Source organism: Thalassophryne amazonica, chromosome 11 (assembly GCF_902500255.1).
Source record: "Thalassophryne amazonica chromosome 11, fThaAma1.1, whole genome shotgun sequence".
Classification (NCBI taxonomy): Eukaryota; Metazoa; Chordata; class Actinopteri; order Batrachoidiformes; family Batrachoididae; genus Thalassophryne; species Thalassophryne amazonica.
The window spans coordinates 49,138,982-49,211,070 of NC_047113.1; the positions used below are offsets into that span (position 1 = coordinate 49,138,982).

The window sequence follows — 72,089 nt, forward strand, 5'->3', positions numbered from 1 at the left end:
TCGTTACTCTGGATGGCATTTCCCTGATCTCTAGTAATACTGTGAGAAATCTTGGAGTCATTTTTGATCAGGATATGTCATTCAAAGCGCATATTAAACAAATATGTAGGACTGCCTTTTTGCATTATGCAATATCTCTAAAATCAGAAAGGTCTTGTCTCAGAGTGATGCTGAAAAACTAATTCATGCATTTATTTCCTCTAGGCTGGACTATTGTAATTCATTATTATCAGGTTGTCCTAAAAGTTCCCTAAAAAGCCTTCAGTTGGTTCAGAATGCTGCAGCTAGAGTACTGACGGGGACTAGCAGGAGAGAGCATATCTCACCCGTGTTGGCCTCTCTTCATTGGCTTCCTGTTAATTCTAGAATAGAATTTAAAATTCTTCTTCTTACTTATAAGGTTTTGAATAATCAGGTCCCATCTTATCTTAGGGACCTCGTAGTACCATATTACCCCATTAGAGCGCTTCGCTCTCAGACTGCGGGCTTACTTGTAGTTCCTAGGGTTTGTAAGAGTAGAATGGGAGGCAGAGCCTTCAGCTTTCAGGCTCCTCTCCTGTGGAACCAGCTCCCAATTCAGATCAGGGAGACAGATACCCTCTCTACTTTTAAGATTAGGCTTAAAACTTTCCTTTTCGCTAAGGCTTATAGTTAGGGCTGGATCGGGTGACCCTGGACCATCCCTTGGTTATGCTGCTTTAGACGTAGATTGTGGGGGGGTTCCCATGATGCACTGTTTCTTTCTCTTTTTGCTCCGTATGCACCACTCTGCATTTAATCATTAGTGATTGATCTCTGCTCCCCACCAGTCTTTTTCCTGGTTTTTTCCCTCAGCCCCAACCAGTCTCAGCAGAAGACTGCCCCTCCCTGAGCCTGGTTCTGCTGGAGGTTTCTTCCTGTTAAAAGGGAGTTTTTCCTTCCCACTGTTGCCAAGTGCTTGCTCATAGGGGGTCGTTTTGACCGTTGGGGTTTTTCATAATTATTGTATGGCCTTGCCTTACAGTATGGAGCACCTTGGGGCAACTGTTTGTTGTGATTTGGCGCTATAGAAGAAAAAAGTTGAGTTGAAATAGTGTAGGAATTACAAGTACCAAATGATTTAACGATCATAATAAATGATAGAAGTGAGTAAAGTAAAGTAAAAAGTAAAAGTAAAGTAAAGTAAAAAAATCAAATTCATTTGATTATGAAGAATTCCTTCTGAAATACAGATATAATACACAGGTAATTATTAAAAGTTTAATGGAAAAAAACACCTCTGTTTTCAAGGGTGGATCACACGGTTTGCTCTGACTGTAGAAGTGGAACTTCACGCTGAGCAGTGCAAAATTTGCCCACGGCTGAACAAACATTCATTTTAAAAAGATCTGTTGGACAAATGAATTACTGTGAATACAAAGCATCACTTTTACAGCCCATTTTCTTTTGTCAAGTCAGAGGATGAATAAATTAACATTTGCAAGTCAATGAATATGTCTTCAACTTCATTTACATCAATTGTTAAGCAATACAAATAGTATGAGAGGTGATGGTGGTTAAAGTGTTGGGCTTGAGACCAGAGGATCTTTGGTTCAAATCCCAGCCTGACCGGAAAATCACTAAGGGCCCTTGGGCTTCTTCTTCTTCCTTGTCTTTTGGCTGTTCCCATTAGGGGTCGCCACAGCAGATCAGTTGTTTCCATCTCACCCTGTCCTCTGTATCTTCCTCTGTCACACCAACCATCTGCATGTCCTCCCTCAGCACATCCATAAACCTCCTCTTTGGCCTCCCTCTTCTCCTTCTGCCTGGTGGCTCCATCCTCAGCATCCTTCTCCCTATATACCCTGGTTCCTTCCTCTGCACATGTCCAAACCATCTCAATCTTGCCTCTCTGACTTTGTCTCCAAACTGTCCCACCTGAGCTGTCCCTCTGATATGTTCATCCCTAATCTTGTCCATTCCCGTCACTCCCAAAGAGAATCTCAACATCTTCAGCTCTGCCTCCTCCAGCTCTGCCTCCTGTCTTTTTGTTTGTGCCACTGTCTCTAAACCGTACAACATAGCTGGTCTCACTACTGTCTTGAAAACTTTCCCCTTCTCTCTTGCTGATATTCTTCAGTCACAAATCACTCCTGCCACCTTTCTCCACCCACTCCACCCTGCCTACGCTCTCTTCTTCACCTCTCCACCACACTCTCCATTACTTTGAACAGTTGACCCCAAATATTTAAACTCATCTACTTTCACCACTTCTACTCCTTGTAACTGCACTATTCCACTGGGCTCCCTCCCATTCACACAAATGTACTCAGTCTTGCTTCTACTGACTTTCATTCCCCTTCTCTCCAAAGCATATCTCTACCTCTCCAGACTAGACTCAACTTGCTCTCTACTCTTACTACAGATCACAATGTCATCTGCAAACATCATAGTCCATGGGGACTCCTGTCTGATCTCATCCGTCAACCTGTCCATCATCACTGCAAACAAGAAAGGACTCAGAGCTGATCCTTGGTGTAATCCCACCTCCACCTTGAATGAGTCTGTCATTCCAACTGCGCATCTCACCACTGTCACACTATTCTTGTACATGTCCTGCACTACCCTAACATACTTCTCTGCCACTCCAGACTTCCTCATACAATACCACAGCTCTTCTCTTGGCACCCTGTCATAAGCTTTTTCCAAGTCCACAAACACACAATGTAACTCTTTCTGACCTTCTCTGTACTTCTCCATCAGTATTCTCAGAGCAAACATTGCATCTGTAGTGCTCTTTCTCAGCATGAAACCATATTGCTGCTCACAGATCTTCACCTGTTTTCTAAGCCTAGCTTCTACTACTCTTTCCCATAACTTCATGCTGTGGCTGATCAAATGTATGCCTCTGTAGTTACTGCAGCTCTGCACATCACCCTTGTTCTTGAAAATAGGAACCAGCACACTTTGTCTCCACTCCTCAGGCATCCTCTCACTTTCCAAGATTTTATTAAACAATCTGGTTAGAAACTCTACTGCCATCTCTCCTAGACATTTCCATGCCTCCACTGGAATGTCCTCTGGACCAACTGCCTTTCCACTCTTCATTTTCTTCATAGCAGCCCTCACTTCTTCCTTACTAATCTTTTGTACTTCCTGACTTACTCTCACCACATCATCCAGCCCATTTTCTCGCTCATTTTCTTCATTCATCAGCTCTTCAAAATATTCCCTCCAGCTTCTTAGCACACACTGCTCACTTGTCAGCACATTATCATGTGCATCTTCTAACAGTAACTTGCTGCACATCCTTTCCAGCTCTGTCCCTTTGTCTGGCCAATCGGTACAAGTCCTTTTCTCCTTCCTTACTATTCAACTTCTTGTACAGCTCACAATAGGCCTTTTCCTTCGCTTTTGCCACTTCTCTTTTTGACTTACGCCACATCTCCTTGTACCCCCTGTCTACTTTCTTCATCTCTCCGACTATCCCAAAACTTTTTTGCCAACCTCTTTCTCCTTATGCTTTCCTGGACCTCTTCGTTCCACCACCAAGTCTCCTTGTCTTCCTTCCACTGTCCAGATGTCATACCCAGTACTGCCCTAGCTGTCTCCCTCACCACATCTGCAGTACTTTTCCAGCTGTCCAAAATTGCTTCCCCTCCAACCAGTGCTTCTCTCACCTGCTCGCTAAATTTCACACAACAGTCTTCCTCCTTCAGCTTTCACCATCTAATCCTTTATTGATCTCTCACTCTCTTCTTCTTCTTTACCTCTAAAGTCACCCTACAAACAACCATCCTATGCTGTCCAACGACATTCTCTCCTGCCACCACCTTACAGTCTCAAATTTCTTTTAGCTTGCATCTCCTATAAAGAATGTAGTCCACCTGTGTGCACCTTCCTCCACTCTTATATGTTACCCTGTGCGCCTCCCTTTTCTTAAAGTAGGTATTCACCACAGCCATTTCCATCCTTTTTGCAAAATCAACTACCATCTTCCCATTCCTACCCTTGATACCATACTTACCCATTATTTCCTCATCACCTCTGTTCCCTTCACCAACATGCCCATTGAAGTCCGCTCCAATCACCACTCTTTCATGCTAGGGCACACTCTCCACCACCTCATCTAACACACTCCAGAAATCTTCTTTCTCCTTCATCTCACAACCTACCTGTGGGGCATATGCACTGATGATATTCATCATCACCCCTTCAATTTCCAACTTCACACTCATCACCCTGTCAGACACTCACTTAACCTCCAACACACTTTTAACATACTCTTCCTTTAAAATGACCCCAACACCATTTCTCTTCCTGTCCTCACCATGGTACAACAACTTGTACCCACCACCGATGTTCCTGCTCTTACTTCCCTTCCACTTGGTCTCTTGCACACACAATATGTCTACCTTTCTCCTCTCCATCATATCAGCCAGCTCTCTCCCTTTACCAGTCATACTACCAACATTCAAAGTCCCCACTCTCATTTCCACTCTTCTAGTTTTCTTCTTCTCCCGCTGTTTGTGGAAACGTTCTCCTCCTCTTCTTCATCGTCTTCGCCCAGCAGCCCAATTTCCACCGGCACCCTGTTGGGCAACAGCACCGGTGGTGGACGTTGTTAACCCGGGCTTTGACCGATCCGGTATGGAAATTCAATTTTTAGTCTGCATAGCTGGGTTGGCTTGTTTTACACCTGATGCCCTTCCTGACGCAACCCTCCTCACTTATCCGGGCTTGGGACCGGCACTCAAAATGTACTGGCTGCACACCCCATGTGGCTGAGTTACTAAGGGCCCTTGGGCAAGGTCCTTAATCCCCTAGTTGCTCCCGGTGTGTAGCGAGCGCCTTGTATGGCAGCACCCTGACATTGGGGTGAATGTGAGGCATTATTGTAAAGTGCTTTGAGCGTCTGAGTGCTATATATAAATGCAGTCTATTTATATCAATCTGACTACTCAGACTTTCACCACTTCCCCCCCTTCCCCATCGAGTTTACATGCCTCTCTTTGCTGCACATGTGCAATTAATATTTTTATTGTACAGATTTTCACATTAACGATAATATCACAATAATTTTTAAGCCTTGTACAAGTTTAAAAGGGCTTTTAAAATGCTGGAATCACAACAGTACAGTATATTGGTTAAGAATGCTTATCTTTTATGAGCGAGTCCATTTTACGCATTACTGTGTTCGGATGAACAATTTATACATTTATTTGACCGTCAATATAAGCTAACTTGGTCAAGAATCATTCAGTGAATGAAAGTGAAGCGTGACAGGGCACACAACGTGCAGGGTTAGGTCATTCCGACCCACAGAACTGTCGCTTTATGCAACAAGGCGCACAATTCGACAAGACCACACATCTCGACAGAACACTGACACAACAGATAAAGACATTCCAAACACTAACGTAAACAATAAGTAAAGTGCACAGCAGGGGCCTGTACTACGAAGCGGGGTTAACTTACTCAGATGTAACCCAGGGTTAACTTCTTAAACCGGGGTTGACAAAACCTGGTGTTCTCAAGTGGTGTTAATCGGTACTACGACGCTGATTAAGATGTTGATTTGTTAAACCTGTGTTAACCTAATTGGAGTTTGTGCACGTTCACATAAAAGGGGCAGGTTGCAGCGCACGTCACCATTTTTCAATGATGGCGCGGTCACCTTACTTTACCGAAGAAGAATGCACGAATATTATGCGGAGCTACAAGGAATTTAAATTAATGTTAAGGGGGAAATCGAACACATCGTCTGCCAATAAAGCAAGACAGGCTTGTTGGCAACATATTGCTGATCGGGTAATTGCGTAAGTACAATTCAATTGTTCTCCAAATCTGTTACAGATGATTAACCTGTGGAATGTCTGATATGTGTAAAAAAAATGACCTTCTTTCATTAATTACGCCCAGATGCAACACGATTCAGAAGTGGGCATAGGCCTACTAATAGATGTTAGGTTAATTTAATGTTTCCTAAATAGGCTACCTTGACTGTATGATTGCTATTCCTAATCCTGTCACTATTTCAGATGCAATAGCAGTGCCAAACGCACGTGGCAGCAGGTGAAGATGAAATATAAAAACATCCTTCAGAACGGTAGGTTTATAGTCATAGCTTGTATTAACATTTATTAATTACAAATTATTATGAAAGATGTTTCTAGTCTCCACTTGATTGCCTATTTCTTTCACAGCTAATAAGAAAAAGGTGTCTGTGAAGGGTACTGGTGGAGGGAAGGCACCTGAAGCTTTCACACCAGCTGAGGAGTTGGCAATAGCTAACAACAGTGGAAGGCCGATTATGGAGGGGGTTGAGGGAGGCATGCAGTCCCATCCTGGTGCTGGGGAAAGCATCCTTTATGTACATGGTAATATGACATGCATGTTTTACAGTGAAATGGTGATTTCATGATATTCAGTTTCATGTGTGTTGTACAGTTGAGGGGGAGAATGTGGAGCTCCTCCAACCACCACAACCTAGCACCTCCAGTGATCCTCAGGCACAGGTAGTATAAGAATGGAGTTCAATTGTGAATGATGTAGGCGCAGCTTCACAAGTGCACATGTTTATTACAGGAGGAGGTGGGTGAGGACTTAGGTGAGGATGTGGATGAGGACACCCTAACTGCCGGTTCAGACATGCACATCCAGGTTGGTTCATCACTCATACTTTACACTGAATAATATAGGAAGACGACTTATTACACTGCAGTGTTGCATCTGTGAATTGAGTGATTTTTATTTTTCAGGAAGAGTTGCAGCAGCCTCCTTCCCCTCCTGTGGCAACCTCCTCTCGGACAGCACAAACTGAAAGGGTACATGTGCTCTGTGTTTGATTCCTCATGGTCAAACTTTATGCCTACTTAATGTCTTACTTACAGTAACTGATTATATAGGCAGGAGCAGACAATGTGCGCAGCCTATATAAGCGCATGCTTGAGCTCGACTGCGAGAAGAAGAGACTTCAAATAAAGAAACTGAGGCTTGAAATTGAGAAGCTAGAGTATGACAAAAAGGTACTATATAGGCTACAGTCAGTCTACATTTACCAGTGTTTCATCAATGTGTGTACCATCATTCTTTGATCCCTTCTGATTTTCAGGAAAGGGAAAGGCCATAATAAAACATCTTGAATGTGTTTCTTTGTGTGGGTGTTTTTACTTTTAATGAGCGAAAAATTGGTTTGTGATTGCCTCTCTCACTGCACGTCCTGTGGGTTGGTCAAGGGTCATGGGGTCAACAATGTCTGGGGGCATAGGAGAGACATTTGGGACTCTTTCTTTACGAATTGTGGCAATATTGTGAAGCACCACACACGCACTTATAACCTGACAGGCCCTCTCTGGCTTTACACAAAGGCCCTTCAAACAGGAGAAATGTGCCTTCAAAATGCCAAACGTCATTTCAATCCTGGCCCTTGTGATGCTGTGAGCGGCATTAAAATGTCTCTGCGCCCTTGTTTATGGGTCCGGATAGGGCGTTTGCTGATGCCTCAGACACAGGTATCCACGGTCCCCCAGCAGCAGACCATCAAAATGCCCTTTAATGAAATGGAAAATGTCACATGCAAGTTTATGTCCCAAAACAACTTTGGGATGCTAATTGCCTTACCCTTTGCAGATAGGATGGACTCCCTAAAAATGCGGGAGTCGTGGACTGCACCTGGCCACCTTGCATCCAGGCTGGTCACCATGTACTGGTGATCACATGTCATCTAAGGATTTAAAGCCATTAATGGTCATTCTGTTAACATAGTTACATATATATCGCTTTGGCATGAAGGTTATCCAACAGGACAGCCCCATGTGGGGAGAAAAAGAATGTGAAATATGTAATTATAGTAATTGTATATTAGAATATTTAGAAAAATCACCCAAACCAAAGCAACCCTTATGTGGCTGAAATAAGTGAAAAGAAGGTGAGCTTAGAGTGGACTACACGATAATGGGTATATGAAATAGGCCGAATAGAACGGCTATACCTGCACATTGATACTGTGAAAAGATTTGCGATTGACATAATCGCCCTCGTACTCTCCCAGGGGTGCACTGATTGGGATTTGCGTGCAATCAATGGCTCCTATTACTCTTGGGAAACCTAGGAGAAATTGTTATTGTTAAGCCCCACTTCGCCTAATTAATGGACATGCATTAGAACTATTTTGATATTAGTAATTACCAACGATTGCATAAAACCCTTCTTTGATTTGCATTGCGGATAAATGGCCAGGGAAAGCGACAAATGCATCCAACAGTTTAGATAGAGCAAGTACTACCTTGCAAATCATACGACATACAGTATTCTTGCTCAGATGTTCAGCATCACCGATGGAATACATAAATTGTCCACTGGCAAAATATCTAAGAGCAAGGCACATTATCTGCTCGATCGTCAGGGCATTGCTACGATGGGTGATGTTACAGACGTCTGACCCGATCAGCTGACAAAGATAACAAATTCCCTTGGCTGAGAATCTATATCTTTCATAGAGAATATCGTCCGGGTATGCCAGCGGATTCTGGCTGTCTTTAAAAACCCTTGCCCTGCGAAGACAGCCCCTCACAATTTGTGCCCCAATATCAAACAGATCATCCAGGTAGGCCGGCATTGTCTTCGGAGTGATTGAAGGTGGATGGGTGGTACTTATAAAGGGAGTGGTTAAGCGAAAACCTCAAGCTAAACTAGAACATAACCTGCTCGGAGCAGGTTTGGCACGCAGCATAAATTGCCATGGCAGCATACCTCAATCAAAACCTACCCACCTTTCGTAGTACGGGTTAACCGGGAAGTTACTCCACACGTCATCAATTTACTCCCGAAGTTACCCTGATAAGCCTGTAACCCCGCTTCGTAGTACAGGCCCCAGATGAAGACATTTACTGATACTAAAAATAAACAATAAAATATATGAGTTCACAGTGTATATGTAAGAAAGTAGAAGCATGAAGTTAGAAATTGTAATAGATAGATAGATAGATAGATACTTTATTGATCCCAGAGGGAAATTCAAGGCATCCAGCAGCTTACACATTAGACAAGACACACACATTACACCAGACACACAAATAAGATTAAATAAAAGAAAATAGACTACTCAGTAAAAACCACTAACTAAAAATAAAAATAAAATTTTTGTGTGCGAATACAGCATCCAGTCTCACAGAATATGACGGAGGAGTAAATGTAGTGTAGTAATACAGTAATGAAGAGGTAGTGCAGATGTAAACAGTACACAATGTAAACATTGTTGGTAGTGCAAAGAAAAAAAAAAAGCAATAAAAGGTCTAATCAGATGTATCACAGGATTATTTTTTGCTGTGTTGGGGAAGAGTTAAACAGTCTGATGGCCTGAGGGACAAAAGACTTCCTATATCTGTCTGTGTGGCAGGACTGGGACAGCAGTCTGCCACTGAATGAGCTCCTCTGCCTGATGATGGCGCTGTGCAGAGGGTGCTCAACATTGTGCATGATGGCCAGCAGTTTACTGAGGGTCCTTCTCTCTGCCACTGATGTTAGTATCTCCAGCTCTGTTCCCAGCACTAAACCAGCTTTCCTCACCAGCCTGTCCAGTCGCCTGGTGTCCCTCCTCTTCATGCTGCTCCCCCAGCAGACCACCGCAGAGAAGAGGACACTGGCTACCACAGATTGGTAGAACATTCGCAGGAGTTTATGGCAGATCCTGAAGGACCCTAACCTCCTCAGGAAGTACAGTCTGCTCTGTCACTTCCTGTAGAGGGTGTCAGTGTTGGCTGACCAGTCCAATCTATCGTCCATAAGTGTCCCCAGATATTTATAAGACCGGACCATCTCCACATCTACCCCCTCAATGGAGACTGGCTGCAGAGTGGGCCTGGACCTTCTAATGTCCACTACCATCTCCTTTGTTTTGGTAATGTTCAGCTGCAGGTGGTTTGATTTGCACCACTCCACAAAGTCCTGTATCAGGTCCCTGTACTCTCTTTCCTGTCCCTCTCGCACACATCCCACAATAGCAGTGTCGTCCGAAAACTTCTGCATGTGGCATGACTCCGAGTTGTAATTGAAGTCTGATGTGTACAGAGTGAACAGAACTGGAGAGAGCATGGTTCCTTGTGGTGCTCCAATGCTGCTGATCACTGTGTCCGAGGTGCAGTTACTGAATCTAATGTATTGTGGTCTTCCAGTTAGATAATCAGTGATCCAGGTGACCAGATGAGTGTCCACCTCCATCTCCATGAGCTTGTCTCTCAGTAGCAGGGGCTGGATGGTGTTGAAGGCACTGGAGAAGTCAAAAAACATGACCCTAACAGCGTTGTTACCCCTGTACAAATGAGAGTGGGCCCTGTGAAGGAGGTAGAGGATGGCGTCCTCCACTCCCACCTTCTCCCTGTATGCAAACGGCAGTGGGTCCTCAGCATGTCTGACCTGAGGTCTGAGGACGCTCAGCAGCAGTCGCTCCATGGTCTTCATCACGTGGGATGTCAAAGCGACCGGCCTGTAGTCATTCAGCTCCTTCGGGTGTGCCTTCTTAGGAACTGGAATGACACAGGATGTCTTCCACGTGATTGGGACCTTTCCGAGACGCAGGCTCAGGTTGAAAACATGCTGGAGGGGCTCCCCCAGTTGGTTGGCGCAGGCCTTATGCATTCTGGGACACACTTTATCCGGGCCTGCTGCCTTCCTGGGGTGGAGTCGCCTTAGCTCTCTCCTGACCTGATCTGCCGTGAAGGAGGGAGGATGGTGAGAGTGGGTGTTTGTTCCGGCTGACTGTGACGATGATGATGATGGTGGTGAGGATGGTGAGGGTGAGGGCGAGGACTGATCTACTGTGGGTTTTGATGCTGACGGTGATGATGATGATGGTGAGGGCTGATCTGCTGGGGGTTTTGATGGTGATGAAGTGATAACTGCTGCGGGAAGGGTTGATGGGGGGTTTGCAGAGGTAGAACAATCAAACCTGTTAAAGAAGTCATTAAACTGGTTTGCTCTGTCCACACCCCCATCTACTGGGCTGCAGCTGCTGTTTTTGCAGCCTGTGATGGTTTTCATTGCATCCCAGACCTCCTTCATGTTGTTGTCTTGCAGCTTTCTCTCCACCTTCTTCCTGTAGGACTCCTTGGCCTCTTTAAGGTGAGCCTTTAGTTCCTGCTGTACACGCCTAAGCTCTGACCCATCTCCGTCTCTGAACGCCCTCTTCTTTTGGTTTAGAAGATTCTTGACATCGCTGGTGATCCAGGGCTTGTTGTTTGGAAAGCAACGTACAGTTTTTATAGGAACAGCAACATCCCTACAGAAATTCAGATAGCCCATAATGCAGTGTGTCACCCCATCAATGCCCTCACCATGTGTGTCCTGCAGCACGCTCCAGTCAGTAGTCTCGAAGCAGTCCCTGAGGGCTTCTTCTGCCTCAGGAGACCAGACTCTGAATGAGCGTGTAGTAATGGGCTGCCTCAGTACCAGTGGTTTGTACTGAGGCTGTAGAAAAACCAGATTGTGATCTGATTTTCCCAGTGGTGGTAATGGAGTAGCTGTGTATGCTTCCCTCACGTTGGCATACATAGACCTGTTCTTTCTGGTGGGACAGTCCACAAACTGATGAAAAGCAGTGCAAAAGACAGTCAGTAATAGCTGCATATATATATATATATATATATATATATATATATATATATATATATATATATATATATATATATATATATATATATATATATATATATATATATATATATCAAATCAAATCAATTTTATTTATATAGCGCTAAATCACAACAAACAGTTGCCCCAAGGCACTTTATATTGTAAGGCAAAAGCCATACAATAATTACAGAAAAACCCCAACGGTCAAAACGACCCCCTATGAGCAAGCACTTGGCGACGGTGGGAAGGAAAAACTCCCTTTTAACAGGAAGTAACCTCCAGCAAAACCAGGCTCAGGGAGGGGCAGTCTTCTGCTGGGACTGGTTGGGGCTGAGGGGAGAGAATCAGGAAAACGACATGCTGTGGAAGAGAGCAGAGATCAATGATTAAATGCAGAGTGGTGCATACAGAGCAAAAAGAGAAAGAAACACTCAGTGCATCATGGGAACCCCCAGCAGTCTAAGTTTATAGCAGCATAACTAAGAGATAGTTCAGGGTCACCTGATTCAGCCCTAACTATAAGCTTTAGCAAAAAGGAAAGTTTTAAGCCTAATCTTAAAAGTAGAGAGGGTGTCTGTCTCCATGATCCGAATTGGTAGCTGGTTCCACAGGAGAGGAGCCTGAAAGCTGAAGGCTCTGCCTCCCATTCTACTCTTAAAAACCCTAGGAACTACAAGTAAGCCTGCAGTCTGAGAGCGAAGCGCTCTATTGGGGTGATATGGTACTATGAGGTCCCTAAGATAAGATGGGACCTGATTATTCAAAACCTTATAAGTAAGAAGAAGAATTTTAGATTCTATTCTAGATGTTGTGTGGGCCGCTGAAGAGGAGGTACTGCTGGCCCACCACCACCAGAGGGCGCCCTGCCTGGAGTGCGGGCTCCAGGCACCAGAGGGCGCCGCCGCCACGAGAGCAGTCAGGGTGACAGCTGTCACCCATTACTGGACACAGCTGACTCCACTCAGCCCGGGGGTATATCATCAGGACGGCGTCTCCACCTCAGTGCCGAGATATCGCCTTAAGACTGAGGTAACGTTCTCTGCATTCATATACTGAATAACCAGCTAAAACTTGTTAAACCTTTTCAGGACTGCTGACTACTGATAGCTAAATTGCTTGGATAAGTACTCACCTTCCTGCTATATATTGACAAGAGGTGGAGGCGGCTCTTCCCCTCTCCGTTACTGGGTGCTGTCGCATCCACACCTGTGTGTTGTTGCTCTCTCCCGCCAGCAGTACCGGATCCGACGAGCGGAGGCAGTGGCCACCTGGGAATTCGGGACTTGGCGGTTCCAGTATTTCCAGGGTTCGGTGGCAGAGGAGATCTGGGTGGTTCCGGTTCGACTGAGACGGACGTCTCCTACCTTCAAGCCTGCCCACATGACACCAGCGGATTCGACCCCAAATTGTTAATTGTTGTATTCGTTGTGCTCGTTTCACAACAGTAAAACTTGTTATTCACCTTTCTCCATTGTCCGTTCATTACGCCCCCTGTTGTGGGTCCGTGTACCTACACTTTCACAACACTAGAATTAACAGGAAGCCAATGAAGAGAGGCCAATATGGGTGAAATATGCTCTCTCCTTCTAGTCCCCGTCAGTACTCTAGCTGCAGCATTTTGAATTAACTGAAGGCTTTTCAGGGAACTTTTAGGACAACCTGATAATAATGAATTACAATAGTCCAGCCTGGAGGAAATAAATGCATGAATTAGTTTTTCAGCATCACTCTGAGACAAGACCTTTCTAATTTTAGAGATATTGCGCAAATGCGCATTGAAGGACATATCCTGATCAAAAATGACTCTAAGATTTCTCACAGTATTACTAGAGATCAGGGTAATGCCATCCAGAGTAAGGATCTGGTTAGACACCATATTTCTAAGATTTGTGGGGCCAAGTACAATAGCTTCAGTTTTATCTGAATTTAAAAGCAGGAAATTAGAGGTCATCCATGTCTTTATGTCTGTAAGACATTCCTGCAGTTTAACTAATTCGTGTGTGTCCTCTGGCTTCATGGATAGATAAAGCTGGGTATCATCTGCGTAACAATGAAAACTTAAGCAATGCTTTCTAATAATACTGCCTAAGGGAAGCATGTATAAAGTGAATAAAATTGGTCCTAGCACAGAATCTTGTGGAACTCCATAATTAACATTAGTCTGTGAAGAAGACTCCCCATTTACATGAACAAATTGTAATCTATTAGATAAATATGATTCAAACCACTGCAGCGCAGTGCCTTTAATACCTATGGCATGCTCTAATCTCTGTAATAAAATTTTATGGTCAACAGTATCAAAAGCAGTACTGAGGTCTAACAGGACAAGCACAGAGATGAGTCCACTGTCTGAGGCCATAAGAAGATCATTTGTAACCTTCACTAATGCTGTTTCTGTACTATGATGAATTCTAAACACTGACTGAAACTCTTCAAATAGACCATTCCTCTGCAGATGATCAGTTAGCTGTTTTACAACTACCCTTTCAAGAATTTTTGAGAGAAAAGGAAGGTTGGAGATTGACCTATAATTAGCTAAGATAGCTGGGTCAAGTGATGGCTTTTTAAGTAATGGTTTAATTACTGCCACCTTAAAAGCCTGTGGTACATAGCCAACTAATAAAGATAGATTGATCATATTTAAGATCGAAGCATTAATTAATGGTAGGGCTTCCTTGAGCAGCCTGGTAGGAATGGGGTCTAATAGACATGTTGATGGTTTGGAGGAAGTAACTAATGAAAATAACTCAGAACAATCGGAGAGAAAGAGTCTAACCAAATAGCAGCCAAAGATAATGATATGTCTTTGGGATGGTTATGAGTAATATATATATATATATATATATATATATATATATATATATATATATATATATATATATATATATATACAGTTATGCTCAAAAGTTTACATACCCTGGCAGAATTTTTGCTTCTTTGGCCATTTTTAAGACAATATGAATGACAACAGAAAAACTTTTTTTTTCACTCATGGTTAGTGGTTGGGTGAAGCCATTTATTGTCAAACAACTGTTTCCTCTTTTTAAATCAAAATAAAAAGAGAACTACCCAAATGAACCTGATCCAAAGTTTACATACCCCTGTTCTTATACTGTGTGTTGCCCCCTTTAACATCAACAACATCTTGGAGTCTTTTGTGGTAGTTGTGGACGAGGCTCTCTGATGGTAAAGCTGCCACTGAATATGTTTCAGACTTTATTTACATTAACTACCAAGAAATACAACATTATGGCACTTTATGGTAAATCTGCATGGAGTAAACAGTTCTCAAAAACTGAGTGACTGTGCAAGAAGGAGAAGAGTGAGGAAAGCCACCAAGACACCCAGACAACCCAGAAGAATTTATAGGCTTACGTGGCTGTGATTGGAGAAATTGTGCACAGTGCAAGCTTTGCATAGTCGAACACATCTGTATATGTATGAAATTAAAAACAATGTATATATCAAAGACTTAGTTATGTTTGCATAAGCCCACATTCTTTAGTATAATTCAGCAAAATCATCACTTTTACAGTCAGATGGTGAGACAAATTAGGGGATTAACACAACAACACCTTTTATTCATTCATTCATTTCATTTGAAGTCCTACAGTTGTCATTTTATGCATGTGGATACTACAATGGTATAAATTTAGGGATGAAACAGCTGGTGTGCACAGGAAAAGGTTATTTCCGAAGAATGGACTTTTTGACATTTTTTATTGGTGGTGGGTGGTGTGTGTGTGTGTGTGTGTGTGTGTGTGTGTGTGTGTGTGTGTGTGTGTGTGTGTACTTCCTCAGTGTCTATGAGATATTTATTTATTTATTTACATGGGACAACTGATGACCTTGATGACATTAGTTGACCTCTTTAAGGAATGGAAAACATATACCACTGTATACATTTAATTTAGTCTTTTTTTAGATTCAAAAGTTGGGGGTTTTTGTTTCCATTTTAAAAAATTTAAGATAAGAGTTTTTTAACACACGTGCAGACGAGGGGTGTTTTTGGAGGACGTGTAGATCCTGCTTCTTTCTATCACAATCACTGACATCACTGTGCAGCAACAGCTGTCATGTTTCATTGTTTGTGCACACTGTGATGTTCTCCGTGCAAGAACCTGGCTTGTACTGAATAAAACAACTGTCTGCATGCTGCACAGTTTGACACACAGCCAGTGATTTATTGGTCAGAGGAAAACACACATAATCACTACAAATGAAAGTGACATAAGTCTGAATGAGTGAAGAAATTCTGATTGATATCTGGGCACAATCTTTTTTAGATCTGTGTTTCAAACAGTGATATATATTTTACAGCTGGGTAATTCCATATGAAATCATTCAGTTTCCCAGGAGAGAGGCAAAAAAGAACTTCAAAAAAAAAAAACTGAAAAGATTTAGAGGAGCACATCGACTGGCCTCATTGACAAATTCAGATTTAAGATCAATGTCGCTGGGTTTTTTTTTTAAATAAAGCACACAAAACCTTTAATATTTGTAATCATAATGTGCATGTTCTTATAAATCTTTCAATTAATTCAGTGCTTTTGGTACCTTAAAATCCTAAAGCCTGATTTCTGCTTCTGCAACTCTAACGGTGACATGCGCATGACCCTTTTAAAGGTTTCCATCATGTCTTTATGCAATTTACCACAGGAACAGTGGCTTTTTCTGGATTAATTTGTCCCACAGTGAGCTCTACTTCTTTATGCAATCTTCAGCCTCCAAACCAATGATAAGGTACCTACTATTTTCCTCCATGAATTGTGGGTCATTTGAGTGTCTTTTTCTTACTCTATGTTGTGAAATTGGTCATATTTGCGGACTTTTCTGCCAAACGTATTTGATCCATGATCGAAATGTAATTGGTGGGTGCACTGAAAAAAACTATTCAAATATGACAGGAGAGGAAGGAGTGAAAAAGTAAAAGTAACAAATCACAGCCCTTATGGTCTTAGTTGTTTAGTAGGTGTTCAGGATATGGGGAGGGTTCACAGCCATGCAGAGGGCTCTGACCTAAAGCTTATCATCAGCCTTGAATTATGCCCTGCCTCGTTTAGGTGCCGGGTCTGAGCACAGTTTGAAAAAAATAAATGGCCGGCCTTTTAGTCACGTAAATACTGTACCCACTTTCCTCGAATCGGTGAGTGTCAGTGCTGAACTTTATTTCACAGTTACTTGGCACATCCAGGCTGCTCTGTCAAGTACATGCGAGGGGATTTTAATGAAAATCTATTGTGATCGGACAGGATGTTTTGTCGGATGTGAGCAAAAATCCGTTAGACAAAGTCCGGTGACTGCGAATATCTAGTTGTTCTGGGCTTTCTCAGAATCATCCTTACCCCATGAGGTGAGATCTTGCATAGAACTCCAGACCAAGGAAGACTGACAGTCATTTTGTGTTTCTTCCATTTTCTAATAATTGCACCAACAGTTGTTGCCTTCTCACCAAACTGCTTGCCTATTGTCCTGTAGCCCATCGCAGCCTTGTGGAGGTCTATAATTTTGTCCGTGGGGTCCTTAGACAGCTCTTTAAGCTGTGCGGAACTTCATAAACACAAACCAAATTTCAGACAGTTTATATACGAGGTCTATTAGAAAAGTATCCAACCTTATTATTTTTTCAAAAACCATATGGATTTGAATCACGTGTGATTACATCAGACATGCTTGAACCCTCGTGGGCATGCAAGAGTTTTTTCACGCCTGTCGGTTACGTCATTCGCCTGTGGGCAGTCTTTGAGTGAGGAGTGGCCCACCCTCTCGTCGATTTTTTCATTGTTTAGGAATGGCTCAGAGACTGCTGCTTTGTTTGATCAAAACTTTTTCAAAGCTGTAAGGCACAACTGAGTGGACACCATTCGATAAATTCAGCTGGTTTTCGGTAAAAATTTTAACAGCTGATGAGAGATTTTGGTCTGGTAGTGTCGCTGTAAGGACGGCCCACGGCACCTGACGGCGATCTGCGCTTCGAGGCGGCAGCGTCTCGCCGTTTCAAGTTGAAAACTTCCACATTTCAGGCTCTGTTGACCCAGGAAGTCATCAGAGAACAGAGAACTTTCAGAAGAAGTCGGCATGAGGAGTTTATTCGGACATTCCATTGTTAACGGACATTTTGTAATGAAAGAACGTGCGAGCAGAGTCGCATGTCGGGCTGGACCCGACCGCGGGGGGTCGCGACAGGAAAAACACCTCCGTTGGAAACCTTAACGGGCAAGTTGGAACATGCCCAAGCTGTTAAACAATTTCTTGTTACTCACTTGTTGAAAGCCATCAAAAGCCGCCTGAATTTTACAAATGGTTTTCAACACGGAGGTGTTTTTCCTGTCGCGGCGCACACAGATTCGCCGAGTCGTTTCCGTGACGACTCGGCGAATTTGCGCGCACGTCTTTCATTAAAAAATGTCCTTAAACAGTGGAATGTCCTCATAAAGTCCTCATGCCGGCCTCTTCTGAATCTTCTCTGTTCTCTCACGACGTCCTGGGTGAATTAAGCCTTAAATTAGGATGTTTTCAGGTCGAAACAGGCCGACGACGGCGCCTGGAAGCGCTGCAGGACGTCCCGCTCTGTGGGAAGTCCTTACAGCGACAGAAACACCCCATAATCTCTCATCAGCCATTAAACTTTTTACCAAAAACCAGCTTAATTTCTCGAATAGTATCCACTCGGATATTCCTCACAGGTCCAGAAAAAAATTTTGATAAAGCAACACGCGCCATCTGGAGCAGCGTGTGAAACAAAGGAATTCAGCTGAGAGGGCGGGACCACATTTCACTCAAGGCCTGCCCACAGGGAAATGACGTCACCGACACGCGTGAAAAAACTCAGGCATGCGCACGAGGGTTCAAGCATGATTGGTGGAATCGCACGTCATTCAAATCCATATAGTTAAAAAAATTAAATAAAAGGGTCGGTTTATTGTCTAATAGACCTCGTATATATTACTCTGGAACAAACAGGACAAACAGTGTTGTAAAGGACAATAAATAGGACGTTAAAGAGCAAACTTCACTTTCCCCCACAATGCCATAAACAGGTAGCGATTGCAGCTCACAGCGATTCCCATTGAAAATGACGGACAAACAACCAGAGCTTCACACATGTTTACATAAAACAAACACAATAACAACATCTAAAAACACAGATAATACATTCACAAAGGTTTTAGGCACAATATACAAAGAGTTTTACCTTGCAATGTTAATGCAGCGGTTAAAATTTAGCATTATCTGAGAGTCTCAATGCATTTTTTCAATGTTATTGACATCTCACAGAGCAGCGACCCCGCTGAAATATTGCGAGATTTTGCCAGATTTGAAACCTCAGTAGGTGTTGTGTGGGCCGCCAGAAGAGGAGGTACTGCTGGCCCACCACCAGAGGGCGCCCTGCCTGAAGTGCGGGCTTCAGGCACGAGAGGGCGCTGCCGCCACGGACACAGCCGGGGGTGACAGTTGTCACTCATTATCTCATGACAGCTGTCACCCATCGTCACTTCATCATTCCACTCCATAAAAACCGGACGTCATCTCCACCTCGTTGCCGAGATATCATCTACCTGTGAAGGTAACTTTCTCAGTCGTTTTTTTGTCTTTTCAGACAGTGTTTGCTTCTGTATTGTTTGCAGGCAGTTCTGTGAGTGCTCGCAGCTGGAAGCTGAGTTTGTGTTACGTGGAGAGCTGACGTCTTCGCTCCCCACGCCAAACTGTTGATAAGTACTCATTACTACTGCACGTGCCAGTTTTCTGGATTAGAGGTGGAGGTGGTATTCCCACCATTGTTGTTACTGGGTATGCACGCACCCACATCATACTGTTTTTGCTCCTCGCCAGCAGTACCAGATCCGACATTCGGAGACGGTGGCCACCTGGGGACTCTGGACTTGGCGGCTCCAGTATTCTCCAGGTTCGGTGGCGGAGGAAATCGTGTGGTTCCGGTTCTTCTCAGGACAGACGTCTTCTATCCTCGAGCCTGCCCACACGTCACCTTTGTGGATTGACTGTTTGCATAAATTCTGTAATCCTCTGTGTTTTGGTTGTGCTCTTTCACAACAGTAAAGTGTTCATATTCGACTCTTTCATTGTCCGTTCATTTACGCCCCCTGTTGTGGGTCCGTGTCACTACACTTTCCCAACAGTAGGGTGAATACAGGCCTGATTGGTGGATGGCTGCAGAGATGGTTGTCCTTTTGGAAGTTTCTCCTCTCTCCACAGAGGAATAGTGGAGCGCTGACAAAGTGATCATCGGGTTCTTGATCACCTCCCTGACTGAGAACTTTCTCCCCGATCGCTCAGTTTAGATGAGCAGCCAGCTCTAGGAAGAGTTCTGGAAGATCCAAACTTCTTCCATTTACAGATGATGGAAACCACTGTGTTCACTGGGACCTTCAAAGCAGCAGAAATGTTTCTGTACCCTTCTGCAGGTTTGTGCCTCGAGACAATCCTGTCTCTGAGATGTACAGGCAATTCCTTTGACTTCTTGCCTGGTTTGTGCTCTGACATGCACTGTCAACTGTGGGACCTTATATGTAGACAGGGGTGTGTCTTTCCAAATCATGTCCAATCAACTGAATTTTCCCCAGGTGGACTCCAATTAAGCTGCAGAAACATCTCAAGGATGATCAGTGGAAACAGGGTGGACCTAGGCTCAATTTTGAGCTGCATGGCAAAGGCTGTGAATACTTATGTACATGTGATTTCTTAGTTGTTGTTTTTTAATCTGCAAAAATCATAAAACAAACAAACAAACAAAAAAAAACAACAACAACAAAAAAAAATTTTCCACATTGTCATTATGGGGTATTGTGTGTAGAATGTTGAGGGGAAATCCATTTTGGAATAATGCTGTAACATAAGAAGATGTGGGATAAGTGAAGCGTTGTGAATACTTTCCGGATGCGCTGTAGATAGATATGCAAATTACTGGAAGTAAAAAGGTGAATGAACATGCATTTATCAAAAGACAATGAATAAATATATCCAATTTTGATTTTCGAAAACGGATAGAGATATTGTCCTAAAGTTTGTGACGTGTCCAGTAGCTGTGTGAACGTTCACAAGTTCCCTGTATAGGCTGACCTGGAGCCTGCGGTTGTTTTCACATGGAATAGACGCAGTTGTTGTCTTTCACCATGAGGTGGCGTCAGTGAGCCACTGTCCTGCATGACTGATGCTGCCTAAGAGTCACTTTATTTAATGAAACTCCACCTAAGCGCAGACTTAAGTGCGTCATTGAAGCCACTTTCTGGCTGTTTTCTGTATTTCAGCGCTAATTACAGGTTTGCGTAACATGTAGGTTTCCAGAGAGACCAGAGTGACCTGCTGCTCTCACAGACGGGGAAGTATAAAGCAGGCTCGGTCGGCAAAGGCTGGAGGAGTCACATGTTTTCATGCTTTACTTCACTTTTTCTTGAATGGGGGAAACGTCACAGCGCTGCTGTGGAGCCGCCGGAGCGCACAGGCTGCGCGCTTTGGCGCACGGAGGCTGCGGGAGGACGCACACATCTATGATGGCTCACTGACATTTTAAATGCTGCTACAAAAAAAATAATAAATAATATGAGGATAACAAAAATCAACACGATCGGACGATATATGTGTATTTTTGTTATTATTATTTTTATTTTTTGGTCGGAGTTGGAGATATTTGGATGGAATTAAGTTCTTCAGGACGCAATGGAGCATCGTTTGAAAACGAGACATCTGCTGTGAGTAAGATAATAAAGTAGAAAAAAATATTAAAAGGTGTGACCATCTATATTTATGTTTTATGATTTTAGATTGTTAGTGGTTTGTTATTTAAAATACAGAAAAATTTATAATCAGGCTGTATTTAATGCAGATATATCAGTCTATTATCTAAATGGATACAGATGGCCAATCTTATATAATTTCTTTAATCCCCAGGTTTGTGAAGGGATTGAATCCTGAAATTAAAGAGGCTTGGCTCCTGCAAGAGATAGAAGCTCATGTCATTACACCGAGGCAATAATTACCACTACAGAAATCATGTCAAACCTAATTTGCAAGGTCAGGGAGCAAATGTCCGGATCAGAAAGGTGTCTTATCCTTCATTATTTAACGAATGAAGCCTGGTGGAATGCAGTTCTATGGATGTGATGAAACTCTAGCCTTCAGTATGGCTTAACTGAGCACAGGGATGGATCTCATGAACATTACAACTGTCATCGACAGCGGCTTTTTGGACGAGGTGCCATCCAGCCGTGTCCTCACTGGTTGTTTCCTCTCCCTGCTCATCCTCACCACCTTGTTGGGGAACACTCTGGTTTGTGCAGCCGTCACCAAGTTCCGCCACCTGCGATCTAAAGTCACCAACTATTTTGTGATCTCTCTGGCCGTGTCCGACCTGTTGGTGGCCATCCTGGTAATGCCGTGGAAGGCGGTGACGGAGATTGTTGGATTCTGGCCGTTTGGCTCCTTCTGTGATACGTGGGTGGCTTTTGACATTATGTGCTCTACTGCTTCCATTTTGAACCTTTGCGTGATAAGTGTGGACCGTTACTGGGCCATCTCTAGCCCCTTTCGATACGAGAGGAAGATGACGCCCAGAGTTGCTTACGTGATGATCAGTGTGGCCTGGACTCTGTCTGTCCTCATTTCCTTCATCCCGGTGCAACTCAACTGGCACAAAGTCCAGGCGAAGTCGTTCAGTGGGGCAAACGCTACAGTTTATTCCAGTCCGGAGAACTGCGACTCCAGCCTGAACAGGACATACGCCATTTCCACCTCTCTCATTAGCTTTTACATCCCTGTAGCCATCATGGTGGCCACCTACACCCAGATCTACCGCATTGCCCACAGGCAAATCAGGAGGATCTCTGCTCTGGAGCGAGCTGCCGAAAGCGCCAAGAACAGACATGACAGCGTGGGCAGAGGCTCCAGCATCACCGAGTCAGAGAGCTCCTTCAGAATGACATTCAAGAGGGAGACCAAGGTGCTAAAGACCTTGTCTGTGATCATGGGGGTGTTTGTATGCTGCTGGCTCCCATTCTTCATCCTCAACTGCATGGTGCCGTTCTGCGAACAGTCCAGCGGAGGGGAAGGATTCTCCTGCATCAGCCCCAGCACGTTCGATGTGTTCGTGTGGTTTGGTTGGGCCAACTCGTCCGTCAACCCCATCATCTATGCCTTCAACGCCGATTTCCGCAAAGCCTTCTCCATCTTGCTGGGCTGTCACCGACTCTATCCAGGAGGTCAGAACATGGAGACAGTCAGTCTGAACAAGAAATGAGTCATGACTCCCTCACACCTCTGACTCATCCTTCATGTTATAAGAGAACAAGCGTTCCTGTTGAATCCGGTTTAATCGAATCACAACTAGGGCACCGCTCCCCGCGTCTTCACGGCACGGAAGAACGAAGGTGACACCCCACCACCACCACCCCACCCCCTAACCCCAACCGGCATTTGGCACCGGACCGGCAGGCTGCAGTGGCCGCTGCTGTCTTCAGTCAAGATGTGGCTCTAAACGTAGAGAGGGGATTTTTTTTTTTTTTTTTGGATTGAGATTAAGACTGTTGTGCCAGAAAACTAGCAGCCGAGTAGTGCCGACATGCCTTTGGGATACATAATCCCATGACTGGGCAGCACGCACCCTAATGCTGTCAGACGCTGCTCGCTTCAATACCATCATGTCCACGCAGTCAGACACAAACACTGTCAAAACATGCTCCAACAAATACTGTAGGAATAACAGGCACTCCGCAGCATGCAACAAATCACAGGGCAGCACACAGCCGCAGCGTTCCTCGTTAGCAAGGGCCCAGCATTAAAGTATCTTCATCCTATCCATTAAGAAGGGAACCACCGCAGACTTTACAAAAAATCAAATAATTGAGTCCATTCATGTCTCAATGTTACTCATTCGATGTGATCCAAATGTGGTCAGTATTTGAAACCAAATTTCCTCAGCAGACACCTCATACATAATTCCTGCTCACCTAGTACACAGAGAACTGGTTTAACATCCAAGTGTCTCACATTACGGAGCGTGTCCTGCTTTTTCTACCCCGAAACAACAGCTGATGGCCTTGTTCGGTGCAGAAGGTAACAACAAAACAAAAGCTGAGCATACACTTGGCTGTGTTTTGAATGTTTCATTTGGGGGGGAAATAGGGGGAAGTGGGAGGCGGGACTGATTGCTACGGTGAATTTTTTCCCATATTTCAGTAAAAACAGCTGTCAACTATCCACAGTTGCCTCGAAATTGGTGTATAGTATTTATTAATTTAAATATTGAACTGTTGCAACAGTCATGCCGTAAACTATCTGGAGGCGTGGACATGGCGGCTGTGACCGGACTGTTGTGACAAAGTGAATATATTTCCAAAATACAGACACCTGAAGGAGTTTTAGCTTCAGAAATATGTCAGTGCACTGTTTCATAATAAAGTTTATTTGTTCATTGTGGTGACATTAGCTTTCTTTGTGACTGTTTGACCTCTGCAATATACAGTAAAATCTGAATTTCATGAGGCTCATTTTGCATTAGTGTCATTTTAAAGGGGGTCATATTGTGCACTTTTTTTTTTTTTTTGCCCCAGGTGTGTCAAAAACACATTATTGTTTGCAGTGAGGTGATGCATCTTAAAAAAAACATATGTTCACATATATTGTTCTTTTGTTTGGTTCACTCGGTTTTGTTTGGTCACTCGGGAGGAGCTCGGAGTCGAGCCGCTGCTCCTCCACGTCAAAAGGAGTCAGTTGAGGTGGCTCAGGCATCTTTTCCGGATGCTCCCTGGACGCCTCACTGGAGAGGTGTTCCGGGCACGTCCCATTGGGAGGAGGCCCCGGGGAAGACCCAGGACACGCTGGAGGGACTACATCTTTCGGCTGGCTTGGGAACACCTTGGGGTTTCCCTGGAGGAGCTGGGGGAGGTGTGTGTGGATCGGGAGGTCTGGGCGGCTTTGCTTGAGCTGCTTCCCCCGCGACCCGACTCCAGATAAAGCGGAAGAAAATGGATGGATGAATGGATGTTTGGATCAGATAGAGGCTAAAATGTCACAGTGTTGAATGTTTCCCTTCTTAGCGATGCACTTTTGGGAGGGTACGCTTATGATCACGTTGGTCTCCATGTATCTCTGTTTTATGATATAACTTAATATAACTATAACTTTAATGATATATCTTAAGAATGTCTAATGTGATTTTGATCAAACTTGGCAGGTAGATTGTACCTATGGATGGGAATGGGTGACTTGATTTTAGTAAAGCTCAGCCAGTGACCAAGGTCAAAGATCGAGGTCAAATTTCTGTCCATATATATATATATATATATATATATATATATATATATATATATATATATATATATATATATATATATATATATATATATATATATATATATATATATATATATATATATATATACAGTAGTGTTCAGATTAATGGTAGTGCTATGTGACTAAAAAGATTAATCCACGTTTTAAGTATATTTCTTATTGTTACATGGGAAACAAGGTACCAGTAGATTTTCACAAATCCAACAAGACCAAGCATTCATGATATGCACACTCTTAAGACTATGAAATTGGGTTATTAGTAAAAAAATAAGTAGAAAAGTAGAAAAGGCCCTTGAAATGGGTGTTTCAACAAGACAATGACCCCAAGCACACTAGTAAATGAGCAAAATCTTGGTTCCAAACCAACAAAATTAATGCCTCACAGATGTGAAGAAATCATGAAAAACTGTGGTTATACAACTAAATACTAGTTTAGTGATTCACAGGATTGCTAAAAAAGCAATTTGAACATAATAGTTTTGAATTTGTACCATCAATAGCAGATGCTACTATTATTGTGAACACCCCCTTTTCTACTTTTTTTACTAATAGCCCAATTTCATAGCCTTAAGAGTGTGCATATCATGAATGCTTGGTCTTGTTGGATTTGTGAGAATCTATTGAATCTATTAGTACCTTGTTTCCCATGTAACAATAAAAAATATACTCAAAACCTGGATTAATCTTTTTAGTCACATAGCACTACTATTATTCTGAACACTACTGTGTGTGTATATATATATATATGGTGACATTTGAATATCAGGAAATGGTTTTACTAGGAAATAATGGTGGACTGACTTGCATCTCTTTTCATACAAAATTCAGTCTCAGAGTGAACAAACACCCCAGCAAATGGCAAACTGGAGACTTGAATTTTCTAGGTGGTTTTCCGGAAAACTGGAGATGGATGATTTGTTTCTTCAGAAACTTCAGACAAGGATGTTACATTGATCATGTGGTGTAAAAGATAAAGAGTTAAAACATCAAAAAGGAAACACTGAATTAAAAACTGTGCATTGGGTAGAAAAATTACATGCTTCAGGCACATGGTCATGCAGGAAATGTCTGATAATATTGATTGGTTTTTCTGTGTTGTCAAAATACTTTTGGGTACATTTTTCTTAGACAGCCTATATACAAAATGGCAACTTTTAATGAAATTAATCAAATATTTTGCCTATGTAATACTTTCCCTACATGACTGATAATTTGAAATGTTGGCATAGTATCACTCTGCTCTCTGCTTTTGATCAACATTTTGTTTGCTTTTATACTGCAATACGTATTTCTGAGTGGATGAGGACATATAAATAAAAGCATGGAGACAGTGTCCACACCAACGGACAGATTAGCTACAAATGAGGACGACAAGCAGTTGGTGTTTGTCACTTGATGGCCATTCCCAACTGTGCCCATCTCATGGTTACATGGTGTTACAGTGCACAAAAATGTTGGGGAACCGATGAAATGATTGGATAAAGTAAAGATGTTATCTGGGTTTTTTAGATTTACATCACTCTGCCTTCACTTGGATTGGCACTCGCTGTGTCACATCAAACAGCATTTGCATAAAATAGAATTGGCGCTCACGTGTGTCCTTTAATTTGATGTTTTAGGTCCACTTAGACATGCTGTGGTGTGAAAGCAAATGAAAGCAACAGAAATCTGCAGCACTGCAACATTTTAGATCAGGTGAGGAACCAAACAAATTAACTGATCTTTAAGCATCTTTAAGACGGCATCACACGGGACAGGATTTGACCCAACACCTCATAATCAAGATACCTTCGGTCGTATTGTGTCCTTCAGTGCGTGTGCACTGTGGTCACAGTAATGTGCTCTATGTGTGACTTGTTAGGTGCCGATGATGTTGTTTTTAAGTGTGGGAAATAGTAGACAACATGGAGCCTGACAACAAAAAGGTTATAACAACTAAAGTTCAATTATTGCAACTTGAAAATGTCCAACTGGAATTATTTTCCATTGTGTGAATCTTCATATGGTGTACTACGATTTCAGTTTCAGGCCTAAAATTTTCTTATAGTAGAGTACAAATATGAAATGGAATTTTCAGGATGTTTAACATGAAACCATAATTATATATAAAAGTTTGACAAAACCATTTGTGCATAGGACCTCTTTAAGGAGTTAAATCTTACAAAAGTCAGGTGAGTTATAGTTCATCCAGAAAGTATTCACAGTGCTTCACATTTTCCACATTTTGTTATGTTACAGCCTTATTCCCAAATGGTTTAAATAAATTTTTTCCTCAGAATTCTACACACAATACCCCATAATGACAAGGTGAAAAGATTTTTTTTTTTTTTTTTTAGATATTTGCAAATTGATTAAAAAAAACTAATAGAAATCACATGTACATAAGTATTCACAGCCTTTGCCATGAAACTCAAAACTGAGCTCAGGTGCATCCTGTTTCCACTGATCATCCTTGAGATGTTTCTACAGCTTAACTGGAGTCCACCTGGGGTGAACTCAGTTGATTGGACATGATTTAGAAAGGCACACACCTGTCTACATATAAGGTCCCACAGCTGACAGTGAATGTCAGAGCACAAACCAAACATGAAGTCAAAGGAATTGTCTGTAGACCTCTGAGACAGGATTGTCTCGAGACACACATCCGGAAAACGGTACATAAACATTTCTGCTGCTTTGAAGGTCCCAATGAGCACATGAGGAAGAATGGAAGAAGTTTGGATCTACTAGGAGCTGCCCATCTAGACTGAGCAATTGGGCGAGAATGGTCTTAGTCAAGGAGGTGACCAAGAACACAATGATCACTCTGTCAGAGCTCCAGCATTCCTCTGTGGAGAGAGAAGAACCTTCCAGAAGGATGACCATCTCTGCAGCAATCAAACAATCAGGCCTGTATGGTACAGTGGCCAGACGAAAGCCACTTCTTAGTAAAATACACATGGCAGCCCACCTGGAGTTTGTCAAAAGACACCTGAAGGACTCTCAGACCATGAGAAACAAAAAGCTTTTTTCATGTTGTCATTATGGGGTGTTGTGGTAAAACAAACAAACAAACAAAAAACATTTAATTTGCTCCATTTTGGAATAAGGCTGTAACATAACAAAATGTGGAAAAAGTGAAGCACTGTGAATACTTTCTGGATGCACGGCATGTCCAAAATTCATGAGGTTATGTGCCATGTCTAAAATTCATGAGGTCTACTCAGTCTGGAGATTGCATTAGTGAAGAGAGACACCCCATCTGGACTGGGGAGCCTGGAATAATAAAGTAGATCCCTTTCTGCTGCACCGCTTTCACAAAGGTTTTCCTTCTTTCATTCATTACACTGAAGACACGAATTATGAGTAAAAATGGAATGCAAGGCTCTAACCCTAATCTGAGGAAGCTGACGTGGCTGAAGGATGAGCAGAATTGTGACACATTCAGACCTCCCTGAGCACACATTCAAAACTGAATTTAGCTTCAGCTTAAAGAGATGATGTGACCATAAAAATGTGAATTCGATGCATTTCAGTGCAAACAGAGGGGCATTTTTAGATTAATTACCTCTCATTAACCAAAATGTCTCCAAAAAAATCTGAGAGGACAGAACGTTCAATCAAATTAAACCAGCGCTTGTCAGAAATCAAAAAATGTAAAAAATAACTGTGAATATTATCATCACCATGCAGTCTCTTGCAGTAGCATGCACACATTGTCCTTTAAAGCTCTTTTTTTTCTGAACCCCAGACTTGTCCTTGGCAGACTGAAATCTCCTGAAGCACAGCACAGGAATGGAACAGCAATTAATTTGACTGACATCATTCAGAGTGATGGCCGAGGTGGCGACAAGTGTGTGTGCGTGTGTTTGATGTAGTTCCAACCGTCACCTGCTCCACTGCTCAACACAGAATAAAGTCAAACACACTCTGCAACTGCACATCATTCTTTCTCCTTCACTATTTTGTTTTTTTCTTGTCCATTATTGGAATTTGAGACATTCTCAAAGTGATACTGTCGTCTCAGATTGGCACGTCGGATGGATGGATGTGGTAACTTCTTATGATGTTAATGACGAGCCCCTGGGAAATGTTTTACTGAGACAGGGTGACATAAAGAAAGAGGCGAGAGGGAGTCTTATGCAAGCGGCAGACAATGACAACTTAAAGGGGTCATGTTGTGTGTAATTTATTTTATTTACTGTTGCCAGTTAAATATAGTTAACATTTCATTTTGAGCATCTTCAAAGTACCTACAGTTCTGAGTGCACTCAAAAAACTGATGCATTGGATAAACTCAATTCAATTATCAGATTTCCATCTAATGAATACACGTAGCCCCAACTCAGTTAGAGCACATCCATGCAAGATAATTGAATTCAATTTAGTTGGGGCTACGTATATTTATTAGATGGAAATCCTGCACATAATTGAATTGAGTTCATCCAGTTAGTCAGTTTTTTGAGTGATACGAGGTCTGTTAGAAAAGTATCCGACCTTTTTATTTTTTCAAAAAGCTGATGGATTTGAATCACGTGTGCTTGCATAAGCCAACCTTGAACCTTCGTGCGCATGCGTGAATTTTTTCATGCCTGTCGATTGCGTCATTTCCTGGTAAGCAGCCTTTATGTGTGGACGTGTGCTGTGCGCTCGGCGTTTTTTCATTCCAAGGAAAATGAGGGAACAACTGGAGCAGCGCGACTGCATCAAATTTTGCCAGAAACTGGGCGACAGCCAGGTGGAAACCATTCGGATTATTCAGACGGCTTTCGGTGACGATCCTATGGGCATAATACAGATTAAGGAGCGGTACAACCGGTTTAAAGACGGCCGCACAACGGTGGAGAGTGAGCCACGCTCAGTCGGCCATCAACATGCTGAAATGACCAGATCATTTCAAAGTGAACGCTGTGGTGATGCGGGACCGTCATGTGACTATCCGAGAAATTGCGGAAGAGGTGGACATCAGCACTTTTTCGGCACATTCCACTGTGACAGAAGATATGGCCATGAAAAGCGTTGCAGCGAAATTCATGCCGATGGCTTCAGCACGAAGCTGATGGCAGAGCAAAAGTGCCTTCGTGTTGAAGCCTCACAGGACATGTTGTGACATGCCCACCTCTTCCACCATTTCTCAGATAGTCACACGACTGAAAAGCTACCTAAAGCCGTCTGAATCTTCCGAATGGTGGAAGAGGTGGGCATCATTTTTCGGAGTCCAGCATGTCCTGTGAGACTTCAACACGGAGGTGCTTTTGCTCCACCATCAGCTTCGTGCCAAAGCCATCGGCATGAATTTTGCTGCAACTCTTTTCATGGCCAAATCTTCTGTCACAGTGGAATGTGCCGAAAAAGTGCTGATGTCCATCTCTTCCGCAATTTCTCGGATAGTCACACGATGGTCCCACATCATCACAGCGTTCACTTTGGAAATGATCTGGTCATTTCTGCGTGTTGATGGCCGACCGGAGTGTGGCTCGCTCTCCACCGTTGTGCAGCCATCTTTAAACCGGTTGTACCGCTCCTCAATCTGTGTAATGCCCATAGGATCGTCACGGAAAGTCGTCTGAATCTTCCAAATGGTTTCCACCTGGCTGTAGCCCAGTTTCTGGCAAAATTTGATGCAGTCGCGCTGCTTCAGTCGTTCCGCCATTTTCCTTGGAATGAAAAAATGGCGAGCGCACGACACACACCTCACACAAAGGCTGCTCACCAGGAAATGACGCAATCGGCAGGCATGAAAAAACTCACGCATGAGCACGAAGGTTCAAGGTTTGCTCATGCAATCACACGTGATTCAAATCCATCAGGTTTTTGAAAAAAATAAAAAGGTCGGATACTTTTCTAACAGACCTCGTACACTAAAAAAACAAAAAAACTGAGTCATTGGCTTGGATTCCATCGAATAAATATATGTAGTCCCAACTCAAATTAAATTACATTATCTTGCATGGATGTGTTTTGCTTGAGTTGGGGCTACATATATTTATTAGATGGAAATCCTGCACATAATTGAATTGAGTTCATCCAGTTAGTCATTTGTTTGAGTGATACACTAAAAACTGACTCACTGGATTGGATTCCATCTTGGTTTGTTTTGTTTGCATGAGCAGTGAGCTGACATTACGTTGCTTTTCTGTCCTCGAACTGGCAGTTGCTGTGTCCTTCCCAGCAACCTCACACCGCTCAGGGGGAGCCCCCATGTGATCTATGACATCACTAACAAATGTAGGTCATGGCGTCTGATCACTTGAATTTTTACCCTTGAGGGGGACAAAATTCTAAATTGTTTCCAGACAGCGCAAATTTTGATCATATTAGAAATATTATATTATTATTTAAATGCCGAGGAATAAAATTATTGTGGTGCCAAAGATAAGTCTTTTTATGCCTTAAATCTTTTAAAAAGCCAAAGACCATAAACCCTTAAGACAACAATAATATAACAATTATGCCAGGTAATATTGGTAATTTGACAAGGGCTACAGATTTTTATAGAGTTGTTCCATTAAAAAAATTACTGCTGCAATTTAACATTCTACTATCTTGAAAAGTTAGGCAAATATTGAAATGTTAACTACATTCCTTTGTATGGAGGAACTATCTATTTTTGCTATGTATCACTTATCATGAAGACACAGGTGTTTCAGAACACCATGGAAGCTCAATTCATATTTGTAGTTAAAGTAAAGCGTCACACAGTAATTATAATTGGTGCAACTTTCCTACCTCTGATAATGATATAAGCTCCTAACAACATTACACTTAGTGTTTAAGTTGACTTAACTGGAGCCCACTGTTAGCAAATGTGGCCTCCATCTTCCACATGAGGCAAAGCAGCACACACCACAGTAAAGGTGCTCATTTGTGCACCCATGAGGCAGCAGAAAGTGACTGCACCATCAAAAACCTGGTCTGAAGACCTGCCATTTATTTATATGGTGCAATATGCAGATATGCCTTATATAGGCCGGTTCACAACACGTGCACACTCTGATTACACGTGTTTAAATGAACACAACGGGTAAACACTGATGAAAAATACAAAATCTCACTTTTTCCACTCATGCATTTTGACGTGCTATGTGCAGGTTTGCTTTACACGGGGTGTGTGTATTGTGCAGTTGTTGAGGCCCCCTCCTAGGCTGCAGTGGGCATCTCCTGAATCAGGTGACTGGGTTGGGTTCTCCTCTCAGCACCAGGGTGGGGACCATGGCCCCAGAGGATCTGGTGGTTCTTGAAGGGACGTCAGCCCTTGCTCCAGTGGGGCTTTGGTCCACTCATACTGTGGCATGTTGGTCCCTGTTTGATGTTATGATTGTGGTTGGTGTCCTGTGTCTCAAAGTAGGACTGCTTCACTCCCATATGTGTCGAGTTTAGGTGAATATTCACCTTCAAGTGAGGCGAGGTACTGGTCCATACTATACCCCATACCAAAGCACCTCACAGGGTGCTTTGGACTCTCTGATGTTTGTCGTGGCTGCTAGGCTCTGTGTGGTGGTGGAGCTGTGTGCAGGTTTTGGCACGATGTGGCTCTGGAGTGGCTCTCTATAGTCATTCATGTTATCTCACCTGTTTTTACTCATGACACTACATGTAGATTCACCCACATGCACATATACATTCATGTAACTCGTGCCTTCACATATATTACTGCAAGCATGCACATAACTGGTGCTCATGGTGCTTATGTGACTTCTCAGGATGAAAGCGATGACAGCAGATTGTGGGAAAAGCACTTCTCTCAATGTTTTCTGCTGCACATCATGTATTTTTAGGACACATGAGCACCAGTTATGTGCACACCTGATATTTGTGATTACTGCTCCTAGCCTGATCACCTCCTCTATCACGCATGGTCTCTCTCCTTCTCATTTGATGGTGATGGTCTAGTGGTTAAGGTGTTGGGTTTGAGTCCAGAAGATCATGGGTACAAATCCCCGCCTAACTGGAAAATCACTAAGGGCCCTTGGGCAAGGCTTATAATCCCCTATTGCTCCCGGTGTGTAGTGAGCGCCTTGTATGACAGCAGCCTGACATCGGGGTGAATGTGAGGCATAATTGTAAAGCGCTTTGAGCATCTGATGCAGATGGAAAAACGCTATATAAATGCAGTCCATTTACCATTCCTTGTTATTATAAACAAGGTCTTAGTCTGCATTTCTCATAGTCATCGTTGTTGTCACTGCTTGTTTCATGGTGGTTTTGTCACCCCTTTAATTTATGGATAAAACAAAAGGGGGCAGCACATTTGTTGCTGCTATATTAAAAATTGTATATGTACATTCTTAATGGTATGAGCTGGCTGTGACTCATACTAAAGTAATATATAGAAAACCTCTCACTTGAGTACATTGTTTCAAGAGTAGTGCACCAGGTTCAAGCACAGCCCATACGCCAGAAAACACACCCATGACTAATTGAGTAACTAAAAACAACCCCTGTGCTCCTCCGTGCTCATATTATCCACCCTGTAAAGAGCAAAGTAGATATGGACATGGCCTAAATGCAGTTGTGCTCTGTACTTTAGAGTGTGCCATAGATCATCAAGATAGGCCACATTAGTTTCACTTGAGGCAGTGCAGCACAAACAAATAGCTGCAACACCTGGACTATCACGGATGGCATCTATTTAAAGCAACAGGCATAGAAACGGGTTGTTTCTTAGAGACCTGAAAAATTGCTTTTTAAAAGATGCATCACGTCATTGCAGGCAGTGAAGTCATGCATGACCTGTTTTTGGCGACAAACGTTAAAATCAGTTCTAAAAGCATCCGGTGACCTATAATTGTGCCCTGTTATAAAAGAGATGTTTTGAAAAGAGCAGCAAGCTTTAGTAGGGAGCCCTAGAAGTGTCACTGCAAAATGTTTTGCATGTCAAGAGAATGTGTGCTCATTTTGCTAAATTGTGAGCTTGTTTCACTAAATTGTGCTTTTGTTTTACTGTATTATGTGCACAATTTACTGTATTGTGTTCTTGTTTAACTATATTGTGTGCACAGTTTACTATATTGTGTTCTTGTTTTACTGTATTGGGTTTTTCTTTTACAGCATTGTGCACTTGTTTTGCTAAATTGTGCGCTCTTTTTACTAAGTTGTGCTCTTGTTTTGCTATATTGTGTGCACAATTTACTATATTGTGTTCTCGTTTTACTATAGCATGCAGTCATTTTAAGCATTGTAAAATGAAAGCATTTAGTAAAACAAGGGCACGATTTATTAAAACGAGGGAACAATTTAGCATAACAAGTGCACAATTCAGTCAATCAACTCAATCAACTTTTTTCTTATATAGCGTCAAATCACAACAAACAGTTGCCCCAAGGCGCTCCATATTGCAAGGCAAGGCCATACAATAATTATGAAAAACCCCAACGGTCAAAACGACCCCCTATGAGCAAGCACTTGGCCACAGTGGGAAGGAAAAACTCCCTTTTAACAGGAAGAAACCTCCAGCAGAACCAGGCTCAGGGAGGGGCAGTCTTCTGCTGAGACTGGTTGGGGCTGAGGGAAAGAACCAGGAAAAAGACATGCCGTGAAGGGGGGCAGAGATCGATCACTAATGATTAAATGCAGAGTGATGCATACGGAGCAAAAAGAGAAAGAAACAGTGCATCATGGGAACCCCCCCACAGTCTACGTCTAAAGCAGCATAACCAAGGGATGGTCCAGGGTCACCCGATCCAGCCCTAACTATAAGCCTTAGCGAAAAGGAAAGTTTTAAGCCTAATCTTAAAAGTAGAGAGGGTATCTGTCTCCCTGATCTGAATTGGGAGCTGGTTCCACAGGAGAGGAGCCTGAAAGCTGAAGGCTCTGCCTCCCATTCTACTCTTACAAACCCTAGGAACTACAAGTAAGCCCGCAGTCTGAGAGCGAAGCGCTCTAATGGGGTAATATGGTACTACGAGGTCCCTAAGATAAGATGGGACCTGATTATTCAAAACCTTATAAGTAAGAAGAAGAATTTTAAATTCTATTCTAGAATTAACAGGAAGCCAATGAAGAGAGGCCAACACGGGTGAGATATGCTCTCTCCTGCTAGTCCCCGTCAGTACTCTAGCTGCAGCATTCTGAACCAACTGAAGGCTTTTTAGGGAACTTTTAGGACAACCTGATAATAATGAATTACAATAGTCCAGCCTAGAGGAAATAAGTGCATGAATTAGTTTTTCAGCATCACTCTGAGACAAGACCTTTCTGATTTTAGAGATATTGCGTAAATGCAAAAAGGCAGTCCTACATATTTGTTTAATATGCGCTTTGAATGACATATCCTGATCAAAAATGACTCCAAGATTTCTCACAGTATTACTAGAGATCAGGGAAATGCCATCCAGAGTAACGATCTGGTTAGACACCATGCTTCTAAGATTTGTGGGGCCAAGTACAATAACTTCAGTTTTATCTGAGTTTAAAAGCAGGAAATTAGAGGTCATCCATGTCTTTATGTCTGTAAGACAATCCTGCAGTTTAGCTAATTGGTGTGTATCCTCTGGCTTCATGGATAGATAAAGCTGGGTATCATCTGCGTAACAATGAAAATTTAAGCAATACCGTCTAATAATACTGCCTAAGGGAAGCATGTATAAAGTGAATAAAATTGGTCCTAGCACAGAACCTTGTGGAACTCCATAATTAACTTTAGTCTGTGAAGAAGATTCCCCATTTACATGAACAAACTGTAATCTATTAGACAAATATGATTCAAACCACCGCAGCGCAGTGCCTTTAATACCTATGACATGCTGTAATCTCTGTAATAAAATTTTATGGTCAACAGTATCAAAAGCAGCACTGAGGTCCAACAGAACAAGCACAGAGATAAGTTCACTGTCCGAAGCCATAAGAAGATCATTTGTAACCTTCACTAATGCTGTTTCTGTACTATGATGAATTCTAAAACCTGACTGAAACTCTTCAAATAGACCATTCCTCTGCAGGTGATCAGTTAGCTGTTTTACAACTACCCTCTCAAGAATCTTTGAGAGAAAAGGAAGGTTGGAGATTGGCCTATAATTAGCTAAGATAGCTGGGTCAAGTGATGGCTTTTTAAGTAATGGTTTAATTACTGCCACCTTAAAGGCCTGTGGTACATAACCAACTAACAAAGATAGATTGATCATATTTAAGATTGAAGCATTAAATAATGGTAGGACTTCCTTGAGCAGCCTGGCAGGAATGGGGTCTAATAAGCATGTTGATGGTTTGGATGAAGTAACTAATGAAAATAACTCAGACAGAACAATCGGAGAGAAAGAGTCTAACCAAATACCGGCATCACTGAAAGCAGCCAAAGATAACGATACATCTTTGGGATGGTTATGAGTAATTTTTCTCTAATAGTCAAAATTTTGTTAGCAAAGAAAGTCATGAAGTCATTACTAGTTAAAGTTAATGGAATACTCAGCTCAATAGAGCTCTGACTCTTTGTCAGCCTGGCTACAGTGCTGAAAAGAAACCTAGGGTTGTTCTTATTTTCTTCAATTAGTGATGAGTAGAAAGATGTCCTAGCTTTACGGAGGGCTTTTTTATAGAGCAACAAACTATTTTTCCAGGCTAAGTGAAGATCTTCTAAATTAGTGAGACGCCATTTCCTCTCCAACTTACGGGTTATCTGCTTTAAGCTACAAGTTTGTGAGTTATACCACGGAGTCAGACACTTCTGATTTAAAGCTCTCTTTTTCAGAGGAGCTACAGCATCCAAAGTTGTCTTCAATGAGGATGTAAAACTATTGACGAGATACTCTAACTCCCTTACAGAGTTTAGGTAGCTACTCTGCACTGTGTTGGTATATGACATTAGAGAACATAAAGAAGGAATCATATCCTTAAACCTAGTTACAGCGCTTACTGAAAGACTTCTAGTGTAATGAAACTTATTCCCCACTGCAGGGTAGTCCATCAGAGTAAATGTAAATGTTATTAAAAAATGATCAGACAGAAGGGATTTTTCAGGGAATACTGTTAAGTCTTCTATTTCCATACCATAAGTCAGAACAAGATCTAAAATATGATTAAAGTGGTGGGTGGACTCATTTACTTTTTGAGCAAAGCCGATAGAGTCTAATAATAGATTAAATGCAGTGTTGAGGCTGTCATTCTCAGCATCTGTGTGGATGTTAAAATCGCCCACTATAATTATCTTATCTGAGCTAAGCACTAAGTCAGACAAAAGGTCTGAAAATTCACAGAGAAACTCACAGTAACGACCAGGTGGACGATAGATAATAACAAATAAAACTGGTTTTTGGGACTTCCAATTTGGATGGACAAGACTAAGAGACAAGCTTTCAAATGAATTAAAGCTCTGTCTAGGTTTTTGATTAATTAATAAGCTGGAATGGAAGATTGCTGCTAATCCTCCGCCACGGCCCGTGCTACGAGCATTCTGACAGTTAGTGTGACTCGGGGGTGTTGACTCATTTAAACTAACATATTCATGCTGCTGTAACCAGGTTTCTGTTAGGCAGAATAAATCAATACGTTGATCAATTATTATATCATTTACCAACAGGGACTTAGAAGAGAGAGACCTAATGTTTAATAGACCACATTTAACTGTTTTAGTCTGTGGTGCAATTGAAGGTGCTATATTATTTTTTCTTTTTGAATTTTTATGCTTAAATAGATTTTTGCTGGTTATTGGTGGTCTGGGAGCAGGCAGGGGGTAATGAGGGGATGGCAGGGGGAGAGAAGCTGCAGAGAGGTGTATAAGACCACAGCTCTGCCTCCTGGTCCCAACGCTGGACAGTCACAGTCAACACCACAATAAAACATTGTGTGCACAATCTACTTAAATGTGGCCACAATTTGTAAAATGTGCAGTCAGTATTGTCTTGACACCTGTAAACATGAGCACATTATAGTATATTCAAGTTACCTTGATCTACTAAAATGCACCCATGAATAATTAAAATGCTTGCTCAAAGAAATTCAGAGCCAATTTTTATAAGAGCCAGGCAGGCTGTAGTAGTGACCAACTCAGATTGTGCGCAGACTTTGGTAACTGGATGCACCCTCCACCAAACGAACATACACCAAAACTTTTTGCGAAATTCCCTACGGTGACCTTGCCAGGGGTCATCAAAGTTCACACCCAGAATGGCCTTAAACTGGAATTTGTTGAACAGGAAAGATTTGGACAGCTCTTACATGAAATGTGTTCAATCCCCCAAAGTACTTTTGTGATATAAGTATTATAGGAGGAGAGTTCTTCAAAATAATCACTAATTTGGGTTGGGGGATTGAACACATTGACTATAGGGGGCGCTTCAAGTTGGCAACTTTCCAGAAATACTCATATTTGTGAAGGCTATTAGTCAATGCGTGTTTAATCCGCCAACAAGATTTTTATTGTATTAGAAAGGGCAAGACTTACCCTCTTTAAAACAACAAAACAATCAGTGGGGGATTGTACGCATTGGCCACCATGCGGAGCCAAAGTGGTCAAATTTGTGTTTTTCATACAAGTTTGGCGCCCTCTGGTGGCCAATGCGTTTAATGAATAATCAAGAACATTGCATTTTTCAGAAGGTTAACATGTATTGTGTTAATATCCATTGAAACATCTTTGGGGGTTATCTACAATATTGAGGTTTGGTCACGTTGAAGCACCAGATTACACACTAATTTACATGTGAAGTTTCGAAATGATGAATTACCCAGAACAATGCATGTCCATGATAAAACAATGCCTGCGCTACACTACTAATGTAGGTATTTACTTGTGTATTCCACAAATACAGATTCTAAAGTTGAAAACATGGGATGTATGTTGCATAATGATCATCGGAAGCATAGCCGAGTGACAGGGATCTCTGTCCATTGCAAAGCAACTAGACTTGAGTAGCCCATTATCTTGGGTATTTTGCTAGGCCTAGACACAAAAGAAAGCTTTCAAGATTGCTACTCACCATTTTATCTTCTTCATGTAGGGCCAATAATGCTTATGTCACCATGTGGACAAATAGCCGATTCCCGTGCCAATAAAATGCTTTTTATCAAAAACTGGCAAGTCCCGCAAAGATTTTCCAATTGATTTGTCTAAAAGAAGGATTAGTCTCAACAGAAATGCAAAGTTTATGATAATTCATTAAACGCGTTGGCCACCAGTGGGCGCCAAAGTTGTATGAAAAAAAAACACAAATCTGACCACTTTGGCGCTGCGTGGTGGCCAACGCGTTTAATGAATTATCATAAACTTTGCATTTCTGTCCCCCACTGATTTGTTTTGTTGTTTTAAAGATGGTAAGTCTTGCCCTTTCTAATATAATAAAAATCTTGCTGGGGGATTAAACGCGTATTGAGCCTTCACAAATATGAGCATTTCTGAAAATTCGTCAACTTGAAGCGACCTCTATAGTCAACGCTTTCAATCCCCCAACCCAGATTAGTGATTATTCTGAAGAACTGTCCTCCTATAATACTTAAATCACAAAAGTACTTTTGGGGATTGAACGCATTTCATGTAAGAGCTGTCCAAATCTTTGCTGTTCACCAAATTTCAGTTTAAGGCCATTCTGGGTGTGAACTTTGATGACCCTGGTGAGGTCACCATATGGAATTTGGCCAACATTTTTTGGTGTATGTTTGGTGGTGGGTGCATCCAGTAACCAAAGTCTGCGCTAAATCTGAGTTGGTCACTATTGCCCCATGTAAACCCGCCTGAAAACTGGCTCTTAAATTGTGTGTACAAAAAACATAAGCTATTAGTCAACCGTCACCACCTAATGGTGAAACCTAAAAACTAAAAAACTGCCTACCGTTATCGTCACTTACCAGTATGAAATGTAATGTTACAGTCTATACTCTAAAAAAATAATTGCTGTCTCAATGAGAAAAATTGATGTAACAATTTGCATAGATTTTTTTTTTAAGTTATTTCAACTTAAGAAGTCTTGTGGCATTAACTCAGTTGACAGATGACAAACTAAGTTGAAATAACTTAAAAAAATCTATGCTAATTGTTACATCAATTTTTCTCGTTGAGACAGCAGTTGCTTTTTTAGAGTGTACTAGTAGTCCAAATCTCCGTACTGTAACTTGTGACAGCGAACAGCGAGAAAATGTCAGAAATGATTAAATGTAAGTACAAAATACATATTTTGAGAGCTCAGTTTAGGCCTATGACGTGCTCACGCTGTCAGGATGTGAGGTTCTGCCTGGTTTTGTTTTCATGCCTTTGCCACATTTGTTTCTTTGTAGACTTATTCTCTTGTTGGGGTTTTTTCCTGCTTGGGTTTTACTGTCCCTGTCTCTCTTGTTTGTATCTCCTGTTTCTTGGTGGTGGGCGTTTCCCTCTCCCTGGCCACACCCTCATTCTGGTGTGTTCCACGCACACCTGCTCCCAATCTACACCTCATCACTTGGGTGTATTTAAGATCCTCTTTTTGCCCTGTTTCCTCGCCAGATTGATGTGTTCTATGCCTTCTCTCCAGCCCTCTATTTCTTGTTCTCGACCTGCTTGCCACCTGTGTTCTTTGACCCCTTGCTTGTGTCCTCGACCATGCACCTGCCTGATGTTCTTGCTTTTGTTTGCCTTGTTGGATTGCCTACCTGTGTACCAGACCTCGTTTTTCGCACAAGTAAACTGCTTTTACCTACTGAGCCTTGAGTCCGAGTCCTGCATTTGCATCCTGCCACAACTGTTCACCAGTCGTGATACACGCTTTATTAATTTGATGGTTCAATTAGGGTCTGCTCCTTACTCTGCCCCTGATCAAGGCAGCGTCTGTACATGTGGAGTTGGTACCGGACTGTGGCTACCCACTGCTCCTAGTGGTGGGATTGTGTCTAACTGTATTTAGGATGAGTGAGTGCAGAGGACAAATTTTGTTGTATATATGTACAATGACAATAAAGTCTCTTCTCTTCTTCTAAAGGAAAACATGCTCACAAATGATCACGGCCATAAAATAAATATCACTTTAAGTGACCTCTCCCGGGTTCTGTATTTTAGTGTAAATTCAGTAACAGTGTTCTTACACACAGGCACACCAGGCCACCGGACACGATGAAGTGGATTTTTAGTATAGAGCTCTCTAGCATCACACTCTTCGGGTGTGAGCTTAGTGAATTTAAATGCAATTAAACAGTTTACAATAATCTATATTCATCTTCAGTAAATATGTATTATTCACAACTGGCAGAGCTATCACAACTCAGTTAAAGTCTTATGCATTTTTAATATGCCACACAACATCAAGATAAGGATAATTGAGAGTGAGCATGGTGGTGACCCCTGCTAAAGTGCATCATTACGGTTGCATGCTGACACACAGGAGTGCATTTTGCATGTTGAAAAATCCTGCTGCTCTGATTGTCACAGTCAGGCCCTTCGTGATGTGGAGGAGACATCAGTAAGGCGGGCACACGCCTTTAACAACAGGGAAAAAACAGGGAAATTTTTTTTGATCTCCACAATACACTGGAGGCTTCTCATCCAGTGTTTCAAAAATAGATACAAGCCAGAGATCGTCTGAGGATCCTTTGACCTTTCATGTCCATCCTTTACAGCAAGCCCTCCTCTTCCTCATTTGTTGTTGCTCTTCATTTCACTTTCTTTCAGTGCCGCCCTGCTCCTTCCATCCTCACACTGCGCTCTGTTTGTGCCGTGGGCTGCACCTCGGTGCCACTCGTCACTCTCAGTGGTGCCAGGAGAAAGGACAGGATGACCTCTGACCCCATCAGTGAGAATGAGGTCTCGTCACAGCGCAGAACGGGTCACACAGCAGTCTGGGACTCCCTGATTTTTGGTTCTTTTTCCAAATAAAAATACAAATTACAGCATCAGTAGCCAGAGAGGATGGAAAAAACCCTGCAGCTCATGGAGGCGGCAGCAACAGGCGGCCTGAGAGAGTCAGCAACCGCAAAGCAAACATCCTCATTAATGTACTTAACTAAATAAGGCTTTTCACATCTCACTGCACAGTCTCTGGTGTGCATGTGTGTGCGTGCACACATGCATCTGTGTGTGCAAAACATTGTACCGCTTCTTTTTGTTTTTTTGTTTTGTCTGTTGAACTTACTGACTTCTCCTGATTGTTGCTCTTATACCACAACAAAAGGTCACGTGCATCATCAGATAAGAGAATACTAGAAAGATGCACTTTCATGATAACAGCACTTGTGGCGCAAGTGATGTGTGATGTAATCAGGTGACTCACCATCTGTGGTCTAGTGATCCTTCAGTCCCAGTTACTTGCTGCTCAGCAAGTGCAGCAGTCTGGCTTCACACAAAATAAGTCACCGATCGACCACATCCTTGCTCTTCAAGTGATCACTGAACGCAAGTGTAAATATCACCAGGGCTTCTTTAAAGCCTGTGATGTCACATCAGAGAGATGTTGTAAAGCATCTGTAGGACATCCTGAGAGTTGGGGCAGGATCTCTGACTTCTTCCCAGTGAATCCTGGTGTTCCTCAGGGATGTGTTCTGGCTTTGATGCTATTCAGTGCTTCCGAGAACAGGGTGCTGGGTAGAGTTGTGGAATTAAGTTCCCTTGGTCCTGTTAGATAATATTTGTGTGTTAATTCCATCCATCCATCCATCCATTTTCTTCTGCTTTATCTGGAGTCGGGTCGCGGGGGCAGCAGCTCAAGCAAAGCTGCCCAGACCTCCCGATCCACACACACCTCCCCCAGCTCCTCCGGGGGAACCCCAAGGCGTTCCCAAGCCAGCCGAGAGATGTAATCCTTCCAGCGTGTCCTGGGTCTTCCCCGGGGCCTCCTCCCAATGGGACGTGCCCGGAACACCTCTCCAGCGAGGTGTCCAGGGGGCATCCGGAAAAGATGCCCGAGCCACCTCAACTGACTCCTTTCGACGTGGAGGTCTTCCTTATTTTATTATTTTGTTTTAGTTGACAAGTATTTGCTTTACTTAACTTGTGTGTTAATTTCTTATTCTCTTCTTCTTCTTTTGGCATCAAATATTTACTTTATTTAAAGAGTCACTTTTTTATGAGTTTTTGTTATCTGTTTAGAAGTGCCTGATAACTGGTTCTAACTGGTTTAAAGTTTCAACAGACAAAGGGAGTTAAGTTTCCCATCCATCACACATGCGCAGGCTTCACATATAGGGAGGGCTTCCATCTCTGTCTACGGGGATCCAGTAAGGTTAGGTTTGTGAGACTAAACCCCACCTGTTGTAAACGCCCACGTCACAATTGGCTTTTATAAAAACCATTTAGCTTCCTTTGTTCTTTGTTTTTACAAAATGGTGCTCCTGAGCGAGCAAAGTCTGTAAAATCCCGGGCCTGTATCTCACCTTAACTTTGAATAAATTTAACTTGTAAACTAGATTGAATCTAGACTCCATTTGGGATGGGACACAAAAGATCAGGGAATTACAGTCTTAATTACAGTCTTTGTGAGAAAAGGTTTCTTACCTTGACTTCACAGATGATGTATGCGGAATCAGTGGATACTGTGATTACAGCACATGAGAAGTGGAGTGAAGTAAGATTTCTTTGGTTTGCAGTTTTACTGGATCATGTTAATGGCTAAGAAGACCCTGTGATAAAGAACATCTACTATCCCAGGTTCTCAAGACCAGGCACCTAGGTGGCTCTGTCCCTTCTTCTTTCTTCCTCTTTTTTCTCTTTTTCCCTTTTTTTTTTTTTAATATTGAGGAGTACCATAGTATACACTAGTAGAGTTCCACCTTAGATTTAGAATGTATAATAGAAGATATACCTTACTGAATTTGCATGGGTTCATAAATCACATGCAAACAAAAGGCCTCCTTAACTTGTGCCTATAAGACAAGACCAGACATGTCCCACTGTGCTAATATTCCCTTTTAAACATATATAAAGAGACAACTGCAAGTTACTGGGTTAAAAGATGTCAACATGCCCCAAATAGCACCTGTATCTATCTAAATTAAGATTTCAAAGCTGAATGTTCAGTAGTAGCTGAATATTTCTGTGTGTTCATGCGAAAACACTCCGAAACTTTTCAGATCCACCCAAACACTGACTCACTGACTGACTCCAGTCATGCCAACGCTTGCACTGATCACAGGGACCAAGATAACAAAGCCGTGTGAATTTAAATAATAATAACTATACAAATAAAAGTCAATCATTGGGTCAAGGTCAAAATTTAAACTTTTAACTTAACTTTGCACCCAGTGTGGCACAAATATGGAGGTGGGTTCCATGATTGCCCAGCAAGGTCAAATTTGCCAAAGGTCAATCATTGGGGCCAAGATCATGTATGCCTGTTCTCCCAGGTCCTTTTGGTGATTTCTGCCCAACTTGGTATGTCAGTGAAGGTCAACCCCAAACTGCCCTTAAAAAATGTATTTTGCTAACAGTCAAGGATTGTATTTCAACCTGATTTGGACCATAAGTGGCAGACAATGAGTATTCTATATTTCTCTAGCGAGGTAAACTGGAGTTTAATAACTTGGGTGAAAGTCGAGGTCATAGATTTCACATTTCAGACTGCCACATCCCTTACTGTCTTCTGCTGTCTTTTAAATAATCCATAATCCAAGTCAATTATTTGCAGTTTTTTTTTAAGTACTTGGAAAAAAGCCATTTTCTGCCAAATTAACAGCAAATATCTGCAATTATGTCTTAATTATTAAGGGAATACCTTTTCCAACCATTTGGATGTATGTTATTTCTTCTAAGTAATTAATTAATTCAAATATTGCATTTAGATGAAACAGACGTCTGTGGGGAGGTGATGGTCTAGTGGTTAAGTGTTGGGCTTGAGACCCGAGGATCCTCGGTTCAAATCCCAGCCTGACCGGAAAATCAGTAAGGGCCCTTGGGCAAGGTCCTTAATACCCTAGTTGCTTCCAGTGTGTAGTATGGAAGTACCTTGTATGGAAGCACCCTCAGATCAGGGTGAATGTGAGGCATTATTTGAGCATCTGATGCAGATGGAAAAGCACTATATGAATGCAGTCCATTTACCATTTCATTTAAAAGTAATATTTTAATCAGCCCAATGTGAAAGTACATCTCTGTTAATTAAGCCATTTTTGGCTTAACCCTCAAGTGACCGAGTGGGGTCAGGCAAATATTTTTGTGTACCATTTTTCTAATTTTAATCGTAAAAAAGTTTCCTACCTACTTTCTCAATCTATTTGTCCTGCATTTCTTCATAGAATTTTGCAAGGATCTGCCGATCCGTGTGGCAAGTATAATCCAAACTTGTGTGGGGTCACTTATGTCCCCGGGAAGATCTGTGAGATGTTTGACATTATAGCTTCAGATGGTATTGTAATTTCCCAACTGTAATCATTATATTTTACTGTTTTGTGGCGAAGCATGGTCAACAGACCTAGAATAGCAAGATTTACAGCTGTACAAGCACTGAGACTGATTCTTGATGCCCAGAGCGAGGATGAAAAAGATGATGGACAAATATATTAGAGAGTGAAATAAATATGAAGAACCCTAAAACAATCATTTATATAGAAGTATTCCAAATATAACATCAGTGGGGTCATAAATAACCCTACTCGGTCATGTTAAGCATTAAAATACCTTGGCTGCTTCAGGGTTAAGTTCCAAGCCAGGTCTTATTGGCAGCAGGTTTAGTTGCCAAACACACTTAAGGTTCAGGTCTTTAAGTTCAAACTTATTGTCCACATCTACAGTTTTGAAATGGTCAAAGCTGACTATACTTCCTAAGGAGGCTCTGATCTTTCAATGTCTGCAGAAATATGCTGCAGATGTTTTGTCACTTAGTGGTCTCTAGTGTCACCTTTTATGCTGTAGTGTGCTGAGGCAGCAGGCTGAAGACAGCTGACACGAACAGACTCAACAAGCTCATCAAGAGAGCTGGCTCTGTCCTGGGGGTGAAGCTGGAGTCTGTGATGGAGGTGTCAGAGAGGAGGATGTTGAGAAAACTGCTCACCATACGTGAGAACACCTCCCACCCCCTGCATGCCACACTGATATCCTGTCAGAGAACCTTCAGCAAAGGACTGAGGGCACTGAGGTGCTCCACAGAACGCCACAGCTATGTGGAGTTCTGTCAACAGCTTGTGCAAGTGTCTTCAGTTATTTTGCATAAACATGTTGTATTCACTGTTCTCACTGTTAAAAAAAAGAAATAAAAAAGAAAAAAACAGCAATGTTTACTGTTTACTAGAGGTGGGCGATACCAGGAATTTTGGTATTGATCCAATATCATATTTAAGCTTCATAGATCCAAAGTATCCAAAAAACCTAGGATAGAATTTTGCCAAACATTGTACGTGACAACAAAATACTTTATTATCACAATCAACATTTTTGTTTAAAAAAATATCACTCAACACAACTTAAAACAAAATCTCCTGAGGTTGAGGGCTGACTCGAGGAGAGCGCTGAGTGGGCGGGCCAGGCTGATCCTACCTGCATGGCTGTTGGCTGGCACCGCTGAGCCACATGATGGCGCAACAACAAAAGACCAGAGGGGGAGGGTGCGCTGCTCCATGTTGTGTGACACAGCGCAGCGCTGCTCTTACAGACAGAGAGTAGATTTTGATGAATCTGCATGCACAGCAGTCAGTGTGTGCGGGAGAGAAAAAAGCTTGAGTATCAATCTTTTTACACGAGGATCATTCAATATCAATACCAGCGTTGGTATCGATATTATCGATATTAGGATCGATCCACCCACCTCTACTGTTTACTGTTTCGGCACTCTGGCAAAACAATTTCCTTCAGGATTAATAAAGTTCTTATTCTTATTCTTAATACCAACTGCTGGTTTTACTAAATTACTGCACATTTCGCTCACTGTGACCGCAATCTAGAGATATCAGGGATTTTGTTTTCTGAAGAGAAGGAGCAGGTCTGAACTGAGCAGCAGACACACATACATAAAAGCGAAAGAGTAATTTGAAATTATGTTTTAGTCCATTTTGATTGGATATTGATGTATTTCTTGTGTCAGTTTATATCCAACTAAAGCTTTAAAAGTCACTTGTGTGGTTGAGGAATAAATAAAGACAGCAGCAGCTGAAGACTGAAGCCTTGCCTCAGGTGTGCAGTATTATTGGAATGTCAATGTAATCCCTTAAAAACCCTATACAGTGTGTACTGTAGAGTACTTACCCAGTATCATGGACTGACCCCGATGAGAGATTGGACAATAAATTCAGACTCATAAATTTCTCAAGAGATATAAAGACAGCTATGATTTGCTGGCAACATTATTGCTCAAATCATCCTAATCTCTGTCCATCAAAAACCATAAGCGAAACAGAGTCGAAAATATCAGTGAGGCATGTAAAAAGAGCATGAAGCCAAGTCAGCGAACGCAGATTAAATCATACTGTGAATAATCAGATAGGCTGGCTGATGAACAGTGTCAGCGGCGAAGTTGATGTCTACTCCAGTCGTGCTCTGCAGCCTCGCCAGAAAGACAGCACGTCTGGCAGAGACGGGTCTGAGTGGGGATCACGCCATTAATGATGTTAATGTTCATGCTCGTGCTGGTAAGATGCCCCATGGGTGAAGAGTGATGGTGCTTAAGCTAATCTGCTATCTTGTGGGGAAGAATGGAGAGTTGTTTTTCTTTAACAACATGGCAAAAGCATCAAGAACAGGCAGAGATGGTCGCGGCACCTAAAGACGGGTGCGATGATTCAGTGTATAAGCCCACGTAGTAACAAGACTGTAGATACTGTCGTGTTTTTGTGCACTGTTGATGTATTACCGGATGTAATGATCCTTTGCCACTTGTGTTACTTTTGGGTTGTGTTGATCACCTCAGCGGAGGAGGTAATAAACAAATTCCACGGCTGACTTTTGGCTGACGAATCCAGCGATTGACTTTGTCAGTAATGGAATCGGTTTAATTACCAAGGAGGTTATGTTTTTGCCTTGAGGGAGCTTTCAGTTACTTTGCTGCCGCGCTGTAGAATAAAGTGACTGATGACAGCAGATGTGTCACAACTGTGTCCACATTTAAAAGAAGGCGTAAGACATAAAACAAATGGTTTGCCACAGTCTTCATGTTTGCTGTCCATGCCATGCCTTGTACAGTGCAACTGGAAGTATTCACAGCGGTTAACTATTTCCAAATTTTGTTATGTTACAGTCTTATTCCAAAATGGATGAAATAATTTTTTTCCTTCAAAATTCTACACACAATATCCCATAATGACAATGTGAAAGAAGTTTTTTTTTTTTTTTTTTTTTTAGATTTTTGCAAATTTATTAAAAACTAGAGCACTGCACTTGCAGAGCGCAATCCTCTACCAACACTTGTTTCCAATTCCACAAATTTTTACCTTGGAAAAAAAAATTCAAGATAAAAGTCTTGTTATATTAAATGTGGCTTTTCATAAAGGTAAAATACAATACAAAATATAGATCAAAAGGTCTTTTCAATGTTGAAATGAAATATCTGCTAAATTCACATTATGGATCAGATGCAGATCAAAAGTAGTCTATTCACTGAGAGTGCCAGTTTGCACCTCACTGTCACAATTTGAGGTACAATCCAAAATGTACACCAAATGGGCTTTTCAACATTAAATTCAAACGTCCACAAAATCTACAATCTAAATCAGATGTGGCTCAAACTTTGTCAGGTGATAGAGAGTGCCAGTCTGCACCTCACTTTCAAATATGAAAGTGATTGGGGCACGTTTGTTTAAGATATAATGTAAAATATACATTAAATGGGGTTTTCAATGTTACATTTAAATTGCCACAAAGTATACCATCCTACATATCACTCTCTAATACAAAAGGAATTTGATCTTTTTTGTTAGAGTTACGAATTTTTTGAAACTTCTTTCAATGTTAAAGATAGGGATTTTTCCCATTTTCCAAGATTTTTCCTTTGCCCTTTGACCTATGATCTTGAAAACTGAATCAGTTCTTGCTTATAAGGATATGAATCTTCAATAAAAATTTCATAATGTTATATGAAAAGTGCGGGCTCCAGGTTGTTCACAAACAAACAGACAAACAAACAAACAAACAAATAGGGGCAAAAACATAACCGCCTCCAACTTTGTTAATAGGTAATAAAAAACTAAGAAATCACATGTACATAAGTATTCACAGCCTTTGCCATGAAGCTCAGAATTCAGCTCAGGTTCATCCTGTTTCCACTGATCATCCTTGAGATGTTTCTACAGCTTAAGTGGAGTCCACCTGGTGTAAATTCAGTTGATTGGACATGATTTGGAAAGACACACACCTGTCTACTTATAAGGTCCCACAGTTGACAGTGCATGTCAAAGCACAAACCAAGCATGAAGTCAAAGGAATTGTCTGTAGACCTCTGAGACAGGATTGTCTCAAGGCAAAGAATCTGGGAAGGGTACAGAAACATTTTTTGCTACTTTTAAAGATAACAGCTGACACTACAAGCACATCGTGGTTGTTTCACTTGAATTTTACTGTGGTGGTGCATGGCAAAATTACAAAACATTGTGCAAATATCCTAATACTTGTATGTACAGACCTGATCGCACCTTTAAATTTTGGAGAAAATGCAACTGAGGGAGCAGAGTCAGGAAAATGTGAAATAATTTACTAAAGAACAGATTTGGGAACACTCTCCTACCCTCAGCTTTGTCTTTATACCAGATCAGCCACACAGAGAACTTGGTGACAAGCTTAATCTGTGACAGAGCCCAAAAAATAACCACGAAACAACAAATGATATATTTCTACCAAAGATACGGACACAGCTCTTACACAGTGAAACAACCACTGATTACCTTGAAGTGCTTCTTTTTTTTTACCCCCAGGCAGTATTGTGTAACCTCTGGGTAAAAATGGCAGACAAGACAAAACTGACATCAGTCCCATTATCTCCCATTAGAACATATTTTCTAGCTCTGTTCTGTGCATCTAAAAAGCAGATTAACAGAGCGGGAGATAATACAGAATATCACTCAGCCACTCCAGTGATGGAACAGTGACAAGCTGAATAAACATCTCCAACAGAGAGACAGAAAGGCCAGACAGAGGAGCACAGCGTGCAGGAAAAGCAGCATTTCAGAGTTTTGGAAGAAACCAGGAGCAGATGTTAAACAGACACAAGAAAACCGGTTATGTTTGAGCGTCTTGTTGAAAATGTTAGATATGATTTTAGCCTGGGATTTGCTGCATGTGGAGCATTAGTCTGGTTTCTGGGCTTTAATTCATCTTACATCATCAGTGGGTGCATTGAGGCTGATGCTGTATGCTGACGTTTTCAAAAGACAGGGGGTCATTCTTGTGCATATTTAATTTAAATGATTTATGTTTGAATTTGTCAGGGTTTTTTGTTGTTGTTGTTGTTAAGGGCCTTGTCTTCCACCCAGTGCAACACTGCATGTGGATTACTCTTGTGGAAGATGAGCAACATTACGAGAAGCCCCAATCTCCAGTGCTGGAAACTGAACCACCGCGTGAGTGCCAAATCTTGCAGTTCCTTAAATGGCCACTTGAGGCTGGGTTGAAAAATGAGTGACTCCCCAGAGAAGCCCATGTTAAAATGTCAAATTTTAACAAAAAATACACTACTACAGTGCCCAAAAATCCCAAAATTAAAAAGGTGATCACACAGAAAAGGCGCGGCTTACTACGGAAAATACAGTATTGAAAAATTAAATGAAGTTTTCTACACAAAACATGAAATATGTTGGATTCGTTCTGTCTGCAATGAAACAGAAGTCAAAGTAAATGGAAGAATCACTGCTGTTTTTTGTTTCTTTTTTGTTAGGTTTTTCTGACTTGGGTTGTAGTTTTTGATCAATTTTGGGAGGTACTTGGACTTGGAGTCAAAGTCAAATCCTCTGAACATGATGATAAATTGGTCACTTTTAGTTGTGCACTGGAGAGGAAATTTAGATGAGACCGAGGCCTCATCGGTACCTCAGAAAGACAAATAGAGAAATAACTACTGATAATCAATCACCTGCCGGCTGCATCATCCATCCCGGTGCTGTGAAAAATCATCTGTGTGACATTCAAATAACTCATTTCACTTAACAGAAGACACCAGAGATCAGGTTTTGACGCGAGCAGTAATGGTACCTGAGGATGAAGAAGCTGTAAAACTGAGACAGTAGCACAGAGTTGTTGTTGTCCATTCGGCTGCTCCCATTTTTTTTGTTCGGGGTCGTCACAGCAGACACAGCCAGATCCGCATTAGTATTTGGCACAAGTTTTACGCCGGATGCCCTTCCTGACGCAACTCCAGTTTTACCCGGAGAAAGAGACACTAGCACAGAGTAAAAGCAGATTTCTCGCTTTACTCGTGTGTGAAATTAAAACTTGTTTCTTCTCTACTTTCCAGTGTGCTGACCACAAAGGTCTTAAAAGGACATGTCTTCAAAGTGTCAAAGTGACGCATTCTGTTCATTTCTTTTAGCGGAGTGATGCAGGCAGAATTCTAATTAATGCAATGAATGAAACATTGCACCCCAGCAATAATAATGAACAGGGGAAAAGACATGAACACAGAGGAGGGTTAAGACATGGGCCAGGAATAGAAAAACCTCAAACATTCATTATTGCAGCAGGATGGTGCTGTGGCTGCACGTTTGTGCCGCTTCTCTCTTCCATAGTACAGAAGCAGACAGCAGACACAATCTGGTCTATTTTAGGAACACAAGTGCCACACGAGAGTGCAGAGGGAGCCTTTTTTAAACCCTCTGGAAAGTTCAGATGGGACCTTATGAGCAGATGCACATGCGCACACGGACTCACAGAGACACGCCTGGTTATACTAGGGGAAGAAAAAGCCTTTCACCACTTGCATTTTTGCCCAATAACTGTTTAAGTGACCATCACACTCCAGCCGTCAGAAAAATCAGGGCTTTTCTCTCACCTTCAGTGACATCACTGGGAGAGAGTTTTTGATAAGCTCAGCTGCTGACAGATTTTTGTTGGCCGCTACCTGTCACGCTGCTGTGACAATTTACCTTGGATGCTAAACTGTTGTTCAATTACCAGCAGACCAGGAGATGAACTTGGCTTTTGTAGCACCATCTGTGCACTAACATTTCACTCAGTAACTACAGTACATGACACTAAATACAGCCAGCTGTGCAAATGCATGCAGCCTACTGTAACGCAATTTAGGGCTTACGGTGCATGTAATGATGCATGGTGTTTCATGTTGAAAAAGTTGTTTTTTGTCTGCTGTTTCTGCACACAGGGGTCAAGGGTCAGGGTCAGCAATCAAGCCTTCCTGATTCAGAGAACTAATGCGTTGCCTGCTGTGACAGGAAGCAAAATTGGGGGCAGCATTTGGGAGTGAAATCTTCAGTTTACCTATGTGCAACAGTGCATGCAAATTGTGTTTTCCCACAAAGCTTGTGACATCTGTGGTATTGTTTTGAGTGGCAAAACTGCATGTTTTAGAGCGGATTTTTGTTTTGTTTTATTGTGACCAGTCCAAAGTTCATGTGTGCAATAATCTTGCTGTTTAATATTGCACACCAGCAAGGTGGATGGATTATCTTATCAAACAAATTTAACACATTTGTGAACAAAATTGAGCATAACTGAAAGGCATCAGAGGGCTGATGCAACTCAGCCACATGAGGCGTGCAGCCGGTACATTCTGAGTGCCGGTCCCAAGCTCAGAAAAATGAGGAGGGTAGAAGGAGTCAGGGTGTTAACCATAAAAGTTGTCAAATCACAGCCACATGGGGTGTGCAGCCAGTACACTCTGAGTGCCAGCCCCAAGCCCAGATAAATGAGTATGGTTGCATCAGGAGCCCTTCCTGATGCAACCGCAATCTGACATAAAACAAGCCAACCCAACAATGCAGAGTTCAAATCAAATTTCCATACCGGATCGGTTGAGGCCCAGGATAACAACAACCACCACTGGTGCTGAATAGAGAGCTGGCTGACATAAGGGAGAAGAGAAAGGTAGACATATTGCGTGTGCAATAGACCAAGCAGAAGGTAAGTAAGAGCAGGAGTATAGGCAGTGGGTTCAAGTTGTTGTATATCATGGTGAGGATAGGAAAAGAAATGGTGTTGGTGTCATTTTAAAGGAAGAGCATGTTAAGAGTGTGTTGGAGGTTAATCGAGTATCTGACAGGGTGATGAGTGTGAAGTTGGAAATTGAAGGGGTGATGATGAATATCATCAGTGCATATGCCCTGCAGGTAGGATGTGAAATGAAGGAGAAAGAAGATTTCTGTAGTGAGTTAGATGAGGTGGTGGAGAGTGTGCCCAAGCATGAAAGAGTGATGATAGGAGTAGACTTCAGTGGGCATGTTGGTGAAGGGAAGAGAGATGAGGAAGTAATGGGTAGATATGGTATCAAGGACAGGACTGTGGAAGAGGAGATGGTAGTTGATTTTGCAAAAAGGATGGAAATGGCTGTGGTGAATACCTACTTTAGGAAAAGGGAGGAGCACAGGGTGACATAAGAGTGGAGGAAGGTGCACACAGGTAGACTACATTCTGTGTAAAAAATGCAAGCTAAAAGAAATTCGAAACTGTAAGGTGGTAGCAGGAGAGAGTGTAGCTAGACAGCATAGGATGGGGGTTTGTAGGATGACTTTAGAGGTGAAGAAGAAGAGAGTGAAAGCTCAACAAAGGATCAGATGGTGGAAGCTGAAGGAGGAAGACTGTTGTGTGAAATTCATTGAGCAGGTGAGAGAGGCACTGGATGGAGGGGAAGCAATTTTGGACACCTGGAAAAGTACTGCAGATGTGGTGAGGGAGACAGCTAGGAAGGTACTGGGTGTGACATCTGGACAGCAGAAGGAAGACAAGGAGGCTTGGTGGTGGAGGGAAGATGTCCAGAAAAGAATAAGGAGAAAGAGGATGGTGAAAAAGAATTGGGATAGTTGGAGAGATGAAGAAAGTAGACAGTGGGCAGCATGGTGGATTAGTTGTTAGCACTGGTGCCTCACAGCAAGAAGGTCATGGGATTGATTCCCACCTATGGCCTTTCTGTGTGGAGTTTGCATGTTCTCCACGTGTTTGTGTGGGTTCCTTCCGAGTGCTCCCACATCCAAAAAGACATGCAGGGTAGGTGAATTGGAAACTTTATAATTATCCAGGTCTCCCTTGTAAAAGAGATCTCAATCTCAATGGGACTAACCTGGTTAAATAAAGGTTAAAGGAGTACAAGGAGATGCAGTGTAAGACAAAAAGAGATGTGGCAAAAGCTAAGGAAAAGGCATATTGCAAGCTGTACAAGAAGGTAAGTAAGGATGAAGAAAAAGGACTTGTACCGATTGGCCACACAAAGGGACCGAGCAGGAAAGGATGTACAGCAGGTTAGAGTGATAAAAGATACAGATGGTAATGTGCTGACAAGTGAGGAGAGTGTGTTGAGAAGGTGGATGGAATACACTGAGGAGCTGATAAATGAAGAAAATGAGAGAGGAAAAAAAGGCTGGATGATGTGGAGAGAGTAAATCGGGAAGTGCAAGGGATTAGTAAAGATGAAGGGAGGGCAGCTATGAAGAGTGGAAAGGCAGTTGGTCCAGATGGCATTCCAGTGGAGGCATGAAAATGTCTAGGAGAAATGTCAGTGAAAGCTGGAACATACCATTCAACTCGGCTTCACCTCGTTGAATGGTATGTTCCAGCTTTCACTTCATACCACTGAACTCATAAACATTCATTATTTGTATAATATTGGCAAGTTTTATCTTCAAACTGAGCTCTCAGTGTTATACTTATTTCATGAATCTAATAAGTGATCAATTCTATTCACACTGTGAAGGTGGACTGTGATCATGATTTGATGTTGGACTCAGTGTACTACTGAAACATGGTTTATATTTCTGCTCATCCATGTATGCAAAAGAGGCAGCCATGCTGCTCTGTGTGCACCTGATGCTGTCAAATCTAACAAATGAGGAACAGTAGGACCTGATTAGTACTTGCCTGAGGGACCTCTTGGGAATGCCAGGGGCTCTGTCTGTGTGCATGTGTTTGTGTGTAGGAGGGTGACCAATATAAACCTTTCACAGACATACTGCTATCATCATTTATGTTTGTAGATATGGAAACTTTTATTTTACAGGAGCCACCGAATTTACTCCATTAAAGACCCCCCCCCCCCCCATTTTTGTTCAGAATATTGCATGTAGTGAAACTGTGAATTCCTGAGAGAACAGAGTAAAATGAAAATAAAATAGTCCTACCTCATTGCCATGAAATCTCATCAAGTCTGTTCTGGTTTCCATGTTGCATATGCAGCTGCATTGCCTCATATTTCAGACTCTTCCCTGTCACGCAAATGCCTGCCATTCACCTTTCCTGGAATCATTGTATCAGCTCCTCTTCAATATCCTGATAACACACTTTTCTCCCCCACCATGCAGCTGTTTTGCTGTTTTGGCCAGGGTTGCAAGCCTATCCTTGTTTCTACACCACTCCCAGATGCATTTCCTATCGACTAGAGAAATTTGAGCAACATGGTGCTTCCCCTTCTCTTCCACTTCTTTCATGACATTCAGCTTGAACACTGCTGAGTAGCAATGTTGTACAGAGCCATTTTATGTAATTGTGTAGCAGCGACTGCATGGAGAAAAACAATATTCATTTTGAGTCTGCGCTGCTTCTCTTGCACATGTACCTGCTTCATAAGAGATACTGTATGGTTGTAAGACTTGGTTGTTAACAAGTAACCAAAGGCACTGGACAGCTTTAGTGCAAGGTGTCTTCAGAGGATCCTTGGGTACCACTGGAATGACATTGTATCAAATGAGCGGTTACTTAGTGAGACACAGATGAGGAGTATCACTTGCATTTTTTAGAGAGTGTCAGCTTTGACATTCTGACCATGTGACACATTTCTCTGAATATGATCCAGCACACAGATGCCTCAGTTACTTTCGAGAGCTGAGAATGGACTGGTTGTCTGTCTGGGTGGTTCCCATCTAGGATTCAGTGTGTGGTGGACGTGGCAACTTGTGCACCAGTGCACTATTTCAGATCTGTAATTAACCTTGTAATTGTTAGAATGGCCTAAGCAGTGGGTCACCCCTTTGAGTCTGGTCTGCTTGAGGTTTCTTCCTTGATATTATCAGAGGGAGTGTTTACTTACCCCTGTCACCTGTGCTTGCTCTAGGGGTTGGTAAGTTTAGACCTTACTTGTGTGAAGCACCTTGAGGCAACTTTGTTGTGCTTTGGTGCTGTATAAAGAAAAATAAATTAAAATTAAATTAAATCGGACTTGACAATACAAAATAACTAATGAACAAAACATTTACAGGTATCTTAACATTCAATGATGTAATAATGAATATTGTATGATAAATGGTGACGCTGACAATGATCAAACATGTACACCTGCACATTTCTTATGCAACAACAATGGAAACATGATGCCAGGTTGTGCAGAGAAATGCTACATAAGTACACTTTTACCATTTTCCCATATTTACACAAACTTAGCTTTCAACATTCACATTGTCCATGAAATATAATCTCCATTGCACTGCTTTGAAAAAGGCTGAGATGGAGGTAAAGATGTCCCACAGGGCAATGTATGGATGCCACTGCAAGAAGCTAATTCAGACAACTTTGGTGTGTTCTTTCTGAAAGAGCCATTTGAAAACAACGCCTAATCTTAAAAGGTATGAAGAATAGAGAGCAGCACGTAGAGCGCAAACCTCCGCCAACACTAGTTTCCAATTCCACAAATTTTTTAATTGGAAAACATTTTCAAGGTCAAAGTCCTGTCAGAAGTGGCTTTTCATAAGATAAAATATTATACAAAATATAGATCAAAAGGCCTTTTCAATGTTAAAATCATATCTGCTAAATCCGCAATACAGATCAGATGCGGATCAAATTTAGTCTATTCACTGAGCATGCAAATTTGCACATCATTGTCACAAAGGAGAGTGATTGAGGCACTTTTGATTGAGATAAGTTGAAAAATGTACATCAAATGGGCTTTTCGATATTGAATTCAAATGTCCACATAGTGAGTGCCAGTCTGCACCTCACATTCAAATATGAGAGTGATTGAGGCACGTTTGATCAAGATATAATGTAAAATGTACAACAAATGGGGGTTTCAATGTTTCAATGTTAAATTTAAATGTCCACAAAATCTGTAATCCAGATCAGATCCAGATCAAACTTTGTCAGTTGATAAAGGATACCATCCTACATAATGCTCTCAAATATGAAAGATATTCTATCTTTTTGACAGTTATGAATTTTTGAAAATTCATTCAATGTTAAAGGATAGGGACTTTTCCAATTTTCCAAGATTTTTCCTAACTTTGACCTTTAACCTTGAAAACTGAGCCAGTTCTTGCCTATCAGGATTTGAATCATCTGTAAAAATTTCATAACGATATATGAAAAATTGTGGGTTACAGACTGTTCACAAACAGACAAACAAACAGGGGTGAAATCTGCCCAACTTCGTCGGTGGAGGTAATAATCCCAACATTGTAAGCTCCTGCTGTTCATTGGTCTCAGAGGTCAGCTGTGATGCTGAGCCCAGATGTGTTCATCTGTGGCTTTCAAAAGAGCAGCGCAGCTCCACGGGAGTAGACACACGCAATCATATCAGCATGCACAACACTGGGCCGCCACTTTGCAGGGGACGAGAACATTTTTCTGACAACAACACCCAGGAAAATGAAAAAAAAAAAGAAAAGAGAAAGACGTAATCCACAGGGGCATGGGAGTTAGGGAAAGAGACAGATAAACACATAGGCAGACAGACGGTGGGGGTGGGGGGGTGGGGGGTCAAGCCATTGAACATTAGAAGACATAAAATAATAAATAAAAATCCTGGAGTGTGCTGTTCCCAGTTGCGATGACTTCTTCCCTTCTCCGGCATCAGTGGCCTAGATCTTCAACAAACAGCCAGAAAACCCAGAGGAAGGTTTCTGTCTTATAACCTAAAAGCCTTTCCATCTGAGGTGTGTCTTTATGTTTAAGTAGGTCATGTTATTCGGCCGACGTGACAGAGAAACGTCTCTTGCAAAACCAGTTGAAAGAACTGAACAAAAGACAGAAACTGCTAGAGGTGGGATTACTCCAAACATACAGGATGAGTTCTGGCTCTGACCGCAGGTGGTATTTTGTCGGCTCGTTTTCGTTAAAGATCATGTTCCGTCTGCGAGGAACGAGTCAACCTGTTTCTGAAACGCAAGCTTGGTGCCACAGTTCGTGCAGGGTACTGTTACGCCGCAGCACTGCCATGAGAGCTCACCCCGTGCTTTATTACATCATGATTTTTAATAGGCTCTGCGACCTTTGATGCAACATGATTTGTCGTTTCCAGCAGGGGAAAGCCGCGGCAGAGGAAACACAGGCAATGAAGAAGAAGAAGGTGCAAAACCTGACAATCTACAGCAGAGATGGAGAATAGAGTGGGGATTGTTCTGCAAAAAGCACCTGTTCCACAACTTTGAAGACGAGATGAAAGCACGGCCTGTAATTGCAGCACGTCCAGTAGCTCAAATGTCAATTCCTCACTCCCTTGACCCATGTGACGTAAAATTCTGCTCCTGTTTGTGTTATTTCACATTTCTGCCAGTGTTGTGAGGAGTACTGATGAACATGTATGTTTCTCCTTGTGCAGTCAAAGAGTTTCTAACATTTGTGCCTGCGTGCAGTTACAGAGTGAAATGATGCTTGAAAATCTGATGTTGTTGCTTCACCAACTGTGAATAATTGAAGATAAATAATTACACATAATGGAGCATAAAATACTGTTCATTAGATATTGATGTAATGACCTTTAAAGTAAAACTGGCCAAAACCCTTTTCTTGCCTTTTCATTTTCACCTAAAACCAAATTGAGCACTGGAGAAACCAGTGGGATGGCACTTTCAAAGAAAAGTTTTGGTTGCTCACAGATGAATAACTGAATGCGTGTTTGTCAAAAAATAGAAGTGATTGTGGAGGAGTGTGGGAAAAAATAAATTTTTATTAAATATTTGCTAGTTCTTAATTCCATTAACTCTGAATATTTGCAACACCACTTTGGGATTATGTGCAAGGACTGAAATCTAGAAACTCTCATCATATAATTCCTACTTCTACTGGAACAAACCCTAACAATCTCATCTTTTATTCACTGTGTCACTCGTGAAGAATTAAACAGATATGATATTAAATCTTTTACATTGCTAGGGAACTTATCAACCTAAATCTGAACGTAAAGTTTTGACCTAAAGGGCTCTGAAATATCCTTTAAATGCCAAAAAGCTCATAGCTCAGAAATGAAAGCAGAAGTGTTATTTCATAGTATTCAGTCAGCACCAACAGAAGGGAAACTGCCACCCCTAGTGGGTATATTGGAGAACTGCAAGGCTTTTCAATGAGGATTATACGTACAACATTCACAAACTGGCATTTCACTTTTAAACGTATTTAGAAGTGGATAAAAGGATTTGTCCACTTCACTGATTTGTCGCCAGAACACTGATTGCATCAGAATTTTGGCTCTCTGTTGGGACTGTTTACACAGAGACTGCTACCTGCTGCTTTGGACTTAAACTAACAGTCTTTTTCAAGACTTTTTTACTTTTTTACCTTTTTACATTTTTTTTACTTTTTTACTGTGCTCCAACGCCTAAGGAAGACCTCTAATGGTCGAAACATCGCGACGGAGCACTTTTATCAGCTAACTTTCATCAGCGTTGGCAAGCTAACTAGCTTGCTAACGCTTTCATTTTTATTTTTTTTATTTTTATTTTATTTTAGCACCGTTGTCGTGCGTTCGCTGTTGTCGTGCATTGCCTGTGCTGCTTCATGGCCTGTTTGGTGCCTTGATTGGGGCACTCCTTCTGCTGAATCACCTCTGGATTATTTGCACATTATTCACTTTGTGTGTTTTTGGGAATCCGCTAGCTTAGCGCAGCTACTAGCTCTTAGCCGATTTAGCATGGCGGCTTCTCCTGTCTCTCCCGTACTTTTCTGCTCTGGGTGTGAAATGTTTAGTTATTCCTCGGCCTCCTTTAGCAGTAACGGTACTTGTAATAAGTGTAGCTTATTCGTAGCTTTGGAGGCCAGGCTGGGCGAATTGGAGGCTCGGCTCCGCACCGTGGAAAATTCTACAGCTAGCCAGGCCCCTGTAGTCGGTGCGGACCAAGGTAGCTTAGCCGCCGTTAGTTCCCCCCTGGCAGATCCCGTGCAGTCGGGAAAGCAGGCTGACTGGGTGACTGTGAGGAGGAAGCGTAGCCCTAAACAGAAGTTTAGGGCTACGCTTAGGGCTTTAGGGCTATATTGTAAGGCAAGGCCATACAATAATTATGTAAAACCCCAACGGTCAAAACGACCCCCTGTGAGCAAGCACTTGGCTACAGTGGGAAGGAAAAACTCCCTTTTAACAAGAAGAAACCTCCAGCAGAACCAGGCTCAGCGAGGGGCAGTCTTCTGCTGGGACTGGTTGGGGCTCAGGGAGAGAACCAGGAAAAAGACATGCTGTGGAGGGGAGCAGAGATCGATCACTAATGATTAAATGCAGAGTGGTGCATACAGAGCAAAAAGAGAAAGAAACAATGCATCATGGGAACCCCCCAGCAGTCTACGTCTATAGCAGCATAACTAAGGGATGGTTCAGGGTCACCTGATCCAGCCCTAACTATAAGCTTTAGCAAAAAGGAAAGTTTTAAGCCTAATCTTAAAAGTAGAGAGGGTATCTGTCTCCCTGATCTGAATTGGGAGCTGGTTCCACAGGAGAGGAGCCTGAAAGCTGAAGGCTCTGCCTCCCATTCCACTCTTACAAACCCTAGGAACTACAAGTAAGCCTGCAGTCTGAGAGCGAAGCGCTCTATTGGGGTGATATGGTACTACGAGGTCCCTAAGATAAGATGGAACCTGATTATTCAAAACCTTATAAGTAAGAAGAAGAATTTTAAATTCTATTCTAGAATTAACAGGAAGCCAATGAAGAGAGGCCAATATGGGTGAGATATGCTCTCTCCTTCTAGTCCCCGTCAGTACTCTAGCTGCAGCATTTTGAATTAACTGAAGGCTTTTCAGGGAACTTTTAGGACAACCTGATAATAATGAATTACAATAGTCCAGCCTAGAGGAAATAAATGCATGAATTAGTTTTTCAGCATCACTCTGAGACAAGACCTTTCTGATTTTAGAGATATTGCGTAAATGCAAAAAAGCAGTCCTACATATTTGTTTAATATGCGCTTTGAATGACATATCCTGATCAAAAATGACTCCAAGATTTCTCACAGTATTACTAGAGGGCAGGGTAATGCCATCCAGAGTAAGGATCTGGTTAGACACCATGTTTCTAAGATTTGTGGGGCCATGTACAATAACTTCAGTTTTATCTGAGTTTAAAAGCAGGAAATTAGAGGTCATCCATGTCTTTATGTCTGTAAGACAATCCTGCAGTTTAGCTAATTGGTGTGTGTCCTCTGGCTTCATGGATAGATAAAGCTGGGTATCATCTGCGTAACAATGAAAATTTAAGCAATACCGTCTAATAATACTGCCTAAGGGAAGCATGTATAAAGTGAATAAAATTGGTCCTAGCACAGAACCTTGTGGAACTCCATAATTAACTTTAGTCTGTGAAGAAGATTCCCCATTTACATGAACAAATTGTAATCTATTAGACAAATATGATTCAAACCACCGCAGCGCAGTGCCTTTAATACCTATGGCATGCTCTAATCTCTGTAATAAAATTTTATGGTCAACAGTATCAAAAGCAGCACTGAGGTCTAACAGAACAAGCACAGAGATGAGTCCACTGTCCGAGGCCATAAGAAGATCATTTGTAACCTTCACTAATGCTGTTTCTGTACTATGATGAATTCTAAAACCTGACTGAAACTCTTCAAATAGACCATTCCTCTGCAGATGATCAGTTAGCTGTTTTACAACTACCCTTTCAAGAATTTTTGAGAGAAAAGGAAGGTTGGAGATTGGCCTATAATTAGCTAAGATAGCTGGGTCAAGTGATGGCTTTTAAGTAATGGTTTAATTACTGCCACCTTAAAAGCCTGTGGTACATAGCCAACTAACAAAGATAGATTGATCATATTTAAGATCGAAGCATTAAATAATGGTAGGGCTTCCTTGAGCAGCCTGGTAGGAATGGGGTCTAATAAACATGTTGATGGTTTGGATGAAGTAACTAATGAAAATAACTCAGACAGAACAATCGGAGAGAAAGAGTCTAACCAAATACCGGCATCACTGAAAGCAGCCAAAGATAACGATACGTCTTTGGGATGGTTATGAGTAATTTTTTCTCTAATAGTTAAAATTTTGTTAGCAAAGAAAGTCATGAAGTCATTACTAGTTAAAGTTAATGGAATACTCAGCTCAATAGAGCTCTGAGTCTTTGTCAGCCTGGCTACAGTGCTGAAAAGAAACCTGGAGTTGTTCTTATTTTCTTCAATTAGTGATGAGTAGAAAGATGTCCTAGCTTTACGGAGGGCTTTTTTATAGAGCAACAGACTCTTTTTCCAGGCTAAGTGAAGATCTTCTAAATTAGTGAGACGCCATTTCCTCTCCAACTTACGGGTTATCTGCTTTAAGCTACGAGTTTGTGAGTTATACCACGGAGTCAGGCACTTCTGATTTAAAGCTCTCTTTTTCAGAGGAGCTACAGCATCCAAAGTTGTCTTCAATGAGGATGTAAAACTATTGACGAGATACTCTATCTCACTTACAGAGTTTAGGTAGCTACTCTGCACTGTGTTGGTATATGGCATTAGAGAACATAAAGAAGGAATCATATCCTTAAACCTAGTTACAGCGCTTTCTGAAAGACTTCTAGTGTAATGAAATTTATTCCCCACTGCTGGGTAGTCCATCAGAGTAAATGTAAATGTTATTAAGAAATGATCAGACAGAAGGGAGTTTTCAGGGAATACTGTTAAGTCTTCTATTTCCATACCATAAGTCAGAACAAGATCTAAGATATGATTAAAGTGGTGGGTGGACTCATTTACTTTTTGAGCAAAGCCAATCGAGTCTAATAATAGATTAAATGCAGTGTTGAGGCTGTCATTCTCAGCATCTGTGTGGATGTTAAAATCGCCCACTATAATTATCTTATCTGAGCTAAGCACTAAGTCAGACAAAAGGTCTGAAAATTCACAGAGAAACTCACAGTAACGACCAGGTGGACGATAGATAATAACAAATAAAACTGGTTTTTGGGACTTCCAATTTGGATGGACAAGACTAAGAGTCAAGCTTTCAAATGAATTAAAGCTCTGTCTGGGTTTTTGATTAATGAATAAGCTGGAATGGAAGATTGCTGCTAATCCTCCGCCTCGGCCGGTGCTACGAGCATTCTGACAGTTAGTGTGACTCGGGGGTGTTGACTCATTTAAACTAACATATTCATCCTGCTGTAACCAGGTTTCTGTAAGGCAGAATAAATCAATATGTTGATCAATTATTATATCATTTACCAACAGGGACTTAGAAGAGAGAGACCTAATGTTTAATAGACCACATTTAACTGTTTTAGTCTGTGGTGCAGTTGAAGGTGCTATATTATTTTTTCTTTTTGAATTTTTATGCTTAAATAGATTTTTGCTGGTTATTGGTAGTCTGGGAGCAGGCACCGTCTCTACGGGGATGGGGTAATGAGGGGATGGCAGGGGGAGAGAAGCTGCAGAGAGGTGTGTAAGACTACAACTCTGCTTCCTGGTCCCAACCCTGGATAGTCACAGTTTGGAGGATTTAAGAAAATTGGCCAGATTTCTAGAAATGAGAGCTGCTCCATCCAAAGTGGGATGGATGCCGTCTCTCCTAACAAGACCAGGTTTCCCCAGAAGCTTTGCCAATTATCTATGAAGCCCACCTCATTTTTTGGACACCACTCAGACAGCCAGCAATTCAAGGAGAACATGCGGCTAAACATGTCACTCCCGGTCTGATTGGGGAGGGGCCCAGAGAAAACTACAGAGTCCGACATTGTTTTTGCAAAGTTACACACCGATTTAATGTTAATTTTAGTGACCTCCGATTGGCGTAACCGGGTGTCATTACTGCCGACGTGAATTACAATCTTACCAAATTTACGCTTAGCCTTAGCCAGCAGTTTCAAATTTCCTTCAATGTCGCCTGCTCTGGCCCCCGGAAGACAATTGACCATGGTTGCTGGTGTCGCTAACTTCACATTTCTCAAAACAGAGTCGCCAATAACCAGAGTTTGATCCTCGGCGGGTGTGTCGTCGAGTGGGGAAAAACGGTTAGAGATGTGAACGGGTTGGCGGTGTACACGGGGCTTCTGTTTAGGGCTACGCTTCCTCCTCACAGTCACCCAGTCGGCCTGCTTTCCCGGCTGCTCGGGATCTGCCAGGGGGTAACTAACGGCGGCTAAGCTACCTTGGTCCGCACTGACTACAGGGGCCTGGCTAGCTGTAGAATTTTCCACGGTGCGGAGCCGAGTCTCCAATTTGCCCAGCCTGGCCTCCAAAGCTACGAATAAGCTACACTTATTACAAGTACCGTTACTGCTAAAGGAGGCCGAGGAATAACTAAACATTTCACACCCAGAGCAGAAAAGTGCGGGAGAGACAGGAGAAGCCCCCATGCTAAATCGGCTAAGAGCTAGTAGCTACGCTAAGCTAGCAGATTCCTAAAAACACGTAAAGTGAATAATGTGTAAATAATTTAGAGGTGATTCAGCAGAAGGAGTGCTTTAGTTAAGGCACATAAAGATTACACTGGGAAACAAATCGTAATCTAGATAACAAGATCAATCTAACTGCGCAGATTAAACAGCTAACAGATACAGAAAAACACCGCTGTGCTCCGGAACAGGAAGTGATACAATACCGCAGTGAGAGCCAACCACCAGTAGAGGCAAGCAAGAGCAAGAGCAAGAAGAGAAGAATGAAGACCTTAACACTCCTATAAGTTCTTCTAGACCTTCTGCTTGCAAGACCATGCACAGAAGGACAGGTCTTGGAGCATGCAGTGGTGCTGCATGGTACTGCATTCACCACACCACGGACCCAATGTGGGTCCTGCAAGACAATCACCCAAGAAGACTACTGGTCCATTCCTGCATCCTGAAACTAACCATCAATCTGCTGCAGCCAGGCTTGTCCCTGAGTCATCTGCGAGCTGGATCATGTACAGAGGAACAGAGAGCATAGTCAAAATGTTGTAGCTGACAATGGCTTACAATGTTTGACACAGTCATTCAAGCACCACCCAAGAATCCTCAAAAGAGACCAAGTACAAAGACATGTTGACATCGCCTTCAGTGGGTCCAAGCACTAGCACCTGAAAGATTTTGGACCTTTGTTCTCCTGCAACGATATTTGTATGGTCATCAACATTAAAAGGCAATGCTTGCAAATAGATGCTCAGTATTTTATCACTTATTAAAACACATTTGCATTAATATGTTGATCATTAGATAGTCTAACCCCTTAAATTCTTCTATAAGAGGTCTGCTGAGCTGTATTTGATAGCCACGATCAGTTGTTGACAAAGATTTTATCAGCAAAACATCTGAAGCAGGATTTATTGGGCTGTTAAAGACCGTACTATCATCTTCACTTTCAGTGTAGAGAGGAACAAATGGACTGTGAAATATGTTCTAATGGGAACAAGCTTGAGAGAGAGAGAGAGAGAGAGGGATGCGACCCCTACAACACCCTATTCTGTTATCACAGCCTGCACATATAATTTAAGTCAGCTTTCAAGGATGATTAAACTAGGAGCTTCAAAGGGACAGCTTTGTTACAGAATTCAGAGACTAATGAAGTTCACGTAAAGGACAGTTTAAAAGTGATATGTCAACCTCTGTGATATCTGAGAGCAGGAAGAAAACTTGTGCCTTTGATTCACCCAGCGTAAGACATGCAATGACTACAAACTATGGCTTGAGGGCACATTTTGTTGAATAAATATTCTTTAAGGAGAGCAACACCTCTTCACGCAGGCTGTTAGGTTGATTCCATATATGAGTGCATTTATACATGTGGAGTGTATGTGGTCAGACAGTATTTTACAGTGATTTCAAGCAATCTTCAGCAAATCACTAAAATAAACTGTTCACAGTTTTGGCTGTTTGATTTATAAAAACTGTCAAAAAAGCCAAATTTGTGTGATATGGCCAAAACCTGATTACATACACCAGCTGATGATGGCATATGTAAACTCTGCATGAAGGTGAGTGGTGGTTATGTGATTACTGAAGTTTTGTGCATACGTATAAACAACTGATCTTCGCACATTTTTCTGTTGAGATGGTTCTTGGGTCATGGATAAGATTATAACATTTTCATGGTGATCTAAATTATCTTCAGTGGGTTTGGTCTGATCAAAAGGACCATCTTCCATTTCTGTCAAGGGAGCTTGGAAAGCTCCACACACTGTAATGGCACCACTCTCTGAGGACCAGGAAGCAGCCAGTTGTCAGTGGGTGATAAAATTACTTTTGTCCTGGTGGTGGTGAGAGTGGCAGTTCCTGTTCCTTCTGATGGTGTCAGATGGGTAAACCTCAGAATACCCAAGGGTATTTTGAGGTTTATATTTGGGCAGACTTTTGTTATGTTGTCTCAGTGTATGCTCTGACAATGATCTCTGTGAGGGATAATTTTTACTTGCTTACTCATGATGTGATGCTCCTCTAGTCCTGGATCTGCCAGCTGTGGTTATAATGGCTCAGTGCTTCTTGACTTCACAAAACATTAGGGGCTAAGAGTTGGTGGATCCTGGTCAAAGCATCCACAGCAGTACCACTGGATGTGGTGTTTCCGTACTGGTGGTGTAGCTAAGTAGATTAATCTGTTATGGTTAGGGGTTCGGATGGAACCAAACTGTTTCAGACTATGGACCCAAACACAGGGAGCTGGACATGGAGAGGAGTACAAAGGACAAATCTGATTTATTTGTAATAATTAAATGAAAATGCTGTGCTGGGGTGCCTGCAGTATGGAGAGTGGCCCACCCTCTAGTGGTGAAATTAGGAAGCTGCAGTTTCCCGAGCCAGTCTTGAAGGAATGTGTAACAAAGGATTCTGAGACCCGGATTCTGAGACCAGGACCAGGTGGGACGTTCACCTCTGCGACCAGGAACTAAGGAAGAAGACAAAGCGGGTGAGTGGAAGGCACTCATAATGCTGGAGTCTCACACTGTCACAGTTCATAAAAAGTTTAACACAAAATAAAGTCCTCTTCTTAAGAAATACAGTTCACTGTTAAGCAATTGCTCATAGTTCATAAGGTGTATCCAGGGGTCAGACGTCAAGTGCTGCATGTTGAAGCACAGTTCCAATTATGCAGGACGTGATACAGCTGGGCAGAGTTCTCAGTTGTTTGATATCTGAGTTTGTGCAGTTCTTAGACAGAGCTCTTGAAATAGTTCTTTATCATAGCACAGTCACAACAGAAACTTAGTGAGAACGGGATTTCACAGAGACGAGGGGAACTTAACTTGTGTTTAGTCGACGAGCGCTCCATGCCAGGAGCCGAGGAGTTCCCAAAGTGACGTTGTGGTACAATCAATCAATCAATCAATTTTTTTATATAGCGCCAAATCACAACAAACAGTTGCCCCAAGGCGCTTTATATTGTAAGGCAAGGCCATACAATAATTATGTAAAACCCCAACGGTCAAAACGACCCCGTGAGCAAGCACTTGGCTACAGTGGGAAGGAAAACTCCCTTTTAACAGGAAGAAACCTCCAGCAGAACCAGGCTCAGGGAGGGGCAGTCTTCTGCTGGGACTGGTTGGGGCTGAGGGAGAGAACCAGGAAAAAGACATGCTGTGGAGGGGAGCAGAGATCGATCACTAATGATTAAATGCAGAGTGGTGCATACAGAGCAAAAAGAGAAAGAAACAGTGCATCATGGGAACCCCCCAGCAGTCTACGTCTATAGCAGCATAACTAAGGGATGGTTCAGGGTCACCTGATCCAGCCCTAACTATAAGCTTTAGCAAAAAGGAAAGTTTTAAGCCTAATCTTAAAAGTAGAGAGGGTGTCTGTCTCCCTGATCTGAATTGGGAGCTGGTTCCACAGGAGAGGAGCCTGAAAGCTGAAGGCTCTGCCTCCCATTCTACTCTTACAAACCCTAGGAACTACAAGTAAGCCTGCAGTCTGAGAGCGAAGCGCTCTATTGGGGTGATATGGTACTACGAGGTCCCTAAGATAAGATGGGACCTGATTATTCAAAACCTTATAAGTAAGAAGAAGAATTTTAAATTCTATTCTAGAATTAACAGGAAGCCAATGAAGAGAGGCCAATATGGGTGAGATATGCTCTCTCCTTCTAGTCCCCGTCAGTACTCTAGCTGCAGCATTTTGAATTAACTGAAGGCTTTTTAGGGAACTTTTAGGACAACCTGATAATAATGAATTACAATAGTCCAGCCTAGAGGAAATAAATGCATGAATTAGTTTTTCAGCATCACTCTGAGACAAGACCTTTCTGATTTAGAGATATTGCGTAAATGCAAAAAACGCAGTCCTACATATTGTTTAATATGCGCTTTGAATGACATATCCTGATCAAAAATGACTCCAAGATTTCTCACAGTATTACTAGAGGTCAGGGTAATGCCATCCAGAGTAAGGATCTGGTTAGACACCATGTTTCTAAGATTTGTGGGGCCAAGTACAATAACTTCAGTTTTATCTGAGTTTAAAAGCAGGAAATTAGAGGTCATCCATGTCTTTATGTCTGTAAGACAATCCTGCAGTTTAGCTAATTGGTGTGTGTCCTCTGGCTTCATGGATAGATAAAGCTGGGTATCATCTGCGTAACAATGAAAATTTAAGCAATACCGTCTAATAATACTGCCTAAGGGAAGCATGTATAAAGTGAATAAAATTGGTCCTAGCACAGAACCTTGTGGAACTCCATAATTAACTTTAGTCTGTGAAGAAGATTCCCCATTTACATGAACAAATTGTAATCTATTAGACAAATATGATTCAAACCACCGCAGCGCAGTGCCTTTAATACCTATGGCATGCTCTAATCTCTGTAATAAAATTTTATGGTCAACAGTATCAAAAGCAGCACTGAGGTCTAACAGAACAAGCACAGAGATGAGTCCACTGTCCGAGGCCATAAGAAGATCATTTGTAACCTTCACTAATGCTGTTTCTGTACTATGATGAATTCTAAAACCTGACTGAAACTCTTCAAATAGACCATTCCTCTGCAGATGATCAGTTAGCTGTTTTACAACTACCCTTTCAAGAATTTTTGAGAGAAAAGGAAGGTTGGAGATTGGCCTATAATTAGCTAAGATAGCTGGGTCAAGTGATGGCTTTTTAAGTAATGGTTTAATTACTGCCACCTTAAAAGCCTGTGGTACATAGCCAACTAACAAAGACAGATTGATCATATTTAAGATCGAAGCATTAAATAATGGTAGGGCTTCCTTGAGCAGCCTGGTAGGAATGGGGTCTAATAAACATGTTGATGGTTTGGATGAAGTAACTAATGAAAATAACTCAGACAGAACAATCGGAGAGAAAGAGTCTAACCAAATACAGGCATCACTGAAAGCAGCCAAAGATAACGATACGTCTTTGGGATGGTTATGAGTAATTTTTTCTCTAATAGTTAAAATTTTGTTAGCAAAGAAGTCATGAAGTCATTACTAGTTAAAGTTAATGGAATACTCAGCTCAATAGAGCTCTGACTCTTTGTCAGCCTGGCTACAGTGCTGAAAAGAAACCTGGGGTTGTTCTTATTTTCTTCAATTAGTGATGAGTAGAAAGATGTCCTAGCTTTACGGAGGGCTTTTTTATAGAGCAACAGACTCTTTTTCCAGGCTAAGTGAAGATCTTCTAAATTAGTGAGACGCCATTTCCTCTCCAACTTACGGGTTATCTGCTTTAAGCTACGAGTTTGTGAGTTATACCACGGAGTCAGGCAGTTCTGATTTAAAGCTCTCTTTTTTAGAGGAGCTACAGCATCCAAAGTTGTCTTCAATGAGGATGTAAAACTATTGACGAGATACTCTATCTCACTTACAGAGTTTAGGTAGCTACTCTGCACTGTGTTGGTATATGGCATTAGAGAACATAAAGAAGGAATCATATCCTTAAACCTAGTTACAGCGCTTTCTGAAAGACTTCTAGTGTAATGAAACTTATTCCCCACTGCTGGGTAGTCCATCAGAGTAAATGTAAATGTTATTAAGAAATGATCAGACAGAAGGGAGTTTTCAGGGAATACTGTTAAGTCTTCTATTTCCATACCATAAGTCAGAACAAGATCTAAGATATGATTAAAGTGGTGGGTGGACTCATTTACTTTTTGAGCAAAGCCAATAGAGTCTAATAATAGATTAAATGCAGTGTTGAGGCTGTCATTCTCAGCATCTGTGTGGATGTTAAAATCGCCCACTATAATTATCTTATCTGACCTAAGCACTAAGTCAGACAAAAGGTCTGAAAATTCACAGAGAAACTCACAGTAATGACCAGGTGGACGATAGATAATAACAAATAAAACTGTTTTTTGGGACTTCCAATTTGGATGGACAAGACTAAGAGTCAAGCTTTCAAATGAATTAAAGCTCTGTCTGGGTTTTTGATTAATTAATAAGCTGGAATGGAAGATTGCTGCTAATCCTCCGCCCCGGCCCGTGCTACGAGCATTCTGACAGTTAGTGTGACTCGGGGGTGTTGACTCATTTAAACTAACATATTCATCCTGCTGTAACCAGGTTTCTGTAAGGCAGAATAAATCAATATGTTGATCAATTATTATATCATTTACCAACAGGGACTTAGAAGAGAGAGACCTAATGTTTAATAGACCACATTTAACTGTTTTAGTCTGTGGTGCAGTTGAAGGTGCTATATTATTTTTTCTTTTTGAATTTTTATGCTTAAATAGATTTTTGCTGGTTATTGGTAGTCTGGGAGCAGGCACCGTCTCTACGGGGATGGGGTAATGAGGGGATGGCAGGGAGAGAGAAGCTGCAGAGAGGTGTGTAAGACTACAACTCTGCTTCCTGGTCCCAACCCTGGATAGTCACGGTTTGGAGGATTTAAGAAAATTGGCCAGATTTCTAGAAATGAGAGCTGCTCCATCCAAAGTGGGATGGATGCCGTCTCTCCTAACAAGACCAGGTTTTCCCCAGAAGCTTTGCCAATTATCTATGAAGCCCACCTCATTTTTTGGACACCACTCAGACAGCCAGCAATTCAAGGAGAACATGCGGCTAAACATGTCACTCCCGGTCTGATTGGGGAGGGGCCCAGAGAAAACTACAGAGTCCGACATTGTTTTTGCAAAGTTACACACCGATTTAATGTTAATTTTAGTGACCTCCGATTGGCGTAACCGAGTGTCATTACTGCCGACGTGAATTACAATCTTACCAAATTTACGCTTAGCCTTAGCCAGCAGTTTCAAATTTCCTTCAATGTCGCCTGCTCTGGCCCCCGGAAGACAATTGACTATGGTTGCTGGTGTCGCTAACTTCACATTTCGCAAAACAGAGTCGCCAATAACCAGAGTTTGATCCTCGGTGGGTGTGTCGTCGAGTGGGGAAAAACGGTTAGAGATGTGAACGGGTTGGCGGTGTAGACGGGGCTTCTGTTTAGGGCTACGCTTCCTCCTCACAGTCACCCAGTCAGCCTGCTTTCCCGGCTGCTCGGGATCTGCCAGGGGGTAACTAACGGCGGCTAAGCTACCTTGGTCCGCACCGACTACAGGGGCCTGGCTAGCTGTAGAATTTTCCACGGTGCGGAGCCGAGTCTCCAATTCGCCCAGACTGGCCTCCAAAGCTACGAATAAGCTACACTTATTACAAGTACCATTACTGCTAAAGGAGGCCGAGGAATAACTAAACATTTCACACCCAGAGCAGAAAAGTGCGGGAGAGACAGGAGAAGCCGCCATGCTAAATCGGCTAAGAGCTAGTAGCTACGCTAAGCTAGCGGATTCCTAAAAACACGCAAAGTGAATAATGTGTAAATAATTTAGAGGTGATTCAGCAGAAGGAGTGCTTTAGTTAAGGCACGTAAAGATTACACTGGGAAACAAATCGTAATCTAGATAACCAGATCAATCTAACTGCGCAGATTAAACAGCTAACAGATACAGAAAAACACCGCTGTGCTCCGGAACAGGAAGTGATACAATACCACAGTGAGAGCCAACCACCAGTAGAGGCAAGCAAGCAAAGTACCATGGTCCAGGTCCAGGTCCCATTTGAAGCCGTACTGGGATCGTATGGAACAGTAGAAAAAGACAGGTCGCTCTAATGCAGAAATTAGAGGGAGAGACAAGCATTACCTGAGCATAAGCTGCAGGAAGCTTCAGTGTCATCAGCGCATGGCTGGAGAAGCGTTCAGGGTAGCAGTAAGGCTTGGTCC

General features: G+C 42.0%; 1 protein-coding gene and 1 long non-coding RNA gene across 2 annotated transcripts; both read left to right on the forward strand.

The window, feature by feature from the left end:
• The first annotated feature begins 20,921 nt into the window (after window positions 1-20,921).
• On the forward strand, window positions 20,922-22,984 carry LOC117520242 (D(1) dopamine receptor-like). Its single transcript, XM_034181554.1, is given in 3 exon segments — window positions 20,922-21,296; window positions 21,496-22,831; window positions 22,834-22,984. Coding segments are annotated over 2 exon segments (1,224 nt in total). The 5' UTR covers window positions 20,922-21,296; window positions 21,496-21,748; the 3' UTR covers window positions 22,975-22,984.
• A 6,135-nt stretch (window positions 22,985-29,119) lies between these two features.
• LOC117520055 lies at window positions 29,120-56,674 on the forward strand. The gene is made up of 5 exons (XR_004563518.1): window positions 29,120-29,131; window positions 41,096-41,106; window positions 42,214-42,220; window positions 52,843-52,851; window positions 56,521-56,674. It is a non-coding gene; the product is annotated as an uncharacterized LOC117520055 (long non-coding RNA).
• The last annotated feature ends 15,415 nt before the right edge of the window (window positions 56,675-72,089 follow it).